This window comes from Pinus tabuliformis, chromosome 6 (genome assembly GCF_031772625.1).
Source record: "Pinus tabuliformis cultivar Carrire ecotype Pingquan chromosome 6, CPIR1, whole genome shotgun sequence".
NCBI lineage: Eukaryota > Viridiplantae > Streptophyta > Pinopsida > Pinales > Pinaceae > Pinus > Pinus tabuliformis.
In genome coordinates this window covers 1,927,650,782-1,927,722,870 of record NC_142292.1, presented here as the reverse complement: position 1 = coordinate 1,927,722,870, position 72,089 = coordinate 1,927,650,782, and positions in this window count along the sequence as shown.

Genomic DNA, 72,089 nt, shown 5'->3' with positions numbered 1-72,089 from the left:
TAGTCCCTGGCCATTGCCAAATGGCAAGGACTAATAAGTCACGCTCATCATTCAATATTTACTACCAAAATTGTCTTATAATGAAAAAGGAAATTTCAATTTCATCATCCACTTATATTTTATAAAAGTATGGTCATGATCACCCTAATATATATAATCACTTTATTACTGCAATTTCTAGGTAGTCTTAATGGAAATTATAGTTTTCACGTCTTATTTATTTTCCACAACTTCTCATCGTAACAACTTCTGGTGCTGATCCTTTGTTTTCTAAGGGAGTCCGGGCCAGCTATGGTTGATTAACAGCTAAGGAGCAGTGACCCCATTGAAATGACTTCGTTGCATCTCGTGAATAAGGGCCTACTGACTGCTTCCTAATAATGGATTCCGAGATAACTGCTTCTTCCTTCACAAAATTTCTCTCATACCACATGAACGCTATTATTTAAATCTGATTATTATTTAAATCTGATTCTTTTCTGTCCGGTTTTTGCATTCTGAGCATTGATGGGCGTGAAAGGAGACAAGTAGAACGCGATGTTCGCGAATCAGGTGCCGTGTTTTCTAGGTTAAAGATGAAAATCCTTGATGCCGCATATGTGTAAAACAGCTTTGTTGAGTTTATTATACCACGAGGCATTTGGTAATGAGCTTGGGGAGTGAAAAAGAGAGAAATGTCATGCGTCGAAGACAATGGGGCTTTCCCTTTGGCAATTATTTTCTATAATTATGTTGTATATTCTGAGTATAGAACTAGTTTGTGAAAGCTCTGTGAAGGTTTATTTTGTTATTTGGTACTACTAATTTTATTTCATATATATATGAGATAGAAAATTCCAAAATAGGAAATTCCGAAATTATATTTATATATTATATTATAAATTAGAAATTTTATTTTAAATCTAAAAAAATAATATTTTTACCCTCAGTAATTTTTTTTGTTTTACATACATTATTTTGTTCTTTAATTATAAAGAACCATAAGTAAATATTGAAGGAAAATTTTATATTACAAATATTATAAATACTAAATTTCATTTTACAAACATAATAAATTATATATATATATATATATATTATTTTTTGAATATATTTATGATAACATTACAATTTAATTAATTAGTATTTTGTCTTGATACTTTTAAATCAGGATTTACATTATTTAAAAATAAACTAAAAAATTAAAAGAATAGAAGTATGAGCTAATTCCTTATTATCATAGTTACATGTCTATATCTTCATTTATTTGAATATGGTTTCCATTGTTATTATAAGGATTCATGTTCTTTTCTTTGTAATATCTTCATTTAGTTGAATATGGTTTACATTGTTATCATCAAGATTCATGTTCTTTTCTTTGTCATCATCCATTGTATTCAAACAAACTATGCTCTCCATTTATGATACTCTAGAATTCTAGTTACGTCAGTCTTATTTTATATTTATTCTAAACCCAAAGGTTTGAATCTTGATAGCCTTTTGTTGTAGCATTGTGTTGCTGGCTCCTTTTTAAAGAAAAGCGGCCAGGATAAAAAACCTAAAGATGTCTTACTTGTAAGGAAAAACAATATGGAAAATGTAATATATAGAATCTGAACCCTTCAAAATTTACCACCTTGTAATAAGGACCCAAGTTAATTCTATTTAAATCTATTTCAATGTAATTACCTTAAATCTGGCCATATCCATGATAATTTTTAAATGTCAAAAATCAAAAGGTGGATTTGAGAATCCAAAATAACACTTCCTTTAATTTGAGAATCCAAAACAACGCGTCCTTTATAATCATAAGGAGTATAAAAATCACGAAGCATGAGGTGAGGTAAAAAATAGGTCTAGCTCAAGACTAAAGATCCCTTTCCTTAATACTCTTTAATATTAATTAGTATTTTCTAACTAAACAATGAAAGAATTACTGAGTAATGAATCACCACACAAATTTTTGGTTAGGTTGAAAACATTTTTCCGGACCAATCCTAAATAAAATTCCATAAATAATTGAACATGCAAATTACTTTTGACTCTTATATTTTCAATGCGAGCATATTTTTGGATTTCCCCATCTTGAGAACGACAAACCATCTTTATCCACTATAAAATTCCATAAATAATTGAACATGCAAATTACTTTTGACTCTTATATTTTCAATGCGAGCCTATTTTTGGATTTCCCCATCTTGAGAACGACAAAGCATCTTTATCCACTACTCAATCTAGTTATGTCCAGATAAAAGTTGAATCTTTGCAAATATGACCATCAAAACGTTTTGGTGGATCTTCCAATTATTTTTGGGTATGAGAAAGATATTGTTGGACATAGAAATCCAATGGTAATGTCCCAATTGTTACTTTAATTTCACTACAATATTCCATGAATTCATCCACATGTACATTGCTTCACTACAAAGATATTTTATCCATAAATCATTGAACAATTTTTCCTTCATATTCACATGTTATAAAATAAGTCTCTCAATTTTTTTTTTTATATAGATTACTTCAAATACATTATAAACAAAAATTCCTCTAAATATTTAAGTTCGTTATGTTGTGAAAGGCCCTAAAATAATATTTCATATTAATTAAAAATTAGTAAAGAAAAAAGCTAGATTTTTTTTGATTAGAATGAGCATATTTTTATATATAAAAAACTGGTCTCTCCGCATGTAAAATCAGGATTTTACAATGTATTTTCAAGCTTACTAAGGGTTGTTGATACATCAACTGTTCCACTTTCCTTCTATAAGAGTTTTCATTGTGGTTCTCACAAAAAATTCTCATTCCAGAGATTCTATAGCTATATATTCGGGAGAACTAAAAAAGTAAATATTTACATTTGAAGTGTGTCATTCCAAAATAGTTGGTAAAAGGAGAGAAACTATAAACTAAAAATCCATTGGTGTTGGATTGTTCATATCCAGGCTCGTGGATACTTCTTCATTTTTCCTATTCAGGTCCAGCCCGGTAGAGTCTTCTTCGTTACTCTTTTGTTGCTCTCTTCCATCTTGAGCCTCAACTGCTCAATTTGTTTCCACAACGCATCCACCCCACCTTCCAATTGGCAAATTTGTTCCTTCTTCTCCAATTGTCGCTCCTCCATGGCTAGATTCTCCAATTGTTGCTCATGGATGCGCCACTGCAGCACATCCAAACCTTCTCGTATCTTCAAGTGATCTTGCACACATTTGTTACAGGCCTGACTGTTGCTACCTCCGACCAGATAATTTCCTGCCCTCGACCCCCCTGTCCTCGGCCTGCGATGACTCCATGAGCCCGATAGGGAGCTATCCTCAGCGTTATGCATAGTCATATCTATCTTCAGACTACCTCTGGAAAGCTTCTCTAGGATTCCACAAACCCCACTATCACACACTCCCAACTCCAGGATACCTGTGACTCACTGCTCCAGGAACCCAACACTCTCCAATTCTAAAGAGTCCCTCAGGTGTTGTTCCAGGACCCCCTACTAGTTAAGCAGACTAGCAGCACTCAGACCAACAACCTTCACTCTCTTAGCCACCCTCAGATAGACATCCCACTATATATCAACATTTCAATATTCCTTGAGGTTTTGTTCCAAAACCCACTCCCAATCAAGAAAACTAACAACACTTAGACCAGGAGCCCTCACTCTAGCAGTCGCACTCATACAGGCATCCTCCTCAAGATCAACACGTGAATACTCAAGCACTCAATAAATCACCTTCAGATCTTGTGCTACAACCCGGACCCAACAACTGATACTCAAAGACCTCAGCTTCAGTTGTTAGGCCCTCGCAGAGACCACCTGAGTAGAAAAGAATCTTAAACCATAGAAATCGAACATACCATTATTCCTTAAACAAAAAATTCATGACTGTGTGATGATGTAGTACAATGGAGTTGTACTGTTGGAGCTATAATTCCAATGAACCTCCATAAATTCTAAACAATCCGCGATTATTTTCCACCTCTACTCCTAGTCCATCATTCTCATCCCAAGCTTCCTCCCACGAGCGACCAAAGCGTTTCTAAGCATGGGAATTAATTGTTGCTCTAAATTCCCCATTAACTTGCAATCCCCTTAGATGGCGCATCGACCTTTTCGCCATGATGCAGGGCATAGGGGCTGGACACTCATGCTTTTTAATCTATAAGGCACAAGTGTTGTACCAGACTAATGAACACAAACACGTCGTGGTCACAAGCAGAGGAAGCCCATGCCACAAGGCCCAAGGATAGGGCAGGTCCCGCATGGAGTGATGCAACAGCGGCCAAGGTGCAGGGGAATCAAGGAATCGAGAGAGGGGAACATAACAGAGAGGAGGGGAGGAGGGATGAAACAATAGAAGAAGAGAGGGGGGTGAATGGTGGAGGATAGGGAAGGGGGGGTTAAATAGGAAAAAGGGTAAATGGTGGGAGGGGCAGGGGAGTCAGAAAGAGAGGAAGAGTGAGGGAGGAGGGAAGCGGAACTTATAGGTTAACATCATAATCCAAATTGAGTAATCCAAATTGTTAATACTTTCTAACTTCATAGTGAGACCAAGAATGACTTCCTCAACCCATAACTTGAAGCTCATGAATGAAATTATGGGATGCAAATAGTTCCCTCAACCTTGTTCATAATACTTCTTTCTTCGCTCAACTAGAAGGCTTGGTTTTCGTGATTATTGGCTTCTTGATTATTCTCTCCGAGAATATGAAAAAAAGACACGAAATTGAAGGAGGGCATGAACCCTTGGCATGTTTTAATAATTTGATTTAGGATAATGTTTTTTGTTGATGAAGTATAGTTCATATGCCTAATGATCAGCATGGAGTCCCCTAAGACCTGGATTTTTTTAATTCCCTTCTTTTGAGCCAATGTTAGACCTAGAAACAAGCCATAAGCTTATGCTTGGTTGTTTATCTTCCTTTCAAGCCCCAAAACATATCTTATCTTCAATTATTCCTTCAGGATTAATAAAAATCCCTCCCCTTTTTGCCGCCTCAACTAGATTTTTATCTTTAATAAATAATAATATTAAAATATAATTTATATTATAAATTGTTTAAAAAACACATTAAAATTCATTGGAGCATATCTATGCCAATTTCCAGCATAAATTTATTAAAAAAATATATTATATTTCAGCTAGATTTATAACTTATGCATGATTTAATGGGACAAGTCTAGCGAGGTGGAGGAATTGTGAGGACGACCACTTTTGGCTGAAATCTGGGAAAAAAAATTTCAACAAATCTTGTGTAAGCAGTGTTTAAATCATGTTTTTGAAGGTGGAAATGGATTCAGTACCATCAAAAACTTCTAGGGCACCAAAAATCTTGAAGTTTAACAACTATAACATGGATTTATAAAAATCCATGCTGAAATTTATTAAAATATTGCCAGAATTTTCATGATTTAAAAAAAAACAGCAATGTAATTAAACTATGACAATTTAATATTTTCAAATTTATACACATGAACTTATACTCACAACTTCGAACAGAAATATATTGAAAAAATTAATTATATTTCAGCTGCATTTATATATTATACATCAGTGAATGTTTTCACATTTATAGACAAGAGCCTACACACACATTGTCAAATTCCTTGAGTGAGACAGGGAATACTGGCAACTAGTGTTATTGTTATTTAAAGCGTTCAATTGCTTGGCGTTGTGGTCCCCATTAATGGCAGTGTAGAAGGATGATCCAACGCTCCCTGTGTGTTTCATGGCATGTGCTTAAATCTAGCGATGTGTCTATTTACTGGATGATCCAACGCTCCCTATGTGTTTCATGGTGTGTGCTTAAATCTAGCGATGTGTCTGTTTACTAACACCTGCGGGTTTTGGTGTAACGGCAGTCGTGACTCCAACAAGTGGTATAAGAGCCAAAGGTCTTGAGTTCGAAACACACCTGGTTCGCGTTGGGGGGGAGATTGTTGTGCTCCCCGTTAATGGTGGTGTAGAAGGATGATCCAATGCTCCCTGTGTGTTTCGTGGCATGTGCTTAAATCTAGCGATGTGTCTGTCTATTGGATGATCCAACGCTCCTTGTGTGTTTCGTGGCATGTGCTTAAATCTAGCGATGTGTTTGTTTACTAACACCTGTGGGTTTTGGTGTAATGGCAATCATGACTCCAACACTTCGAAGGAAGGTTTGATTTTTAAAAGTTGTGTGTTAAGAAATTAGAAACTTTTAAATTAATTTCAATGAGATTATGTGTTGGAAAGAAAAAAATTAAATTAATTTAAATAATTTATATTTTTTCAAAGTAATTACGATATAATTAGATTTAAGGTATTTCTTAAATCAAATTTTTTAAGTTAAAATTATTTCAATTAATATTAAAGTTTTTATATACTATCTGATATAATAAAAAGTTAAAAATATTTTAATTAATATTAAAGTTTTATTAAAGTTTTTATATACTATAATATATAATAATATTTATATATAATAAGTGAATATTAATTTATTTATATGTTGAATTTTTTATTTTATTATAAATTTAAGATGATTATTATAAATAATATGTATAAATGTTAATACATAATGTTGTATGAGTAGTGTTTATAGGTTTCTAGAGGGAGGTTTATGTTTTTATGTTATGTGTAAGAATCATATAGGTTTTTAAATTATTTATATGTATTATTAGGTAAAATCATTTTTATAAAGAAATATATGTAACTTTAAAATGGAATAATAAGATAATTAATTAGTTAAAACCAATTTAAAATTTAACTAAACATATTTAAAGTTTTACAAATCAAAGTGACTTAAGAGACTAAGAATGGAAAAGCTCATAGAACTAGCATTGGATAACAGGCATTAAATGGACAAATTGATTGGGGAGACAACTCTTCTTTAATCAGTCCTTTTGCTATCAATTAAACTATATTTCACCATTAAACCATAGGTGAGTGGTCTTTCTACACACATCTCAATCTCTTCAACATGGATTAGTTATTATATATAGCAAAAGAACCCCTAAAAATTCAAAGTTCACTCTCATAACATCAACAAAACTATATTTCACCATTAAACCATAGGTGAGTGGTCCTTCCACACACATCTCAATCTCTTCAACATGGCTTAGTTATTATATATAGCAAAAGAATCCCAAAAAATTCAAATTTCACTCTCATAACATCAACAAAACTATATTTCACCATTAAACCATAAGTGAGTGGTCCTTCCATACACATCTCAATCTCTTCAACATGGATTAGTTATTATATATAGCAAAAGAATCCCTAAAAAATCAAAGTTCACTCCCATAGCATCCACAAGTAATTACTAGTAAATTTATAGGGGCCTATGGTCAGTCCTCCTCTCTATAAACAGGATCTGTCCTTCTCTCTGTAAACAAGATCGAAAATAAGAAAATTTGAATGTTCGATAAATTTGAATCTTCGATCTCTTAATTTTCGTAAATTTGACATTACTTCAATAACCAATTAAACTACCTAAAACAAACTTAAATCATTATTATTATTATAAATTCAAAATTTAATACTAATAATAAAAAATTACCATTAATATAACATTACATTATATTTTAAAAACAGAATTACGGAAGAAATCTATTAGATTTCAATCTAAAAGTTTTAAATTTTTCATACTCCCAAATTACACTTCATAAAATTTCCCCCACTACATTCACTGTAGGTTTGAGATAATCTTTCTGGGTCCCATAAACCTTTTAGATTTCATAAGAGCATGGATAGTTATATTATTCTAATATTCCCAACTTACACTTCAAAATATTGCCCCCACTACATTTACTTTTATGTTTGAGATAATCTTTCTGGGTCCCATAAACCTTTTAGATTTCATGAGAGCATGGATAGTTATATTATTCTGATTGGGCATGATAAAATGCCTAGCTCGGCCTTACTTTATCCCAATGTTTCTTGAACGTTACTGATATTATTCTGATTGGGCATGATAAAAATCCCAGCTAAGCCTTACTTTATCCTAATGTTTCTCGAATGTTATTATAAAGCATTTATTAGGCTAATTATTTTGGTCGGAGTATATATGTATTCCTTCGTTCTAAGCTTGAAAATGTTAACAATATATACAATCTTTTCTTTGCCCTTCTATGAGTGTCATTACTTAAATGTGGTATGAAATGCACCATCAACCGTAAGAGAAGCTGGATGGAATTTGTCTCTGATTTTGTTTGCGACATGCTAAAGATACTCATAGTCGTTCACCACATTTTGGATATCCACATTCAATTTTTGACAGTTCTCTTTCTAGCGCCCAATCCTTAAGACATTTCTTAGGACGTTAATATCATTCCTTCTAGGAACATGCAAAGGAGCATCTGTATAATCGTTCTACAATTGGCTGATATGTATATCCAAGCATCTATGCAATTCTTCCCATCTTCTTTTCAGCTCCTTCAATTCTCTGAACACATTTTACGTCCAAATCAATTTGACTTTATGACGGAAGCTAGGTTCTCTTTTTATTACAAATCTAAGACTAATCATATCTTGTGTGAACCATCCAGGTAGACATTTTGACTCCCTTAATATCTGGAGTGTTCTCTGTCGAAACACTAATAATAAGATGTTTTTATTGCTATTTTAAAAAAAAACTGAGATTAAGTAACTACATTTATTAACGAATCTTTAGATCTCTAACCTGCTTCTAATACCAACTAAAATAATATAGGCAGCCATGTTCACAAAACAGTCAACGTAAAATTCTGCACAAAAAACAGAGCAACATAATCAGAATTACAATTCAATCTATTCAATTTAATATCTTAAACGATTATAACGATAAACTAGTTTCTATAGCAATTTAATGAAAGGCTTTCAAGGAAGATCATTAGAGCTCACCCTTACGCAAAAGCGGGTAGTATGCAGGATCCTCTCTATAAGGCGGGGCTAGTACATCCAGCACTGCACAAGATGTTACTGCTCTGAAGGAATACGGATGATTCACAATATGGAGCTCTTATAACAGCTTCCGATTTCAGTTTCAACTCTACAATTGTCACTGTAAAAGAAAATGCGTAGTAGCAGGATCATCAATAAATAGAATATTTCAGTGTTCTTATCTCGACGCAATTACATGATTGTTAAGAGATATTGTAATCACAAACTGGCTTACATCCTGGTGGGCGAGAATATTGGAGGTTGGAATTGTTAGATATGTTGGATATGGGATCAAACCAATGATAAGACTTGACGTGCATTGTGCCATACAAAAGCTTTCTTAGCACAGTCACGCCACGATGATCGTGGAGCTCAGAAGAAAACCATCTTGCAAGGAATATTTGGCAAGAGCCACAATCCTCGCTTATATCCACATGAACCCCAAACATACAAACATACTGATTGGCAAGGAACACTAATTGAAAACTTGAAGTGCAGAGTAATTCCATGTGTTTATATATATATATATTTTGCATGAGTTTATGTAACGTGAACGTTACGAACTTGGCTACAGTTTCCGAAATGGTTAAAGGTTTTTTCAAAATTTACAGAAATGTTAATCGGGAGCTATAATATTATATAATAAAAAAATTAAAAATATTTCTTTAATTATATAATTTATATAATAATCAAAATTAATATTGATTCAAAATACTCAAATATTAAAATCAATTTAAATATATAAATACTATATATAATCTCTTTTGTATATAAATATATTCTATGGGTCTCTCTCTCCCTGAGTCTCCCTTTTATATATATAAAATGTCAAGTTCATTATCAGTTCTCTGACATGCTCCTTCAGTCTCTCCCTTTTATATATATAAAATGCCAAGTTTATTATCAGTTCTCTAACGTGTTTCTGTAGTTATTCTTACGAGAAAAAACAACTGTAATGTTTAAGCATTGACTGCCACATACAATAGGCACACACTCATTATTAATTCTCTGACATGTTTTTCTAGTTATTCTTACCAGGAAGAACAACTATAATGTTTAAGCATTGACTGTCACATACAATATGCACACACAATCTTTTGCTATATATATAGATTGTAACAACCTCTTGGATAAATATGCATATAAACAACATAATAGGAATAAAAATACAATAAACATATCAACTATTAAAATCCTTATATATACATCAGTACATTTGCACATGAAAATCAAGGGAATATATTTTTTCATTATTAAATGCAACGAACCAACCGATGATGGGACTACAACATTCCACTAGACCATAGCTTGGATGAGCCAAGTCTCTCTTCAACCAATCACCCCCATGACATATTCCAAGCATGAATGTGAGATCTCAGAGAACACATCAATCAAAACTCATCCAGGGCTTCCAGAGGTCACCCACCTCAGCCTATCAAACAGTGGTTCCACCTCACGGTCGGACATCACAAAAAAAACCATCATCAGGTTGGTCTCCATCCAAGCGTTCTAGGGCTTCCAGAGTGTTTGTCCAACCAAGGCTTCTAGAACTAGTAACTCAACCCACAACTTATATAAGGCTTCCAGAACGTTTGTCCAACCAAGGCTTCCAGGACTAGTAGCTCAACCTGCCAAGGGCTTCTAGAGCATTTGTCCAACAATGTCTTACAAGACTAGTAACTCAACCCAAGTTGTTACAGGTCTTCCAGTGTTTTTGTTCAACCAAGGCTTCCAGGACAAATAACTCAACCCAAGCTATGGAAAAATAAGAACCAACCAAAACAAAGCAATGAAAGTAAATCCACAATCACCATGGCTATCTAGGAAATGGCAAGGCTAGGCAATCCACTCTCAATCCCGACCATCCTCCATGCCAATGACAGATCATAACCAAGAAACCACATGCATGTGCCATGCATGCCAAAACTAGTGAAAAAAGCATACATGCAACTCGGTACCTGCAAGAAAATATGATGTAGTCGTTGATGCTGATGCCTTCTTGCACTTTCCAGCTCTTCCTTTTCTTTCTTGCTCCAAGAATCCAAGTATGGCACACCCTCCAAGAGTGCTCCAAGAAAACTCTAAGTAACCAAGAGTATGAGAGAGAGGAAATAATGAGAGAGCTCCAAAACTGAACTAACCAAGTCTTGTTCGCTGATCCTCGTAAGCCTTTTTATTAATGAGGCCTCTATTTTATTCATTTTCAATTATTTTCCTTTAATTTCCTCCTCACATGCAAAATGTGACCTTTCACCTTCCTTTTATCCTAATTTCCATTATTTTCATAAATAAATGTGCCAAAATGCCTTTTTGCTTCTTTAATTCCTTACCCATTGCCTTTGCCAATTTCCTTAGCCATAAACAACCAAATGAACACCCCCTAGGATGTCCTGCGCACCATTCAGCTTGGAATATGTGTCCCATCATTCGTGGTATTTATATATTTTTATATGGAATTTTCACCAGGGTTGTTACAGGACCCTCCCCCTTGGGGGAACACTGTCCTCGGTGTTCAATGACACTTATAAGCAACAAGATCATTGAGAAAAAAACATATTGCCCATGGAGCTTTATAAATTAGCTCAATGTAGTATTTACAATGAAAGATTTGCTCTAAATCAAAACATCATGACAACATACCGCATATTGAAGTTTTATAACACAACTCATTATGGTATTTACAATGATCATTCTGCTTAAGAAAACTCATATGACATCATAACATCATGATAACATAACCACACGATAGCATAAGAGCATTACACCCATACCGCATAGTGGAGATTTATAACATAGCTTGTTACGGTATTTACATCCATACACGGGTGTACATATAACAACATCATTAAAATATATATACGAAAACATATGCCAAATCATATACCAAACATATATCAATCATACACTAATCATCATATAGCATATATCAACCATCATAAAGCATATATCAATTACCATAAATCATATACTAAACCAACATAAATCAAATACTAAACCATCATAAAGCAACTACCAGACCACCATATCAAGATTCTAATTCTTGTAGTTGATTTCAACTATCCAACCAGGCATGTTCATGATTCCTGTACTATGCACATAGCTTCAATCAGTTTTAAAATAAATTCACATCATACCTCATTGGTAGTTCCTCAATAAGGTACACTTGGAATTCTGTTCGCTTCCTGTCACGACAAGTCAGACTAGCACATTTGACCAAATCAACATATGTAAAGATATCCCATCAGGTTAGCTAAAACACAACCATCATATATCAAAATCATAAATCACATGTAACCATCATAAACCAAGATCATAGATCACATATACTCATGATATACCATAGTCATAAATCACATGCAAAATAAAATTGAAATAAAATGATGATACTTATCTTTTCATCAATCCTTAGCTTCTACCTTTTTCTTTATTCTGTATGCACTTCGGATTGGTTGCTACACCCAAAAAAAACCCAGTGCCTTCTCCTAAACTATGTGCATAGACACATAATGTGCACCACACACATACAACCACCCCTGACACAAAACATCATGCAATACATGCATCTACACTTGAGATACAACACATACACCTACACCCAATGTACAACACAGTACATCCATATATACCCGATGTGCAATACCACCCAACACATGTACCTACACAAATTACAACACAACAAATACACATGACTACATGATGCACATACATAATATCACATCCCCATAACACAACATGGATGCCATGCACACAATACCACATGTACACCAATACCATATGTACAACATGTAAACAATACCATCGCACCATCTACACAATGTGTGCACAACATCACATGTACATGGCACCACTTGCACAAAGTGTACACAACGCCACATGTACACTACACCACTATACAATGCCTACACAATACCACATGCACGACATGTACGCGACACCACATATACACAATGCCACATGCACGACATGTACCTAGCACCACATGCACATAGCGTCACTTGTACAATATGTACACAACACCACACGCACACGACACCACTTGTACAATCATGCACACCACACCATATGTACATAGTGTTATAGACATTTTTGTGCCTTACAGCTATAGGCATGAAATGTCCATAATCTAAGGGATCCAAAGTCCCTAGACATGTTGTTCCTACCCCTAGAGGAACAAGGCTAACAAACCACAACAATTCACAGAAGTTCTCCACCAGAAACTGCTAAAAAACAAGTCAATTCAGGATCAATTCAGTAGCTCCACTAGCTGTCTGCGCTGAAATGCAAAGTCAACACTGGCTACCTGCACTGCAACGCAGGTAGAAGCACTACCAGGGTGCGCTGAGCGGGAATTGACAAATGGCAAGTTCATTCCAAGAGGTGTCAAGACCCAGGAAGCTTCCAGAATCTTCCTCAATGACACTTGCCTCAGTGAATTCGACTAGTGATGAGTAAGAGGTTCCCAATCTCCAAGTGGAAGCAAGAACCTTCAAGTGGAATCAAGAACTGACAGAGGGAGAGGACACTAGTCAGATCTCAAGCTGACTCATCCTCTCTCCAAACATCTATATATGGATCTCTCCTCCATGAGATCAAGAAGGCTGGAATTTTGTTATTGCAAAGAATTGCTGTTGGTTTGAGACTGGAATTATTGGGTGCTTAATGCTTTGAGGGAAGGTGAAGATAGGAATTTCATTTGCTGGGAAGGAGATGCTGGATTGGAGCCCTCTGGGTTGTATCTCTTCCTGAACCTTGTTATTCATCAATAAAGCTATCTTGGTTTCTCCTATATGCTGATGTGTCTTTGATGTATGATTGCATTAGTGTATTTAGTTTATTTCTAATCCTGAACTAGTTATGAATATGAATCTATGTCTTTGTGTAGTGTTCTCTTCTTGTGATCTTGCAGAAACCTCTTGAAGCTGGGCGAGCGAGAAGGCAAGTAGCTGGGAACTCCCAAAGAGAAGAGGAACCGGATCGAGGGACAAACGGAAGACACCGGTTAGTCCATCTATCTCTCTTCATTCTTAATTCATAAAGGAAGAATACTAGAATAGCTGTTTCTGTTTGTTGCTAAGGCACTGTCACACCTTAGGTGGATATGATCGTCCTGCATAGGCATTTTTCCCCACAAAAAATTGGCGACTCCGTTGGGGAGATCTGTTTAGTCATTTTATTTGTGTCTCTATCATTGTTTGTTTCATAGACTCAACAGCAACAATCGAACTGCATCTGCTATTCTCAGATGCAAAGTAGACAGCTGCTGCTTTGATCCAATCACTGGATTTGTCTATGATCTAAACAATGGACTCACAAATGATTTGATGATCCTTTGTGATAGATCTTAGCCCTTCCTCAAAGCATCCCTTTGATTGTACCTTGCTTGTTGCTTTGATTTGGCCTGAAACTGTAGATTAAATAGCAAACTGTGACCCAGAACCCAGTGAGAAACTCTTGTTTCTCCTTCAGCGCAGACCCTGTGAAGAGGTTCTGCATTTCAACGCAGGTCCCGTGAAGGCTACCTGCGCTGAATGTCAAAACCCCTGTGTTGAGGGTGCGCTGATCCAGTTAGGCCTTGTGCAGCTGGGGTTCTCTGCTCTGTTTTGCCTTGTTTTGATCTCTGATTTTTGCAGCCTGTAACCAGCATAGGTACCTGTCTCATAACTCCTTTTCTCTGCTTAAATTCTGCCTCCTTTTGTACAAAAAGGTTGTGAGTGTTTTTATGTGTTTGTGGCATCATTTACAGTCTTCCTTTGCAAGAGTGAAATAGTCATCCTGTAGACCTTGATTCAGATCTGTTGATGGTGATCTTAGGAGAGAGTTCATTGGCTGTTTACAGTTGATTATACATTTACATTTGCTTTTGGTTTGAGTTTGTCTCTTTTAAGTGTCAAAACAAGTATTCATTCCGGAAATCGTAAAGTGTTGTAATCTCTTCTACCCTCTCTGATTTCGAAAAAGTAAACTTGTTTGTATTTGTCATTTAAAAGCAAATTCAAAGTTGTACAAAAAGCTTTCTTTGTAGGCATCAATACTAAGAAAGCGGAAAACAAACACCTGCATTGTGCATTTGCATCTTGATAGTTTGCATGTTTGATTTAGGAAAAGTGCATTAGAGTGTGCTGATTGCTCTTTGAGAAAAGATGGTGTCTTTATTTTCCCTTTGTAGCTAGGATTTTCATAGTTGAAAAGATATAAAGCTTGCTTATCATCTGTAGACTGCATTTAGGAATTGTATCATACATCTCGTGGTGAACCTCAAAAGGCAAACTTCTAAAAAGATCAACCTAAAATAAATTGAATGAACTTAACAATGCTTTGTAATTTAACGCACAACATAGAGGTCTAGGCTAGAGACGTGTTCCGGCATCGTAAAGCCTGGTGACTGTCGATCTCGTTGATGGTGGGTGATTCCTCCTGAGGGACGATAGCGCCAGCTCAATTTGTGCTCCCACGTACCGTCGCGTATATATTGGGAGACCCCTATAGGCATAAAACCTTTATCCTTAGGAAGCCGTGTCGGCCGCCCTACTGATCGCAATGCACTGAACACAGCATTCAGGAAGATCGACTGCCCGTACCTTAAAAAGTATTCTGCGGTTTTGCGAAAAGTTTGGCACACCCTCTACCTAGAACTCTAGAGCAGTTCCTTTTGGCTTTTTTCAGACTCTATAACGGAAAAAGTCCATCCGAGCATTTGTCACTTTGGGCTCGTTAAAACATCGAAGGAGACTAGAGTCATCTTTAGCTTTTTCTCGACTCTTTAAAATTGAAAAAGCAAGTTGTGTCTAAAGCGTCGTTAAAATTTATTTTAAACGGAACAATCACCCCTTCTTCCTGCGTTGATCTTTAGGTTGAGAAAATGGAGCACGCCAACCAAGGAATTCCCCTTGGTGGAAATCCTAGTCCCTTCTCCTCTTGGGGAGATGTTGGTGCGCCCCACATGGCCACATTGTCGCTTCCAGGACTGACAATTGGCTTGCCGGTCTAGCTCTTCTCAACCAATGTCGTTCAGAACACCACTATTCCTGAACAGTCGAATCAACAGTTAGACCAGACCAGAGTTGCCCACCAGCCTTCTACTTCATCTAATTCTTCCTCTCCTCCTTCCTCTTCGCTTGACGGAACTGGTAAAGCAAAAAACCAAGTTCCTAAGGAGAAGAAGGAAAAGAAGAAGAAAGAGAAGAAGAAGAAGGAGCCAAAAGCGACTGGGGGCAAACAAGTGTCGTCTGACAAAAATCCACACACAGCACTGACTAGGCCTAAATCGCCATGTGTCATATGCAAGGGAGACCACTTCCACAGAGATTGTCCCTGTATCCCTCGGATACTAAGGGACTGGTCTCCCAGTTTGCACAATTCGGTAGCGTCAACCTCTGATAGCCATGTTGACAGCACACCGTCAACTAGTGAAAGTGAAGTCACAGGACAGAGAGGGAAAGCTAGATTTCCCTGCAAACTGTGTGAAGGCGACCATGCCATCCACCGTTGTCCCTTCTTAGACGAGGCTAAAAGAGTTTTGGAAGATCGCCCGATTTTACCAGTGCAACTTCCTCCTGGATATCAAAAACTCCTGCCAAGTCCTTCACCAGTTGAGAACCCGGCTGGCCTGCTCAGGTGGTCAGCCGAAGCACCTATCATTGAAGATGATCCGTCTGAATCCATACCTGACGAAAGTCAAAAGGTTGAGGCGGCAGTTGACCCGGTTTTGCCTTCAGAGGCTCTATCTTTGAATGATACCATCACAGAGGAGAATAAAGAGGACACCGTCCAAATTCTCTTCATCAACACAGACTCCGACGAACAAGGGGGAAATTCGCCTATTCCTTTATCGCAGGAAGGAACTTCGTCAGAGTCATACCCGGCCGTCTATTCGGTCCCACCACCAAGCAACCTAGTTGTCTCGTTTGACTGGAACCAACTAGGCAGACCCCGTTTGCCAGCAAGCATACCATTCAGGATTATCGTTCAAATATACAGAATGGTAATGGCTGGCACCATCATTGATGACGGGGCATCTGTGAGTATCCTTTCCTCTATTGCTTGGAAAGCGCTTGGTTCGCCGGCGCTTTTGCCTGAAATGAGAAATCTGACAGGCTTCGATAAAGGAACCAGTCGACCTTTAGGGATCCTCCCCAATGTGCCCATTACATTGAAAGGAAAGACCGTTCAAATGAACGTGATGGTCGTTCAAGGACCCTTGGATTATAACCTACTCCTTGGACGAGACTATATATATTGCATGGGAGCCATCATCTCCTCACTCTTTAGAGTAATGTGTTTTCCGCACGAAGGAAGAGTGGTCAAGCTCGTGGACTAGCTTTCATTTCCCGGATCACGCATCGCAAATAGTCATATACCATCCCTAAATGGTCTCTTCACGCAAGAAATGTCTCAACCCACAGTCCGTCCTCCTGATGAGCGCGAGTAATCTGGGAGGATATGACTGGAACCAGGGGGCATGCGTCCTGGTCTGCTTCGGCAGGAAAACTTTGGGTATAGGGTAGGTTTCCGCGGGAGAATATGACTAGTCTGTACCCCGTCCGTCGAGGAAGAGGGGTTATTCTAGAATAAGATTCTTTTGTCAAAGTTATGTGAGTTGGCGGGAATTGTTGCTCACCTTTGTTTATCTCGGTAGACATCGCCGAAGAAGTGTTTTGTTTGAAAGATTAATGGAACAATCTTTGGATAACCTGAAAGAGGTAGGCCTCTCTCGGTAAAACAAATGTTTTGGCGAAAAGGAAGTAGAGGTAACCTTGAAACTCTGTTTTATACCTGGGGGCATGCAAACCTTTTGGAGTGCAAGCAAGGGGCGACTATTTATTTTTTAAATTTTTAGGTCTTCCCTTTAAACCTGTAGGTCTAACCCTTTAAACTCGTAGGATTAGTCGTTTCCGAACTTGCATAATGAAAGGATCCGAAGCAAAGCTTTGTGAGATGAAGCTCCATAAAAAATAGAATCTTAATGAGACATTCTTATCATATGACTGGATTAATCGAGCAGTTTTAGCACACAGTTCATGCTCGTTAAAAAATAAACGCAAGATCCGAGCAGTTTTATCGTATAGTTCATGCTCGTTAAAAAATAAACATAAAATCAAGCAGTTTTAGCACACAGTTCATGCTCGTTAAAAAATAAACGCAAGATCCGAGTAGTTTTAGCGCATAGTTCATGCTCGTTAAAAAATAAACATAAGTTTGAGCAGTGTTTTTCCGCGTTTAAGCTCGTTAAAAAATGAACTATTCCGGTAAATAACCACAGTGAATGTAACATTATCAGCCATTAAAGCCTTGGTCGTGTTTGCACTGTCACCTCCACTTTTCCATTGGCCGATCGTTCACCTCCATTTGATTGTTTACCCATTTTGAGGAACAACTGCGAAGAGTGATTTCACTTAGCCATCCTTGTGACACTGCCGTGATTGGAAAATTCCAAGCCTTACCTGGAATTAGCTGCTAACCTATTTTATCACTCGTTCCTCAAAAGACGAGTCTTCTTTAAGCTCTTTTCATCTGACTCGTAAAATATGAAAAGATTGCCGAGTTTTGACCTTCCAGCTCGTTAAAGCGACCGGAAGTGCTATCCCTCCTCTAGATTTTAATCTTTTTGGACCTGAGGGATTATTGCACAAAAAGATCGAGCGCTTGTTTTGTTCGGCTCGTTAAAACTATCGAAAACTCAGCCCTTCTGTATTGTTTTATACTTTTTCGGACTTAAGGGATTAGTTGACGAAAAAGGACTTTCGGAGTTGACTTTACGTACCTTTTCAGACTCTCTAAAAATGAAAAGGACCGAGTTATCTTTGTCGCTAGACTCGTTAAAATCATTGAATAGCGACAAACTTGTCTTTAGACGAGAACGAGTTTCACTATCGCTAGGCTCGTTAAAACATAGCGATGGGCTTGCCCGAAGGGCAAGTTATAGAACAAGCATATGTTATCCTCCTCAAGCTTGAAAAAAATAAAGAGGTACTGGTCAGCAATGACTGGGGAAAAATTGGGAGAAACTCAAGAAAACTTTGATGGTAGCAGGTCGCTCTTGAACATGACACTTTTCCTCCGTACCACAATCGGGTTGGGTTGTTTCATTCACCAGTCACATCACCATGGTCTCGCCATACCATCCATATTTGGGGTAATGCTACCAATCCATCGCATAAGTGTCGCCATATGTTCAAGAGAAGTCGTTCAGAAAAGTCAACCGTGTCCCATCCACTGCCATACATTATCCTTCATCCTTTCATGACCGCCACCCTGAATCATATGTCATCAGATCGTTTTCACCTCCATCAAAATCATTTGCTCAGTTCCGTGTCACTGATGTGGGATACATTAAGGCCCTCCTTTGACGGATCGCTTCTTGTCGACATCAGCTCATTATCCAAGAAGTTGATCTAGGAACAACCCCTTCAGTACTTTGAAGCTTGCATGCATCAATGGCAAGTTTCTCACTTCCGGCGACAGGTATACATCAATGACCTTCGACCGAAAGATTTTGCGTGGTGTTCGACGCCAAGACCTTTATTCACACCACGTGAATTGTACTGCAGTACCTTGAGGGTCATTATCATTATCGGTGATTCCTCTCGCGCTTGTTAACGGTTTACCTCATTGACCGGTAATCAAGCGATGTCTTTCCATGTTCGACTTCAGAACATTTCTCACATGGATCGACTTGTACTTAGAGTGAAGATCGAACGAGTTTGAAGACCCCAGATCTAGTTTCATCCATCCGGGCTGCGATATATATTCAGGGAAGATAAAGACATTGACATGTACATCATTGCAGCAGATAATCATCCTACCCAAAGGATGATAATTTCATCAAAATTATCAGTCTACCATCAGACGATTGTCTGTTCTATGTACAGAAAAATGAATTTATAAAGCTGAGCATGGGAATGCCCGCCTCAGCTAGATCATGAAAGCAGTATGAAAAATAGTGTATTGTATTGTATCTTATTACAGGTCTCCTCCCAGCAATGAATGAACTTAGGATCCTCCTGATAAAGCATTTCACGAGATAAACGGCCTCATACTTTAGGGGGCAACTGTTATAGAAATTTTTGTGCCTTACAGCTATAAGCATGAAATGTCCATAATCTAAGGGATCCAAAGTCCCTAAACATGTTGTTCCTACCCCTAGAGGAACAAGGCTAACAAACCACAGCAATTCACAGAAGTTCTCCACCAGAAACTACTCAAAAACAAGTCAATTCAGGATCAATTCAGTAGCTCCACTAGCTGTCTCCGCTGAAATGCAAATTCAACACTGGCTACCTGCACTGCAACGCAGGTAGAAGCACTACTAGGGTGCGCTGAGTGGGAATTGACAAATGGCAAGTTCATTCCAAGAGGTGTCAAGACCCAGGAAGCTTCCATAATCTTCCTCAATGACACTTGCCTCAGTGAATTCGACTAGTGATGAGTAAGAGGTTCCCAATCTCCAAGTGGAATCAAGAACTGACAGAGGGAGAGGACACTAGTCAGATCTCAAGCTGACTCATCCTCTCTCCAAACATCTATATATGGATCTTTCCTCCATGAGATCGAGAAGGCTGGATTTTTGTTATTGCAAAGAATTGTTGTTGGTTTGAGACTGGAATTATTGGGTGCTTAATGCTTTGAGGGAAGGTGAAGATAGGAATTTCATTTGCTGGGAAGGAGATGCTGGATTGGAGCCCTCTGGGTTGTATCTCTTCCTGAACCTTGTTATTCATCAATAAAGCTATCTTGGTTTCTCCTATATGCTGATGTGTCTTTGATGTATGATTGCATTAGTGTATTTAGTTTATTTCTAATCCTGAACTAGTTATGAATATGAATCTATGTCTTTGTGTAGTGTTCTATTCTTGTGATCTTGCAAAAACATATTGAAGTTGGGCGAGCGAGAAGGCAAGTAGCTGGGAACTCCCAAAGAGAAGAGGAACCGGATCGAGGGACAAACGGAAGACACCAGTTAGTCCATCTATCTCTCTTCATTCTTAATTCATAAAGGAAGAATACTAGAATAGCTGTTTCTGTTTGTTGCTAAGGCACTATCACACCTTAGGTGGATAGGATCGTCCTGCATAGTCATTTTTCCCCACAACACATAGTACCAATGTACCACATGCACACAACACCACTTGTACATAGCATTGCACATCCAACACATATATAACATCATCTGTACACAGCACTGCATATCCAACATGTGCATAGCACCGTATGCACACAACATACATATCCATCATGCACACATCATATATGAAACATGTACAACATATACAATATATGCACAACAGTGGTACCACACATCCAAAACCATATTGTCCTTACCAAGAAAACTTGCTTCCGGTGTCTTACCCATGCTTGTCCCTAGCATATTGCAAACCACACTGCTTTCACTTGGCTGATGTATCCTTCAACATTACCTATCATAACATAAACATAGGCATAATACAAGTATACAATATCAATTCATATCCACATGATACTCACCTCGTATATTTGTCGTGACTATTCTTCCCAATTGATTCCTCGTAAGACCAGGAACCTCTTCATGTTATTCTTCTGCATAAGCAATCATTCCTCAACGAGAATGATCCCTGACAACCCTTTTAGATAGTAACATAGATACATGGATACATACATACATACATATACAAACGATAGCATAAAAAAATCATGATCCTGTCAAACAACGACATACATTCATATCTGTATACATATATAAACTTCAACATAATCATGATCAAAAAATAATTACCAGATAACATAAGGTCTAGGTTAAGAGAAATTCCTTATTTATGCACAGGCATTGAGAGAAATAGTTCCCAACATAGCCAAAGAATATGACACCTCTGATCCATTTACTTTACCTTTTCTAGTTATCTTTCTCATGTCTTCACTTCTTCTCTCCATTTACCACAATGGACGCAACCAGTCCAACCTACTGTCATAGTCTTACCTTCCACTGTGCTTACTCATACACCAAGCTCCATTTGGGTCTTACATCACCTCTTGGGTACCACATAGCTCTCCTCGAGCTATAGTAACTTTTCTCTTTCTTAACCAATTCCCAGGACTCAAAATGTAAAAGGAAAGACAAGAAAGAAATAAGAAGAACACCATAAAAACCAATAACAACATGACTCCACAAAGAAAGTGGTATGGCCATACATTAGACATAAACAAAGCCGCAAATCAAGCTCAACAATTCATAAAATACCAAAAGCACAAGACTAACAACAAACACCATGACTCAATTCCCATGGTTTCCAGGGAAAGCTCAACCGAGCCTTCTTCAAGATTTCATGGAAACCTCTCTTTCCATACAACTCCCTACACCATGCTCACATATGTCAACCACATGTTCAAAATATCAAGACAATGATATTTATCAATTTGAAATCAACTTTTACAAATAATCATGTTATAATCCATAGTCATTAGACATAATTCTACAACTATCAACTACATTCAAATACATATCAACTGTTTCAACACATACATGTTAGTACAATAATTTTAGAACAAATAGTTTGAACACATACTCATATTAAGAAAATCATCAATCATCCAACCACATGCAAACATACCATGTTATATAAATGAATTAGACGACATAATAGGCAACAAATAATCAAATACCAAATAAACGACATAATCAACTGTGAAACGTCAAGTGTAATACATAAGAAAACTCACACCTTAGTGTACCTCAGGGGGTGCATGATCAGTTCAACCTGATGCCCAGTAATATCATCATAAAATTGTTTGTATTTCGTGCATTTTTTGTAGTAGCTGACACCCTTTTTTCAAAGTTGATTGCTAGAGAAAATGACCAAACTCGATGATTTGCTACAGTTGTTGAACAATTTAATGTCGTCTACTATTCATAACATTTTCCAAGTTAGCAAGGACACACTCTCTGACATCTAATCATTTTTGAAAAATGATAAAAGAAAAAATGAATTCTTGGAGCTAGAATCTGAGTTTCAGCGAGATGAACTACATGGATTACAAAAGAAGAATTTTGGACCTGTTCTTGTTCAGAACAACAATTTTTCTGACCTTGATCATCAGTAAGAGAATGATCATAAAAATGAAGTGATTTCAAGAAAAGTTTTGGATGTGGTTAGCAGTTCTGATGTTAAACTTATTATAAGACCATGGGAACATATTACACACAATAAACACAGAACGGTTTGGGTTACAGCAAGGATATTTTCGATGTATCTTTCAACATTCCAAAATTTTCTAAACCTATACAATTCCAAAGTGTTGGATTTCTGGACGATGTTGTTCTAGAACAAGTTGATAGATGCCAACAGTGTAACAGAGTTGGACATGTGAAAGATCAATGTTTTGATCTTCACCCATGTGAGCATTGTGGAAAGCAAAATCATCATACAAATAGATGTTTAAGAAAGAAGGCTACTTCAAGAGAGAAACTAAATTTCATATGGATTGCTTCTTGGGATTGAAGGAAAACAACCAAGAATATTTACAAGTCATATCAAAGGATATGTTCGAGAGTGATGTCCATCCTTGTAGTGATGAAGAATACTTCTCACCCTGTATCCAACAAAGGGGGAATTGTTGATGTTGTATTACAAGTTCAAGTTCGAGATGTCGAGCGAGCCTGAGTCAGAGTTGTGTTGATTGAGTTGATTGAGCACTTCCATATTTGGAGTTGTTCTAGGAATCGTTGTGATAGTTCCAGGGTTTGTCATTAGCTTAAAACAAAATTTTTGTTATTATCAGAACTGATATGAAGGTTCTAGAGTTGGTGTTGGTTGAGACCTTGACTTGTCCCATATTGGTTTGTGTTCATCCTTAAAAACAATTTCTTAAGAGACATTCAGCTCTTGGCTGAGATGCATTTATGCATTTGGAGCTCTTGTTCTTGGACTTTGGTACATCCCTTTGGATTAAGAGGGGAATTTTAGACAGCTAATCCTCAGGGTTAATGATAGGGTTAGTTTGGGTAGTTATTGGAGTCCAAAAAGACCTAGAAACTAATTCAACTGTTTGTTGTATGTATTAATATGTACATATTGTACATCATTATTTGAAATCAATATAAGATACATTTCATTTGGTTTCCAGTTTATAGGTTTTACATTCCAAAAGCATAACAAATGTAATTTACGTTAGCCTTCAAAAAAAATAAACAGAAACGGATGAATAAATTCATAGTTTTAATACCAAACCTTGGAGATGGTCACCTTGAGAATAACTAAAACAACTATAAATAAAGAAATTGAAAAATGTTTTTTTCTAATTTTTGTGAGAATACATTTTGGAATTCTCTCTATTCAAATTCAATAATTTGTTTTTTCATTAAATCCGTGTTCCATCGGGATAGGGTCATTCATGCTCTATATCATCTTTATACGCCACCTTTATGTACTAAATTGGCCATATTCATAGGTGTTGTTAACTCTTAGACTCTATTACGAGGCCACCTTTTCATTCATTAATTCATTAATTGACTATCCCGCATATCTTTATTAAGGGTCTTGCATGCGTAGCACGCTTGACTAATAAGGCTGCCATCGGCTCGACTGTTAAGGAAAGGGAGAGGATGCTACAGCAGGCTCGACTGTTAAGGAGAGGACCGGAGGGACGAAGTCACTCACTATTCCGGTTACGAGGGAGAGGAACTTTAGTTGCTCAACCATAAGGTCCGGAGGGGCTCGACCATAAGGTCTGTCAGGGTGCGTAGCACGCTCGACTAATAAGGCTTCCATCAGCTCGACTGTTAAGGAGAGGGAGAGGATGTGGAGGCAGGCTCGACTGTTAAGGAGAGGACCGAAGGGACGGAATACTAACAATATCCTTATTTATTATTTCAAATTTAGAATCTCTCTATTTGGAAAGAATAAAAAAGAAATACAAATTATTAAGTTTATTGAAGTGATCTTTATCTTTTCTAATTCATTTTTTTATTAATTTTGATGAATTTTATTTTTTTCTCTAATTTTTTAAATATAAATTATTAAAATTATGTTAAATGGTATATTTATGAGTGTCATGACACTAGTTATTAATATTTATTAAAATTAATTAATTTATTGGATACTGAAAAAGATCACTTTTAAATTTTGTCTAAAAACTTTAATCTTGTTTTCAAATTGTTTTACGAGAAACATTCTTTAATATCTTGTTGGCTTAGAATGTTAAATGAAGTAGAGATTATAATAATTATTTTAAAATTATGAAATATGGGATATGTATTATATTTTAAGAAAATTATTTTTTAGTTTTAACTATCTTATACTCAATCAAAGTGTGACTCATGAGTATTTGATTATATTGCATTAATGTTAATTAAAATCAAAATCAAAATAATTTTAGTTAAAATTGATATTATCCTTAAAAATATTTGTAGAGCACGGGAGCGGAGTGAACAAAAGGAGTCGACGGCTATGATTTCAGGAAGTCTGACCTCGACCTTGCCAAACCTACAGTAGAAGAATAAACAAGAGGCCGCACCTAGTGGTAGACGGCGACTGAGCAAAGGATGAGCGGCACGATGGGGGGGGCGAGGGAGATCCCCTCCTACAGAAAAGCAGCAGCATGAGAATCAAGCTAGTATGGCGCGGCAGGTGGGAATAGGGAGAAAGGTAAAGGGATACTGGTTTTAGGAGCCAAATGGCAAGCAGGACTAGGTGGGAGATGTCTGCCAAGGGCTACATAAGAACGCAGATTCATTATCCCCAATAATAAACTGGAAGAATATAGAAGGTACATGAAGGACCATGCACTCTTCTGCAAATTCATAGGGCATGGCCGACAGAAAAAGAACTGATAAAGTGGATTCAACATCGATGGTAGCCAAAAGGGCACACAGATCTCAAGCTGGGAGCAAAAGGGTTTTTCACAGTAATATTCTCAAACCTGGAAGATAAAGAAAGGATAATCGAAGATGGGCAATATTTCTTCAACAATGCTAGCCTCTTCATTAGACACTGTGAAGAATGCTACAACTCAGACCAGGAGAAACTCCTGGAAGCCCCAATATGGGTTCAGCTGTTTGGCCTCCCAATGGACTTTTGGGACCTAGAGATACTATAAGGAATTAGAAACTCTATTGGCACTTTTGTAAAGGTCACGGATTTGATAAGAAAAGGGTGATACACCTCCTATGCCAAAATCTTTGTCTACATGAATATAATGGAACCGCTTCGATACTACATCAAGCTAGAGTACCATGATGAGGTATGGACACAACCGATAAATTATGAGCACATCTCGTTCCGCTGTCGCAGATGCCATGAATATGGCCACCTGTTCCGATCTTGCCCCCTAAACCAACCAGGTTACCACTCGGTGGAGGAAAAGGAAGGCGAACATAGGGCGTAAGTGGAAGGAGATGGGTACAAAGAAGTGCAAAGAAAAAAAAGAACCCCTCGACAAATCGGGAACCACAAGGCACATCAGGCAGAAAAGGAGCAAAGGTCGCAAAATAGATTTTTGGTCTTGTAGGAAGAAGGTTTAGAGGCGGAGATGGAGGACTCCTCTCAGGAAAAAGAAAACCATGAGGGAAAAGGAGCTGGGGGGGGGGGAAGAAGGAAGTGATGATCGAGGAAGAGCAATGAACGGAAGAAAACATGCAAATGGTGGAAACCCTAATGGAAATAGACAACTAGAAAGAAGATCTCAACATAGAGGAACAAGTTATGAAGAGGTTATTGTAGGAATGGAGACACTTGGATGAGAGATTCATCCCAGAAGAACAAAAACAACTCTACAAGAAAACCTTCCAACGATACAGAGATAAGCAAAACTCTGCAATCATAAGCCAACCTAAACAATTGGAGGCTCAAGCAAATGAAAGCCAGGAGACAGGAACACAAGGAAAAGGGGGGGAAAATAGGCAGGAAAATAATGAATGAATCCATACAATTGGTAGGGGAGTTACTGGTGAACTCAGGAAGAGTAGTGCCATTGTCGGAGGTGTTTCAAAAACTGATAAAACTGTTAAAATGATCATCACAACCTGGAATATAAGAGGCCTCAATATCAGAGGAAAACAAAGGTACCTTAAAGAGAGACTGAAAAAGGATAAGCCAAGTATAATGATAATACAAGAGACTAAAATCAAGGAAAAAAAGTTAAAAGACATAATGGAAAACTTCAGGCCAGAATACCAAGTCATTGCCCAGGATGCAAATGGGAGTGTAGGCAGACTGGCGATCTTATGGAACCCGACAGAAGTCAAGTTTGAAGAATGGGTAAGTTTACCTCGAATCCTCATAGGAAAATTCTGAATCCTAGGATCAAGCGAATGGGCATTGCTGTCTAGGGTGTATGGCCCACACCTCTTAGGCGAATGAGGAGCCTTCCTCCACAGCTTGTAGGCTTTTTAGGAATATATACCTAGACGAGCTATGGATAGTGGGGGGGACTTCAATATGATCACATCCCTAGGGGAAATAGGGAGGAATAAGGAAGGCTGACCCGGACATAGAAGCCTTCAGCGAAGCCATCAATAACCTATGACTAGTGGATAAAGAAACAATCAATGGTATCCATACCTGGAACAACAGAAGAGGGGGTATACACCAAATAGCCAACTGCCTGGATAGGTTCCTAATCTCTAAACAACTGATGAGCCAGGATATCTTCATAGAAGCATCAAGCCTCCCATGTATGGGGTCGGACCATTAGCCAGTTCGCCTGGAAGTGGATTTAAAAGCTAGACCCAAGAATAGGATGTTTAGATTTGAAGAATTTTGGCTCAAAAACCAGGATATCCTACCAAAGATGGAGGAATGGTTGACACAAAGTACCCAACAAGGCCGCAACATAATGCATACCTTCCAACTAAAGTTGAAGGAATTAAAGAATAGACTCAAAAAGTGGAATAAGGAGGAGTTTGGGCATATCCTTAGAAACTAGACAGAACTCAGCCAATGTATGGCAGATATCCAACAAAAGATGATAAATAAGGGAAGAACAGAAGAAATGGTGTGATAGGAAGGTCTACTGATCAACCAAATAAAGGAACGAAGATAGCAGGAAGAAATTATGTGGAGGAAAAAATCGAGGGTGCAATGGTTGAAGGAAGGAGAACGCAACACGAGGTTCTTTCATGAAGCTATGGTGAACCATAGGCAACACAACCACATTTACTCTCTTAAAAATGCAGAGGGACAATGTATAACAGAGCATGAAGAGATGGAAGGATTGTTGGTCAATCACTTCAAGGACCTGCTCACTGAGAACATGGAAACCAGGGAGGAAGCCACTCAAAGAATCACTCAGCAAATCCCCAAGAAGATAATGGTAGATCAGAACAAGGCACTGATGTGGGCGGTCACCAAAGAGGAGGTTGAGAAAATCGTGAAAGGCATGCCAAAGAATATAGCCCCAGGCCCTGATGGCTTCACTGCGGAATTATACCAAGCTACCTGGCCATTCATGGGGCAGGATATCATGGATGTCATCAAGGAATCAAGATGTAAAAAAAATGTATGTCCTAGCCTCAACTCTACCTTTATTACCTTAATTCCTAGGTTAGCTAAATCTGAGGATCCTCAAGGATTTCGCCCAATTGCCCTGTGTAATGCCATTTACAAGATTATTTCCACCCTGATTATCAAACGCCTGAAACCACTCCTCCCCAGTCTCATTTCCCTGAAACAAACAGGCTTTGTGGAAGGTCACCAAATCCTTGATGGCTTTATTTCTTCATAGGAGGTAATCCACTCCCTCAAAGCCCAGAAGCTCCCAGGTATGATGATTAAGCTAGATCTTTCAAAAGCCTATGATAGATTGAGTTAGGGCTACCTCACGAGCATCCTTAAAGCATATGGATTTGCTCAACAATGGATGAATTGGATCCTAGCACTAATATCCTCATCGGTCTTCTCCATATTTCTTAATGGAAACCCCACCAAGACCTTCAACCCATCTTGAGGTCTGAGACAAGGGAACCTGATTTCCCCCTTCCTGTTCATCTTAGTAGTGAATAGGCATTGTTGTGTGTGGAGCATGATTGTTCAGAGGTCTTTGTTTTAGCCGAATGTATACCCCAGAAAGTTTATACAAGTTTGTACACCCCTCCACGTTGGGGGGTGCGGGGGGGATTTGTCCCCCCTGCGGGGGTCCGGGGACCAGTGGTCCCCCGACGGGGGCTCGGGGGCAGCGCCCCCGAAGCCAAAAATAGATGTAAAATTGCCTTGTAAAAGTATAGTAATTTCTAGTCAATCTGGGCCGTTCATTAGGCAGATGATCTGATGGTAGAACTTATGTTTAGTTTAGTGTTTTTTTCCCTAGAAAGCAACCCCCTCTCTTTGTATGAGGGCATTGTATTTGAGGTTCTGAAATAGATGTGAATTCTCTGAGTGAGAAACAAAGAGGCGAGACTGTGAGAGAAAACAGAGGATATTACAGCGGATCTGTTGTAGGTTGTGTCTCTTCATTTTGTTGGATAATAGAAAGGAAGGACTGGTTGTTCAGGGTGGACGTAGCCCAAACTGGGTGAACCACGTATATCTGTGTCTCTCTTGTCTTATGCCTTTTTTGCGTTTATATTTCTGCAATATTTTATGTGTTCCATTGCTCCGTAATATATCATTTTCCAAGAACTGGTACCAGAGCTGAAGGTCTATTTGGTTGATCAACTCGCACGAAAGAAGGGTTCCTCGTTCGAGTGGAAGCAATGGTGTAAGATGGTAAGTTTAGGGTCAAGAAATTTAACAGCCAAAACTTCTCGCTGTGGAAGATGCAGATGGAAGATTATCTGTATCAAAAAGATCTGTACCTACCATTAAGCGGAAAAACAAAGAAGCCGACGGCTATGATAGATGAAGAATGGAACCTTCTCAATAGAAAGGCACTCGGAACAATATGGTTGTGCCTCACTGTGTCAGTTGCCTTCAACATTTCAAAGGAAACAATGATAGAGGGTTTGATTCAGGCGTTGTCGAAACTATATGAAAAACCCTCGGCCTCAAAAAAGGTATTTCTTATGAAACAATTATTTAATATGAAGATTTCGGAAGGTGGATCTGTTGCAGATCATTTAAATGATTTTTAATACAGTTACAAGTCAGTTAAGATCTGTAGGGGTAAACTTTGATGATGAAGTTAGAGCTTTGTTATTCTTGTGCTCATTACCAGAAAGTTGGAATGGTTTAGTAATGGCCATTAGTAACTCTGTCTCTGGATCTAGTACTTTAAAGTTTGATGATGTTCTCGGTGCTATCCTTAGTGAGGAATTGCGACGGAAAAGCTTCGGTGAGACATCGGGTAATGCTTTGAGTGTAGAGTCTAGGGGAAGAAAAATGGAAAGAGGAAAGAGCTCAGGATATCGCAGTAAATCAAGGAAAGGTAGATCCAAGTCTAGATCGGGGATAGTGTGCTAGAAATGTGGAAAGAAGGACACCTAAAGAAAGACTGTAGATCTCGGAAGGGAAAAGAAGAAGATGCACACCAAGAAAGCAATCATGAAGCAAATGTGACAGGTGAGGTGTTACAAGATGCTTTGATTCTTTCTTTCGAAAATATTACTGATTCCTGGGTGGTAGATTTAGGGGCCTCATTCCATGCCACACCTGATAAGAAATACTTTCATGACTATGTTCAAGGAGATTTTGGACAAGTTCGTTTGGGTGATGATAAACCCTGTAAAATTGTTGGAATGGATAAGGTTCTTGTAAAACAGAAGAATGGAAACCAATGGCTACTAAAGGACGTAAGGCATGTTCTAGATCTGAAGAAAAATCTGATTTCAACAGGGAAGTTAGGCAGTGAAGGTTGTGTGAAAACTTTCACAGATAAAGTTTGGAAGGTCACCAAAGGAGCCCTGATAATAGCAAAAGGCAAAATGGTTGGTACATTGTATTTATGCAATGGTATTTCTAACTTTGTTAATGCTTTAACTTCCGAAGAAGCAGATGCAACATTATGGCATCATAGGCTCGGTCACATGAGTGAAAAGGGAATGAAGATTCTTCACTCAAGGAATTTGTTGCCGGGTTTGAAGAATGTTGATTTCAACTTTTGTGAGAATTGCATTTACGGAAAACATAAGAGAGTCAGATTTCTCAGAGTTGGGAAAGAAAAGAAGAGAAAAAAATTAGAGCTTGTGCATACAGATGTATGGGGACCTGCTCAGGTATAATCTCTCGGTGGCTCTCATTATTATGTTACCTTTATTGATGATGCAACTAGAAAAACTTGGATTTATTGTATTAAGAATAAACCTGATGTATTTGATACTTTCAAGAAATGGAAAGCTTTGGTTGAGATTGAGACAGGAAAGAAATTGAAGTGTCTCAGATCAGACAATGGAGGTGAATATTGCAGTAAAGAGTTTGATAGGTATTGTTCAGAGCATGGAATTCGCAGAGAGAAGACAATTCCAAGAATGCCACAAGAAAATAGTGTGTCAGAAAGAATGAACGGAACAATCATGGAGCGTGCAAGGTGCATGAGATTGCATACATGATTTCCTTTACAGTTTTGGGCAGATGCTGTAGATACTATTGTTTATCTAATAAACAGAGGGCCTTCAAGTTCCTTGGATTGTGGTGTTCCAGAGGAAGCATGGACAGGTAAAAAGGTAAACTACTTCTTTTTAAAGCCTTTTGGTTGTGAGGCCTTTGTCCATATCGATAAACAAAATAGAACAAAGCTTGAGGCAAAGTCAATGAAATGTACCTTTATTGGATATGGTGTTAATGATTTTGGTTATCGCTTATATGATTACGAAAATCACAAAACCATTAGGAGCATAGATGTAATATTCAATGAAAAGGTCTTGTATAAGAATCAGTTGCAGGAAAAGAAACAGGAAAAAGAAAACAAGGAATATGGAGTTCTTGACGAAATCACTGAAAAAGTAAAGGTGCCTGAAAATAATAATAATCAACAACCACAACAACAGCAACCACCACAACAGCAAAAGGCACCCCAAACACCTGAAAGTTGTGTTAGAAGATCTACTAGGATAAGTAGACCCCCTGAATGATACTCTCCTTCATTATATTATTTATTGTTGACTGATTCTGGTGAACCCGAATGTTATGAAGAAGCAGTGTAGATAGAAACTAGGAAGAAGTGGGAGCAAGCCATGAAAGAAGAGATGGACTCCTTAGCACATAAACAGACTTGGGGCTTAGTCAAGTTGCCTACAGGTAAAACTACATTGCAGAATAAATGGGTTTACAGGCTGAAGGAATAAGATGGAGGAAAACATAGGTACAAAGCTAGACTTGTGGTGAAGGGGCTTGCATAGAAGAAAGGTATTGATTTTGATGAAATATTTTCTCTTGTTGTTAAAATGACTTCAATCAGAACTATTCTAAGTCTAGTAGCAGCTGAAGATTTGCATCTTGAGCAGTTAGATGTAAAGACAACCTTTCTCCATGGGGATTTGGAGGAAGAGATATATATGCAGCAGCCGTAAGGATATGAGGTGAAAGGGAAGGAGTAACTATTGTGTAGGTTGAAGAAGAGCTTGTATGGCTTAAAATAGGCTCCAAGGCAATGGTATCTAAAATTTGACAAGTTTATGTCTGAACAAGGTTATACTAGATGTCACTTTGATCATTGTATTTATCTGAAAAAGCAAAAGGATGGCAACTATATTATATTGTTATTGTATGTAGATGACATGCTTGTTGTAGGGTCTAACATGCAGGAAATAAATGTGCTCAAAAGAAAATTTGCAAATAAATTTGCAATGAAGGATTTGGGAGCTGCAAAACAAATCCTTGGTATGAGAATAACTAGAGAGAGGAAAAATCGCAAATTAACATTGTCTCAGAATGAGTACATACAAAAGGTGTTGAAAAGATTTAATATGCACAATGCAAAACCAGTTAGTACACCTTTTGCTAGCCATTTCAAACTTAGTAAGGAAATGTGCCCAAAGACCCAAGAAGACATGGATTATATGTCTAAAGTTTTGTATGCATCAGCAGTTGGAAGCTTAATGTATGCAATGGTCTACACAAGGCCTAATATTGCACATGCAGTGGGAGTTGTAAGTAGGTACATGAACAATCCAGGAAAGGAACATTGGATGGCAGTGAAATGGATTCTTAGATATTTGAAAGGTACCACAAATCAAGCATTATGCTTTGGTGGTTCAAACATTTCTCTACAGAGATATGTTGACGTAGATATGGTAGGTGACAGAGATAACATGAGGAGCACTACAGGATATGTATTTACTGTTGGTGGAGCAGCTGTCAGTTGGGTTTCAAAAATCCAAAGTGTTGTTGCACTTTCAACAACAGAAGCAGAGTATGTTGCTGCTACAGAGGCTAGTAAAGAAATGATTTGGTTACAAAGGTTTATGGGTGAATTGGGTAAGGAGCATGATATGGGCACGTTATACAGTGATAGCCAAAGTGCCATTCATCTTGCAAAGAACTCAGCATTTCATTCCATGACTAAACACATACAGCTTAAGTACCATTTCATATGATCAGTGTTGGAAGATGGAGAGTTGAAGCTGGAAAAGATACACACTAGCCAGAATCCTGCAGATATGCTAACAAAAGTTGTAACCAGGGAGAAACTGAGAATATGATCAGTTTCAATTGGCCTTCAAGGATGACGATGAAGATGAGAAATAACCAGGTCCAAAGAGGAGTCATTGTCTAGCAAATGAAGCATCGGTGGAGTTGCTATAATCATTCTCCAAGTGGGAGATTGTTGTGTGTGGAGCATGACTGTTCAGAGGTCTTTATTTCAGCCGGATGTATACCCCAGGAAGTTTGTACACCACTCCACGCAGGGGGGTGCAGGGGGGACTTGTCCCCCCCGTGGGGGTCCAGGGGCTAGCAGGGGCTCGGGGGCAGCGCCCCCGAAGCCAAAAATAGATGTAAAATTGCCTTGTAAAAGTATAGTAATTTCTAGTCAATCTGGGCCGTTCATTAGGCAGATGATCTGATGGTAGAACTTATGTTTAGTTTGGGATTTTTTTCCCTAGAAGGAAACCCCCTCTTTTTGTATGAGGACATTGTATTTGAAGCTGTGAAATAGATGTGTATTCTCTGAGAGAGAAACAGAGAGGCGACACTGTGAGAGAAAACAGAGGATATTACAGCAGATCTGTTGTAGGTTGTGTCTCTTCATTTTGTTGGATAATAGAAAGGAAGGACTGGCTGTTCGCAGTGGACGTAGCCCAAACTGGGTGAACCATGTATATCTGTGTCTCTCTTGTCTTATGCATTTTTTTTGTTTATATTTCTGCAATATTTTATGTGTTCCATTGCTCCGTAATATATCATTTTCCAACACTAGGTAGGTACATAAAGTAGTAGGTAAGATCCTCCCAGCTCCAAGGGCTAAGAATTTGGGGGAATGACCTACCCAACACCCACCATCAATTTGTGGATGATATCATGCTCTTCTGCCAAGCCACCCTGAGGGAAGCCAGCAGTATAAGAAATATCCTTAATACCTTTATGGAAGCCTTAGGAACCATGATCAATAATGACAAATCTTGTATATTCTTCTTCAACACACAAGGAAATGTGAAGACCTACCTTGCTAGAATCCTAGGCTTCAGTACTCGTACCCTACCCACTAAATACCTGGGTATGCCCCTCTTGGACACCCCACTAAGAAACAAATGTTGGAAAAACATCCTCCAAAAATTACAATGTAAACTCAAAAGTTGCACCTTTCGTTCCTTAAACATAGCTGGAAGAATTGTCCTGCTCAAGGAAGTTTTGCAGTCGATTCCCATCTATCAACTATCAGGAATGGTAGCCCCAAAAGGAACATGTGCCAAAATTGTTGACATCTTTAAAAACTTCCTCTGAGGAGGTGCCCAACAGTTCAGGAAATGGGCTTTGGTGTCATGGTAGGGCCTCACCAAGAAGAAAGAGGAAGGAGGATTAGGACTGAGTGACCCCTACCTCCTGAACCAAACCATGGGAGCCAAACTTTAGTGGAGATGGATGAATGGGGGTAATTACCTATGGAAGAAAATATGGACCCACAAGTATAGCATGCCTTCGAAAGTAGAGGATATCCTCAGACATCAAGACCCCCCAAAGGGATCAGTGATCTAGAATCGAGCAGCAAACAATAGACACCTCATACAACAACACACCTTCTCGGAAGTTCGTAATGGGAAAACAGCTCGCTTCTGGGCGGACTCTTGGCAGTAAAGAGAGAAACTAGGAGAGAATCAGGATCTCACAGAAATATACCAGCAGATCTGAAATAGTAATACACAGGTAGTGGAACAGTATTAGAAGGAGGAGCAGGGTGAGGTAAGTTGGCAGAAATGGAAGACTAGAGAAGATTGGGAACAAGCGGTAAACATAGAACAATGGAGCAGACTGGAAAAAGAATTAAGGACAAGGCAGATAATGGTACATCATGATGATGACATCCTAAGATGGGGAAATACCACAAAAGGCACTTTCTCCATAATCAAAGCCTATGATATTCAAAACTAGTAGGAGCAGGAAAGACAAGATAATATATGGGACAAATTTTGGAAGGGGGTGTGGTGGCCAAAAGTAACCCACTTCCTATGGATGGTTTGCAAACGGTGCATCCTAACCTGGGATCAGTTACAGAAAAGAGGATTCCAAGGACCCTCCCTTTGCGGGCTATGCAATCAAAATGGGGAAGATATGGAACATATCCTTAACAATTTTCCCTTTGCGAAACAGAAATGGAGACAAATGCGAGAAATTTTTGAAAGGCTGGATAGAGATCCAACCAATATTAGAGCAACAATATCAATATGGCAAAACCACATTTATTCCATCCCCGTGGTAAATAGGGCTTGGACCCTAAGCCTAGGATTCAGCCTATGGGCCATATGGAAGGACATAAATTGCAGACATTTCAAGCATAAAACGACCTTGAAGGAAAATGTGTGGGAAGGTATTGAACAGAACATCAGATAAACAATCTTGGCAGAATATTCGAAAGAAGAAGATTGGCAGGTGCCACCTCAAGAAGGGCGAATACTACAAAAACTAAATTTAGCACTGGGAATGATCAACAATGACGCATGGAAGACAAGCAAAGTTGTCATGAGATCCAGGTCCCACTTTTCCCCTCCGACCGAAGGAGTCATCATGCTTAACTTTGACAGGGCCTCCAAAGGTAACCCGGGCCCCTTCTGAGACTCCCAAGCCCATACCCGCTCCATTTATGCTGAAAGTTGTGGGATTGCGAGAAACAATGAGGCGGAGTTTGTTGTAGTTAGACAAGGCCTACTAATAGCTATCAGACTGGGGTACAAAAACCTGGAAGTGGAGGGGGATTCTCGTTTAGTAATCAATACAGTGACAAAACTCCACAATGGCACTAAGAGGGACAAACATAGTCACAGCTGGAGAATAGAAAGATTAATTCAGGAAATAGGGGAAATTATCCCCAAATTTGACTACATTCAGGCCAAACATGTAAGGAGAGAAGGAAACAAGGGAGAATATTTCCTTGCAAATAGGGGATGCACCCATCAGCAAGATCGGTTGGAGAAACAATGGTGAGTTCAACCAAGGGACACAACCTTTGAAACCTTGGAGACAATCCTGGAACAAGATTGTAGGCAATATGAGGGGAGACAGAATCAGACAACCCAAGCCCCCGATTGGCATGAGGGTGGTGTCAGAGGCACTAGGCCTGAGTTGGCATGGGAAATATAGTGAAATTCATTGCAGCCGCACCCCACATGCTCAAGGTAGGGAGTGCGATGTCCTATGCCTTGAATGCATGGGAGGTGGGCTAACAAGGAGGCAGAGTGGGACATAAGGGAAGGTGGCGAAGTGGGAGGTGTACTGGACGTGCATGGAAGGTGGAAAGTATAGCGGGGAAGGAAGGAGCTACAAAGTGGAAGGGAGGGGAAGCAACGAAGGTCATGGGCAACCGTCGACTATCGGGTATGTAGACTGGCCCTGGCCTTGTTTAATTCATAAGCTCTGGTCGGGTTCCAAGGGAAATCCCATGAGTTGGTGGGAGAGATGCTGGGAAGGAGGGAGAGGCGCAAGGCCACCCCAGAGAGGCTTAACTCAACCAAGGATAAACCAGGGTAGGTAAGGGGGAAACATCGCTTGCCTCTTTGCTATTTTTATTCTACTCTCAAGCAAAAACTAGGGCTATGGCATGGTTGGCACCATGAGTAGTCTGGAAACAAGGCCAAACCAGAGTGACCAACCTATGGGTAGTGGGCATCAAGGACCAGCCCTGCTTGGCCACTTGAATTCAACTGAGCGAGCTAAGGGGGAGTTGCAGGCAAGGGGTTGGGATGCTAGCACGGTGGGCAATGGGCTGAGTGAACCCGAGAAAAAGGAAAGGTAGGACCATATGGGAATAGCCAGGGACCCTGGGGGGCTTGAGAGGCAAAGAGGTGAGTCGAAAGCATACGAGAAATGGCAGGCAACACTTGGCTCTAGATGGGTCTTCGAGCCAGGATATGGCCACAAGAGGGGGACCAATACCTGAACCAGGGTAAGGGCGTGAGGCAGGGAGATAAGCCCAAGGACTCCTGCTTGAATTCCATCACCACTGGCCACCTGTGGGCACACGGGTACCTCTGCCCGACGCAGGATAGGCATGGTAGTGAAGTATGGCTATTACATTTGAACTGCATTGAGATGAATGACGTAGAGAATCTAACGATGTCGAAATCCATACAGGTTATAAGTCGGCAGGGCATAGCTCCCACAAGACGTGGCCGTGTCTGGGGTAACAAAGGCCTGGAACCCTGGGCAACCGAATGACCAAGTGGGATGGATGGCCACAGCGGTCGCAAGGCCGCCGAGAGCATCATAGCTGAGGCAGCCGAAACATACAAAGAGGGAGTAGATGAGGGAATCCAAAAATTGATAGATGGATGGGAAGACTAGGTGAAGAATGAGCTAGAATCGGATGATGAAATTGAAGTCTTGAGAAGAATGGTGCCTGATCCGGGAACCACAAGATGGTGAATTACAGAGTTCAAGTACACCCTATACCTATATTTTCTGATGAAAAGTTTGCTAGGAAAAGCAATTGAGAAAAATTCATGGTAGTTACCATGCAGGGCCCTCCCAACTATAAGAGAGACATGGAGAAGATCCTATTCTAGCTACATAAACAGGATGTTAGGATGGACCGTATCGACCGACACATCCCTTACATTGGGGAGATCTTTGGAATACCACGAGCAATTGCTGATGATCCTGCCCTAGTAACCTCATACACTAAGGAGCAGAACGACAAGCAAGATTAGTCTACCTATGCTTAGTTTTGTTTATGCAGATAGCATTTAATTTTCCAGTTGTCTATGTTAGCTGTTATAGTTATATAGTTTGTTATCATGAGACTGAGACATACCTAGCTCTGCTAGAAACACTGAAGAAGTTATGTTTTTGGATGGTGTATAATGCTAAATGATGGCCAACAGACTCGGTTTCTCCTCGGGGCGAGTTGAGGCCGCCGAGTAAAACTATGTGGTGTAAATTTGCCTTATATATATAACAGAAAATAGATGGTCATACCAAGCATTACAAAAAAAAAAATTGATATCCTCCTTATGTTTTAAGATTTGTAAAAAATGCTTATATAATAATACATAGTATTTTTAATAATTTTATCCAACTTAATAAAACCAAAACCAAACTTCTCATATAATCATACCACCTCGCAACGCAAAGGCCATCAAGACCCAAGCCCCTTGTAAAAGACCAACTTCCTCTTCCTGTACTATCATGGGTGAAGGATTTTATCTCCTAATAAAATATAGCCTCTATGATGTAATTTTCAGATGAATAAACAAAAAAATTATAATTTCCATTTAGTTTAAAGCCAGAACTCTCTAACCAGACATATTTTCTTACCATTACCGACATACCAAATTATACATACAATTAATAATAAAAAAAATCACCCACATCAGCGTTTTAAACAATGAGCTTTTCAAATAGTAAAGATAGTGTTAAGAAATGTCCCTGTGAAACTAATCTTCGAGGGAAGTCTTTTATATTTTGAGAATGTAATTCTACTCTAAATAGATACGACGATGTTTAGATGTGCTTTTTTCTAGTTTAATATGGTAGAAATGTTATAAAGTAATGTTTAACATTTTGACTATATCAAATTACATAGAAATAAAAATAAATAAAAAGATTAATGTGATTTAATGTAAAGAGTTTAAATTGGTCAAAATAAAATAGAATTAAAATAACCTTATAAAAATAAAACAATAATAAAAATAAAAATCACTCAGAATATTGATCCATGGTATTGAGAACCCATGTTATTCATGTGGAATGTAGCCTATTTAAAGGGGAAATTAGACTTGTCTAGATCCATCTTAACTCTGGATCTACCAAGCTCATAGAGAGATCAAGTCCCTTTTGACTTTAAAAGAAGTTTGCATATCTAGAGATTTAATCCCTCTCGACCCTTGGCAGATCCAAAATTAAGATGGATATAGACTCGTTTATATTAATCTTGAGATCAATCTTCAAATAATTTTTCAACAATTGCTAAATAATTATATTTTTTATGCCCCAAACCGGGAAACTCTCACACATTGTGACTAACCAAAAACTCTAACTAAAAAAATTCATTTTTGTGAGAATATTTTTTTTGGAACTTTAATAATCGAAATTGAACAAAACTAATACACATTCAGCGTTTAGCAAGAACAATGGAAATACATTTATTTATTTATATTTATTATTTTTCGATTTAGTTTTTATGTATTTATGATGTATGGGGAGAATAAAAAGAAAGATGGACATAAATTTATAATTTTTTTATCATAGTTTATTTGTTTTACATTTTGGAGGGTTTTTTTGAGATATTTTAGAGTGTAAATTGTTTAGAACCTTGCAGGGATTTATTCAAATCACAAGTTTGATGTAATATCCCTCCCTTTAATAATAAATAATAAATAACAAATAATAAATAATAAATAACAAATAATAAAAATAATAAATAACACAAAAATAATAACTAATAATAAATAAATCACTTAATAATAATAAAAATAAAAAAATCATAAATGTTAAGTAATAAATAAGATTAAAAATATATACAAAGAAAATAAATAAAAATAATAAAAATAAAAATAGTAATAACCATACTAAAGCTCTAGATAAGAATAAATAAAACAAGAAAAGGAAACTATCAAAAAGAAGGAAATAAAACAAGAAAACTAAAAATCAAAAGAAAGTTGAATGTAGACACATGGAGTGTGTGCATGTGGTTTCCCTTTCAATATTGTTCTATTTAATAGATGGGAGGTAGATGAGAGGCATTCCTGCATTCCATCATTCTGAGATTCTATCTTTCATTCTCTTGGGAGGATGGTATTCGAAGACTTAGGAGTCACTGGCAGTAGTAAGTTCATTGAGGGCTCGGGGGTGGCCAGTTGTAGCAAATCATTGGACAATTGAGCCTATGGTTGGGTGGAGAGTCGTGCCCAAAACCTTGTTTTCATCTGGTAGAAATCGATCACATGTAATATAGGTATGTACTTATTTGTTTATTCTTATTTTAGTTAGGAAATTAATTTTATATTTACTTTGGAGTGTTACATATGGTATCAGAGCAAGGCTCAAACACTTAGGGCCTATGGGCATTTTAATGTAGAGAATTTTGATTAATGAGAAAATATTCTCAAAAAAAAAATTATGGAAAAAATTCGTATTATCATTTTTTTATTATTGTTTATAATAATTATCAATAATATTATTTTATTAAAAAATCAAATCAAATATTCATAAAAATATTTTAATTGAAAAGCCAAATCCAAAGCAAAGAAAAGCCAAATCCAAAGCAAAGCTTAAATATCAGTTGAATCTATATACAACAGTAGGATATATATATATATATATGCTCTCACAGAAGCAGGATTAACTTGCAACAACTTTCGAAAGTGGACTGGAAGAACACCATAAACCCATTTTTGGAGAGGTAAGAGAGAAAAGGAGAATTTATGAAGCTATTAATGGTATTCCATGCCCATTTGGGGTTTCTGTTTTTGTTTCTTTAAAGATTATCTTGGTTTTCTCTTTCGGTTTCAGAGGAGATTTAAATGATTAAAAAAATAAAATAAATAATTAAATACCCATTTTTTATTTGTTCAGAAATTAAAATGAGTAAATAACCTTATCAGATAGCAGTAGTGATACGGGTTTACCTTGTTTTTACTTCAGATGTGAAATGGGTCGCTATATATTTATATTGTTTGCACTGTGCATGGTCTACAAACCCTTCATTTTTAGTGATTTTGCGAGCTTCTTATCTTTTCTTTGCAGCGTTTGACAAATCCACATATGTGCGACTGTTTTTCCTTAGTTATCAACCACTGTGGTGAATTTACATAAAGCATCATTGATATTCATGGATGTACCTTGCAGAGATTTGAAACTCAATTTCTACCAAGTGGCTCCCCATCATAATTGAGCAAGGTGCCATAACTTTTTTGGTGATCCTTTATGGTCAATTTCACAGATCTGTAGATTTTTACAATTGCTTTACATTATAGTAAAATAAAATTATCAATGTGGAACGAAACTCCACCTTAAGGGATAGGGATTTGCCACCGTAGAAATATCTCGTCAATGCATCATATATACAACAACCTCAAGCCAAAAAGGATCCACAATGAATGAAACTGATACCACCGGCCATGATACTACCATCATTCAGAGCAAACCTTGAATTTATTGCTCTAGGTTATAGCGGTCCGATTTATTTACTTCCAGCGTACTTCAATAAAATCATTGATCCTTGTGGGTAGTACTTCAGGGTTGCAATTTGTCATTAATAAGAGCACTACTCTTCCATAATATCTCATCGATCTACTTCGATTCATTGCCAGTGAAAGATGGAATCTTTTCCTCCAAGCCATACTCTTATTTTATCAATATTTCATCTACCAGGCTAAGTGGGTGCTTTGGTTTCACCTTTTTACTTTTGACTTTCCATGGTAAGGGCGGATCTCTGATTACATTTTATTTGTTTAATTTTCTTATAAATTTTAATATTTTATTTATAGAAATTGAAGCTTACCACAATTATTTTTTCCCGGCATGATCCAGCATACCATAAATTTAAAATAGCCGAAATTAAAACGTGACGATGATTTAGCCGGCATACCCATTATTAGAATGTGTAACCTGAAAAATAAGGGATGAAAGTCCATAAAGATTCATGCCGGAATCAGTGTTGTGGTTCTGGTACAAACTATATGCATTCTCTGGTTTGCTTTTGTTAATTATATATCAACAACATCATTTTTGCTTTGTTTTAAATATAATATTGAAGTTAAATTTTTTTTGTATGAAGTATCATAAGTTACAGAGATAATAGTTCAAAAATATAATAGTTCAAATTTGTTTTCGAAGGTGCTATTATTTTTAAATATCATGAAGTTATAATTTGAATTAAAAAAAAAAAAAGTTAAATCTTACAAAATAATATAATGGTGCAATTGATATGATTAATCTAATCTCGATTTTGTATTATTTGGACTTGTATTTCCTAGCTTATGTGGTGATTAAATTTTATGAATGCAAGCTAATATCCAAAATAATATACTTTAGGTTATACTTTCCTTACAGGATAATTGTAACAAAATTTTATGAGGAGTGAAAATTGTAAACAAGGTGGGGATATTTTTCTCAAACAAATTAGTACTTTGCTATTTTTGGAAGAGAGCAATAAGAGTAGAGGTTTTTGTAACAAGTATCATTACAACATTATGTTATGAATTTAATTACAATTTAGCTATTAATGTATGTGAGTTTTATTTTCACATTGGTAACTTTTAGTTGTAGAATGTGGTGTTTGAAGTTGAATTATTAATATTTTTTAAATTAAGGTTTTTTTTGTTGTTGTTGTTGTTGTATACTAGCTGAAATATTAATATATTCTTTTGGATATAAATCATTTTGTCAATTTTCTTTTCATAGGAAATGAAAATGAATAGCTTTTAATTTTACTTATTTTAATAATTTGGTTCATTTAAGAAATAAATAAATATTTTGTTACATCAACTTTTCTTAATTGTAAGTGCATGAATTTATTTTCCATTTAAAAATATATGCATGCATGTTATAGAATAGCTAATGCAACCGCAAATTTACTCAAGCATGTTTTAATTTGAAGCTTACATTTAGTCATACATGAGGCATTGGGTATGAAATTTTTCTTAGGGAGACTATTTGAACAAACCATGATATACATGACGAAGGGAGCTCTAAACAAACATGGAAGAATTTTGAAACTTGATAGTGGATATTATAACAAAGGTCATTTTCAAGAGCTCTAAAAGGTATGATCACATTGGATTAAGAAATGAATCCATAATTAAAAAAAAATGAACAATTGGATGAAATAAATTATGTGATTAAAGGAATAGTAATAACATTTCCAAGTGTAATTACCAGAGGTGGAAAATAAACCATGATCATTCAAGGTGAGAAATCAAGGCCAATTTGATAATATTTTCATCTTTGAAACTAGTAGACATGAAGCATTAGGAGAAAATAAAAATATATCATGAAACATCATCAATATGTGAATTCAAGGTGATTCTGATCTTAAGTCATAATTAATAATTATTTGGTTGACCTTGATCTAAGGATGTTAATTCTCAAGAAGAGAAAAAGGTAAAATAATATATTGGTTGACTTGAAGCAAATAATTTCCTTGATCTTTGATTACTCTATATCCATTGATGTTTAGTTTCTACATTTGCTCAGTAGTAACTAGCATAAGGAAGTTGTGTTTATATGGATAATTAATGCACTAAATAATGTAAATATTGTGCTATTGCATTTGTTTTATTTTATGATCCACATTATTAACAATAATAAAGAAAACTGCATGTATTTTTGGCAGAGGCGAGATTTGATCCCATGACCTCCTCGCCTCGAACACTTCGCTTTAAACCAACACGCCAAATAGACTCATGAGATGTAACTAAAAGTATGAAATAATTGATAAGAAAGAAGTAAGATCGACTTTTCTTATGCTCTCTATAACAAGTCAATTTTCATAAGTAACATAGGAAAATATTGAAATTTCCTTAGTAGATGTGTCATTGATGAGTTATGTAATTGGATAAGTATTGAGATGTTTCTCATGTTTCATGATATGATGGTATGAGGGTGATCATGCATATGTGGTTCATATTTATATAGTTGTTACAATACTGATGATGTGTCCTTATGATGATTATGATATGCATAACGTGGCATAGGAATTATAATACTATAATATGAGGTTTATTGACATGTGGTTCATTTAGTATGTGAAGTCATGATATGTCTTTGATGCAAATATGTTGATGTTATAACTTATGATGGTATTTCATGAGGTGAAGCATGTGATAGTCGCATACAAATTTATGACATGCATAAGCATGCAGTTCGTTATTATGCATAATGTTGTGATTAACAAGGATGAATGTTACATGATGACATGCAAGACGTGGCATGTGGATTATTTTCTATGATAATATGAAGGTATAGCTAATGCATTGGTTGCATGTTGAGGTGTTATGATTGATAGGACTCCACAAATTGGCCAAGAGGGCCGGTTTATTTGATGATCTCCTGGGAGCCCATACGCATGAGGGAGAATAAGTAATACCATATGGGCTAGGGACAAAACTCAATCAATGCTACATATGCCAGTGATTCCTTCGTCTTGCGCATAGCTCTTGAAGAGCTATGGGACCATCTTGAGGAGGCCAAGTGCCTGATGTTCTAGGCTAAGTGCCTGTTATTGGATTGGGATGCCGAAGTCTGGAAGGGATGTAAAGGACTTCGTTGCCTAGGGCTATGCACCTTAGTAGTTGTGGAGGGAGTGGGTCAGCCTTGAGAGATGCCCGAGGTCATTGAGTACCAGACCAGATGCCTGCCTTGGGGCAGATGAGGTCTGAGTCAGGCGTGAGCCTTGGGGCCAGCCTTGGGCTACGATACAAACCGAGTCAGGCTTATGCCTGGTGCCGAAAGTGGGAAAAAGGACAGAGATTCCTTGATATATCCCGGGTGTTCGGGACTTTTGATCCCTGCTGGTTATACTAGTTCAGCAGAGGGTGTTGGCAACATGAAGTAAATTAAATAATAAATAATAATATAATAATAAATCATAAATCATAAAAATAATAAATAATACAAAAATAATAATAAATAAATCACTTAATAATAATAAAAATAATAAATCATAAATGTTAAATAATAAATAAGATTAAAAATATATACAAAGAAAATAAATAAAAATAATAAAAATAAAAATAGTAATAACCATACTAAAGCTCTAGATAAGAATAAATAAAATAAGGAAACTATCAAAAATAAGGAAATAAAACAAGAAAAGGAAAATATCAAAAAGAAGGAAATAAAACAAGAAAAGAAAACTATCAAAAAGAAGGAAATAAAACAAGAAAACTAAAAATCAAAAGAAAGTTGCATGTAGACACATGGAGTGTGTGCATGTGGTTTCCCTTTCAATATTGTTCTATTTAATAGATGGGAGGGAGAAGAGAGGCATTCCTGCATTCCATCATTCTAAGATTCTATCTTTCATTCTCTTGGGAGAATGGTATTTTAAGACTTAGGAGTCATTGGCAGTAGTACGTTGATTGAGGGCTCGGGGGTGGCCAGTTGTAGCAAATCATTGCACAATTAAGCCTATGGTTGGGTGGAGAGTCGTCCCCAAAACCTTGTTGTCAGCTCGCAGAGATCGATCACAGGTAATATAGGTATGTACTTATTTGTTGATTCTTATTTTAGTTAGGAAATTAATTTTATATTTACTTTGGACTGTTATATTTGAGTTATAAACTCTCCACAATCCCATTATCTTAGCATTTTTTCAAAGTGTCGAATACATATATGCAATCAAAACCCTTTTTAAACAACAGATGTTAAGATTTGACCAAAAAATATCGGATTCTCACAAAAAAAATCCAAAACCTAGCTAGTTTTAGACAACCCAAAAAAATGCCCTTTTTTTTAAATTTATTTATTTAAAGTCAATATTCTATTAATGTTGGAAAAATGATTACATAGAGTCCGTCCCAAAATAGGTGGCCTCACCCCGACCGAGTTTTTTGACCAAAAAGTTCACCAGATGACAAAAATACAAAAAGTTAGCTAAGTCCATCGTCCATAGATGGTTGGGCCAGAGGCACCAAAACACAGTTAAAATGTAAAAAACACTAGAAATCATACTAGTCGCTTGACGTAATGGATGCAAGGTTGCCCAGGACATTCTAGGAGGTGAAGGACGGAGGAAGTCACACTGAACATGTCCTTCGTAGTGTGCCATCCATGTCTCCAGTTTTTCTACTTTCTCTATGAGTTGGTTTTTCCCCCGTGAGACCACAACAAGTATTTCCCAAAGTTTACTTTAAAAGTAACGTAGTCGCTCCAGTGAGGCCATTTGCATTGCATGCTCCTTACGTCAAACTCGTTTTGCAGCATCCACCCTGTGCATCAAACTAGCAATGAGAGCACAACAGTTCTCCGAGCAGTAGTGTTGGACACCCTGCCCCTCCTGAGCCTCGGGTGATGCTGGCCCATGCTTCGCCTTGTCGCCACAGGTGTTGTCTCCCCTACGAGTCTGCCCATGGTCATGTGACCCTTCATTTCTACTCGCTCCCTACTTTCCACCTCCGCGGCCTCCAGTTACACCTAAATTTCCTTTCCGTGCATGCCCAACCATTTTTCCACCCCGACACGGCGTCACTGTGACCAGAGCATGGTCTGTCACGCCTTTAGAAGCAAGGGCAGCAAGGGAGGAAGAGCAACCCCTTCATACCAACAGTTTCATGGCTTCCCACGATGGAGGCATGCCTTGCACATACACCAAACACTAGGCCTTCCACCCAAAAGAACACTCCCCGCAGAAAAAGGACCCGAGCAACACCATCCATAATAACATGAATTCACCAAGATGGCTCCTTCTATCAATGAAGGACCACCACCACCAAATAATCCTGACACCTCCACCTTCGAGAATACCACCAATGTTGGAGCACTGCCCATGGAGAGGGGAGTTTTTTTCATCCCGAGACAAGCACAAAATCGGCCACCACCTACCAAATTCGACAGCGAGAAACCATAAGCGAACCGACCAAGCCTTGTCGCACCAGAAATCACTGTTAAAGCAGGGCCACTTGGGCTGCCTCCTACGACTGCGGGATTTCCTTACTAACGAGCTCCACCACCCTGTAAGAACAAGGCAGAGCAGGTAACCTCCAAACCGCGAGAAGTTTTTTGTCTGTGCCTAGTCTTTCCTTCTTCCACCAACAACCAAGATTCCCAACCGTAAGGACCAAACGAGCCCACTACCCCTGTATATTTCCACAACTAGCAACCACACTTTGTTTCCACTGAGTTTCGACCTTTTTCGTGTCCTCCTTCTTCCCAGTAGCCACCACAACTCCCAACACCATATCCGATTGTAGAGACGAATTCCTGGTGCATTCATCGCGCATTTCCTTAATACTCTGCCACCCCCAGACACAAACACTGAAGAATTGCTCACACAAACGACTAACATTAAGACGATACCTTTCTCGGTGAATGCGAAGATGTGAAGGGACCGAGAGGCTCGTCCCTCCCATCGTATCCACTTGTTTTCACACATGGGAAACGACCTCCACGTGTTGCCCTGATCTCATCCGGTCAGGGAATCTTATTTTATTTTTATTATTCTTCATTTTAATAATAATAAAAAAAATTATTTAAATTATTCTTAATTTAATTTTTCAACATTATATAAGATTCTATATCTCATTTATTTGTAAGAGTTAGGAGGTTAATTAAGTTATTGAATCTTAAATAATGCATAGAGTTTATTACCTTAGGAATTTTTTTTTTTTTTCAATTATTATTTTTTTCTAAGAGAAACATTTTCAAAGTATCATGATTTTGATGGCTTAGAATATTAAATAGAGTGGGTATTGTAATCGTTATTTTCAAATTATAATTTAATGTGCTCTTACACTTCATGAAAATGTATTTTTAATTTTCTATTTTCTTATACTTTATAATTGACTAGTATTTTTTTATTTAATTTAGTAAGTAAAATATTTGTAATTTTTATACATAAAGTTGATATTTTCTTTATTATATTTTAGTTTTTTTTCTTTTTTCATTTAACTAGTTTAGATCTATCTTAACACTCAATCTACCAAGTGGGAATCAAATTTGTTTGCACTCTTAGAAGTTTCCATATGCAATTATAATCATTGTTTTTTTTTTTTTAATTTAATTTTTTAATTTTTATATGATTTCATTTATTAATAATTATAATGATTATTTCTTTAAGGCCTATTCTAATTTAGAGATGAAATATCATTTTTTCACGGGAATCGAGAATACAATTTCGAGCAAGAATGTGATTTTTTGTTGTTTAAAAAAGGGTTTTGAATGAATAAATGGGTTTAGCAACCCAAAAAAATCATGAGGCACTTGAATTTGATAGATTAAACAATTTAAGCTAAAAATATTAAGAATCTCTATTCGATTTTGGTTAAAATTAACCCTTTTTTTTGTAAACTTGATGGTACCTTTTCATTAATTTTCGAAAATAAAGTAGGTTACATCCATATGTCTAAGAGTTAGGTGGTCTCAACCTGCCCAGATGGAAACTAGAACTGTTGGCCACCTAACCGCAAAATATGTTATCCATAAACAAAAAATGATAATTCTAACCAACCATGCTATGTAAACCTGAGAGTCTTTGTACTTTGTATTTTTTAGATAAATATAAACATAACTACTAATAAGCCTAAAACTTTGGGCTTGGATCATTCAAAATGAAAAAACAAGGATGCATTGTCGTTACTCATCATCAACTGAATCCACTACCGCAGAGTCCTTCATGGTGGAACCCAGTAGCTCCGTGTGTGGTATGAAAAGGATATGCTGCTCAATTAAGCTGAACCGACCACTCTGTTGCTGCAATTGAAACTACATTTTTTGAAGTTCTTCAGTATAATCCGCATGACCTCGGGGGGCTACATGCATACCAGGAGGAGGATACTCTAGAGCTTTCACCAGAATGCTCTTAATCATCCAGAATAGGTGGATTGTCTGCTTCTATAAGGTTACACTTCCACGAGTGTGGCTTGAGTCCAGGATCACTGCTTGTCACTCATCCATATCCAATTCAAAATCCTCCTCGGTTTGTCAAATCTCAGCCTCCCACTCTGCAATCAATTGCTTGACCGGGTTGGAGCTACTATCATGGTATGCTTAAGTCGCTTTCTGAATTATGCAAGAGGTCATATTGCACCCACGACCCGTCCCAGCCACCCCACCAGAAGAGTTGGGTTGGATTTTCGGCGACGAAGCGACCTTCCTTAGTTTTCCCTTGTCTCAGCCTCCATGGCCATTTTTTCTTCTATTAGTTGTCCGGCCATGCTAATGCTTCCTGACAAGGACAGTTATTTTCCCAACTCTAGGTACCAACCAAAATAGCGTCACATTTTGGGTGCTCGACGCTGCAAAGGGTTGCTCCCACATCGCAAACCTGCTATATCAAATTCAAATGAAACCAGCCAAGTAAGGAACGTGCACGACATTTTGCTACCAACTCATTGCTAAAATAGGATAAGGGTGCCACTTTTTTTATTCGTCTTCCTCTGCCCATTGCAGAGATTGAATTGATTGGTCATGTCAACCATTTTCAGGGCCTTAACATTCTATCAGCACTTACCAATGTTTATTAACTTCCCCAACGAAGCATTATACTAGCAATTAAAAAGGAGATCGAGCCAACAATTACCCTGAGCCCAAAGCCCACCAAACCCCTTTTGATACGACTCCATACAGAAAACCTCGGTCATAGAAATCAAAGCCCCATACATAGAGACCAATTTAAAGTGATTGACATGAAGCCATCTCCAACTCCAGAACCATAATTGACCTCTATCTAAACAGGAATTCCCAACCCGAGAGATTCTATTCCACATGATTGAACTGACCCAAAAACTGGCCGTCAAGGTTCTTCCACCTTCACGCCTTTGCCACCAGAGGGCATAGCTAGAGTTACCTCAACCCCTGGGTCGACTGCGTGCTCTCCTTGAGCTGAAATACCCTAGAACCAAAAAAAATTCTTCACTGACCCAACCCCTTTTCAGCTCTTTCATTCCTGTGTATAGAGGACTTCCACATCCAAAACCCTTTACCACCTAGGCCATGCAAGCACCCATGCGAGAAAACCTTATAACATACTCTACAGACACCTGGACAATCAGGCAAATGTACTGAAACCCAACCAAGAACCCAACGAGGCCATGCCTCTGGCACTTCCAATTCCCATCATCCCATAGCGCCGACCTATAGATTTCACCCATCAAAGGTCGAATAGAGTGCTCCATACTAACAACATTTGGTAAGTTAAGACCGAAAACATACCAGTGCATGCTACCATAACCTGAAGATGACAACGACCACCAGCTGCCCAGAATCACCCTCTCACACGAGATCCACCGGGGCATGAGTTCATAGTCTGCCTTACTCAACAAGTTGAATAGAATTCTTACCACTCAAGTGTCCTTAAACCTTTGTTGCCTTCGAGTTGGGGTATTAAACGTTGCATGTGTACTGCCAGCACTCCAACTATTGCATGAATGTGGAGGGTGGATAAAATGATCTTGTGGATTCAAATTAATTGTTGGTCTAGGACAACCCCACTGGGGTTGGTTCGCACCCTAATTGGGGAGGTTCAAATTAAATTTAAGAAAATGCTCTAAAAAGAACATTTTGTCTATAAATTAAACAACACCTTCATTTTATTTAATTTTAATATATTTAATTTTATCTAATTTCACATAATCAAAATGTTTAACAAGACAAAGCACAACATTACATCTTTTCCATACTAAGTTGACACCTCTTAACTTACTAATAATTTTTTGACAAAAAAAATTTAAACATTTTATTTTTGAACTTTTCTTATAATAACCACCATTGACATTGAGCACAAATATTAGATAATAATAAAATGACAATTTTACATTTTTAAATTGATTCAAAATTTTAAAAATAATTTAATTATACAATTTTTTTTAAATATACAATCTCAAGCATTACGAATTGCAATTCAAATAACCCACCTAAATTTTTGAAAATTACATTCAGGAAAAACTGAAAATATAAAATTAATATAAAAATGTTGATTAATTTTTAAATAATAAATAATAAATTTCGACCCCACTTAACATATATGTCACAAACTATCTCACAAATCAGACCATAGGAAACGTCTCTTTTCAAAAGCAATTATTTTTTAACTTGGTAAAAGTTTCTAACAACTATTTATTTTATACGATGCAAAATTTCATTACCATTATTTAAAGCCTGCACCGATTTTTTTATTTTTTTTTATTTTTTTTTCAGAGAGAAAATCATCATGGATTATATTAAGAGAATATAAAGATCTAAATACATGATTGTCGTTATGTGGACAAAGGCGGAAAATTACAGATTGTAAAAGCCTGCACCGAATACATATGGAAACTTGATCAACTATTTCAATGCAATCCAAGAAATTTGATAATCGTTATCTGTAAAGTTGTGGATTTCCATCCAATTCTATGGTCAGCTTCCTTTTATCCATTTCATATCATTATACATCTATCCGAAAATGCTTATACAAATACATATGTTTCGAAATTATAATTTTTAAGTTCAGTTGGCCGTCAAATGATTTTTGAAATTGAAATCGCGTCAACTGAATCGTCAAAATCTGGGACTCGACGATACATCAGCTGATGGTACTGGCACAAAAGTTGACGGTATAATATTTGGAACTAGGCCAGGAATATCGAATAGTTTTTGGCCTGTCTAATGCCTTGGTGTGAAGTACTGGCACAAAAGTCACACAAGGGGACGGTATAATATTTGGAACCAGGCCAGGATTATCGAATAGTTTTTGGCCTGTCAAATGGGCTGGTGTTTACTTTTGATAATTGTCATTTTTAAGTAAATTTATGAATATCAAATTATTTTTTATTACATATCAATTTTTTATATTATTTGTTTTAATTTTTAACACAATTTTTTAAACCAACCTAGATTCATTTTAACTTTAGATCTATCAAGCTAGAGGGATCAAATCTCTCTAGGTGCAAACATCTTTTTTATTAGTGCAAAATTTTAGGAAATGTTTGCACCTCAATAGATTTGATCTCTCTTCCTGCTCGCTAGATCCGGAGTTAAGATGGATCTAGGCTGGTTCCACTCATGTGCTGCTAAAGAAAATCTAACAAACATATGATTACTTTTATCAATAATATGTAAATTCATTTAATATTAATATAATCATTTCAAATATGCTAAGTGTCTCAGATTAATCTCATTTTAATTTTAAATTTTCTTAGTCATATTGTTGAGGTAATAAATATTGTTAATGAAAAATGATGAAATAAATTTTTGAATGTAAAGTACAGTGTAATAGTGTTCAATCATAGAAAATGTGAATAATAAGAATATAGTTAATTATAAATAGTCTTCATTGTGATTAATATCAAACTATTTTCTTCTACTATTCTTATTGTCACCCTTGTTACTTTTGTCATCCTTTCATATCGATTTTGCATAAACTATTTAAATCTTTAACTCAAGATAATGTAGTAAACATCATACCTTGTCTCTCTTTCTCTCCAATATTAATAAGTTGAATTACTATAACACAAAAATCAATGTAGATTGTCAATAATCTTTAATTCGAGATATTGTAGTAAACATCATACCTTGTCTCTCTTTGTCTCCAATATTAATAGGTTGAATTACTATAACACAAAAATCAATGTACATTGTCAATAATTTTTTTTCTTACATTGAAATCAATGCATTTAATGTAAGCAATCAAATAAGATTAGAATGCTTACATTGAAATCAATAAATCTAATGTAAGCAATCAAATAAGATTAGAAAACAACATTTACACTCAAATCAATGCATTTAGTGCAAGTAAGAAAATAAGATTATAAAGCAAGATCTGCATTGAAATCAATGCATTTAGTGCAAGCAATCAAATAGGATTAGAAATCACCATCTACATTGAAATCAATGCATTTAGTGCAAGCAATAAAATAGGATTACAAATCGCCATCTACACTGAAATCAATGCATTTAGTGCAAGCAATCAAATAGGATTAGGAATCACCAACTACACTGAAATCAATGCATATAGTGCAAGCAATAAAATAGGATTACAAATCGCCATCTACACTAAAATCAATGCATTTAGTGCAAGCACGCAAATAGGATTAGAAATCATCTACATTTAAATTAATGCATCTAGTGGACTCAATAAAATATTTTTAGAAATCACATCTACATTGAAATCAATGCATCCCGTGCAAGAAATCAAATAGGATTAGAAATCACCATCTACATTGAAATCAATGTTGTGTTTAGTGCAACCGATCAAATAAGATTAGAAGTAATCTACATTGAAATCAATGCATCTAGTGCAAGAAATCAAATATCATTAGAAATCAACATCTACACTAAAATCAATGCATCTAGTGCAAGCAAGAAAATAGGATTAGGAATCACCATCTACATTGAAATCAATGCATCGAGTGCAATAAATTTTCTTCCCTCTCTCCTCCCTCCATATATATCTATATCTCCCTCTATCTCTCATTCGTTATCTCTCTATATCAACCCCCCAAGCACACACATTCTCTCACTCCATATATACCAATCTCTCTATCCCCCTTCCCTCTCTCTTCCTCTCTCACAAGTCCTCTCTCTCATCCTTCCTCTTTCTCCCTTTCTCTCCTACCTTCCTCTCTCTTCCCCCATCTCTCTCTTTTCCTCTCTCTCTACGCCCTCCAATCCTATCACCATCTCCCTCCCTCTCTCCTTCTCTCTCCCCGTTCCATCTTTGTGTCTCCCTCTCCCTCTCTTACCCTTCTCTACCTCTCTCACTCCTCTCCCCCTCTCTCTCTTCATTCCTCCTCTCCCCTCTCATTCAGTTCATCTCCTTCTTTCCCTTGTTACTCCCCATATGTCTCCACCTCTATCACTTTATGTCTTTGTTTTTCCCTCCCATATATATCTAGAGTTAATATATATCATGATTTATTAATATATATTATAATATAAAAAATTTAATATTTTATTAATGCAAATTTATTAAATTTAATAATATTAATATTATAATATATTAATATGAATATTATATTTAATAATGATGATAATAATAATAATAATAATAATCTTTCAATATTAATATTAGTGCTAATAATGTTTTTTTTGCAAGGTATGAATAATAATTTGGCCCATGGTATTCGGCCCATAGGTTCAACTAATAAAACTTCTTTTTGGAGTGTTAGTATGCACCAACAGGTTTATGGAGTAAATATGGAAAGAGGTTTTATTTATTTACCATACCTTTTATTTATATTTTTATTTATATATGATATCTTTTTATTTGCCATGGTATTTGGCTCATACTCTTGGTATATAATTAGATGTTGATTTCTAATCCTATTTGATATATTTTTATTTATTTACCATACATACTTAAACTTCTTTTATATTTATTTATTTACCATATCTATTTTTAAGATTAAAAATATTGTTACTTCTAAGTTCAAAGAAAAAATGTGGTGTGGGAAAGATTTTGCAGTTAAAAGAAAATTAAGATATTATAAGGAGGTCATCAACCCCACCCTAGAAGATCAAAAGTATCTCTATGTTTTAACTAGCTAAAAGAAGAAAATTAATATAGCCAAGATTAGAACGAACTCTCATGAGGTCCATAGTGAAACAGTTAGTTGGGCAGTTCCTAAAACACCATGGATTGAAAGGTTGTGCCACCTCTGTGAGAATACGAACATCAAGGATGAAAATCACTTCCTTTTAGAGTGCCCCGCCTACAACCACATTGGATCTCAGTTTCAAAATCTCTGTTGCAATACTGACCTTCCTAGCCTTTTACTATGTCAAAATTATAGGGAGCTCGGAAGGTTTCTCTCCAAACTTTTTGAGCATAGGAATAAAATCTTAAATCAAACTAAATAATTCGTTTCTTTAGGTCTGATAGGCCAAAGTTTGGTCTCACTAGACATTAACCATCATCATCGTCATCATCATAAATATGGTATTTGGCCTACTGTATTAATAATTATTTGTCCCATGGTATTTGGCCCATAATCTTCACTTAAATAAAACCTATTTTTTGAGTGTTAGTAAGTATAAGGAGGTTTATGGAGTAAAATAAAAATATGTTTCATTTATTTACCATACCCTTTATTTATATTTTTATTTATTTATCATATCTCTTTTATTTACCACGGTATTTGGCCCATAGGCTTGGTATATAATTAGATGTTGATTTCTAATCCTATTTGATATATTTTTATTTATTTATCATACCTCTTTAAACTTCTTTTATATTTATTTATTTACCATACCTCTTTTATAAATATGGTATTTGTCCCATAGGTTTCACCTAAATAAAACATCTTTTCTGAGTTTTTTTAAATATAAAGAAGTTTATGGAGTAAATATAAAAAGAGGTTTTATTGATTTACCATACCTCTAATTTGATTTATGTTGTGTTTATACATAATAATAATTAGATTTATTTTTAAATAGGGGCCACCATTTATGTTTACGTGTTTACGTTTTTACGTGGGATCTATCCCCATACTGGGCTGTAAAGCGCCTCTTGGTGAAATAAAATAATTAAAAATAAAACAAATATTAATAATAATAGGAAATTCATAATAATAATAAATAATAATTATTGTTGTTTTTTGTATTATCAAAGTAAAGTATTATAAAATAATAGTAGAATTTTATGTTGGAAGTAATGTTTCTATGTGTTGTTGTGAGTTTTCATTTTGAGTTCTCAAACCTCAATCTAGAAGTTGTTGTTTCCTATGTATGAGTTGTAATCTTGATCTAGATATGTAGAAGTCATTATTTTATGTCCTATATACATAAAAATAGTGAAATGTGTGTGATTTGTGTTGTGCAATCTCTCTTAATCTCTATGTTTTCTAACATAGTATCAAATCTTGTATGAGCTTAACTCCCTCAAGGGAGGGCCTAGGAAGATGGAAGACATGTAAGATTTTGTTTTATGTACATAGATAAGTATAATATAAAGGTGAAGATCGAAGATATGTGAGATTTTGTTTGATGTACATATATTAGTATAATCTAAAGGTGTGTGAGTTTATCTCTACTTTGAATATTTTGTTTTCATGCATAGTTTTAATACCTATGTCTGTGGAATTTGTATGGTGTCATATTGAAGATGAGTCTGCAGAGGAGAATATGAAACTGTAGCTACCATTTTTTTATCTAAGACAACCTCTCAGAAAAGGATTCTCACTTTGAATATATCATCTTTAATCGCTAAGAGTGAGACAAGGAACCGAGAGCAATCAAGTGGATCTGTCGTTGAACTAGATCATGGGAGAGATTTGAATTAAATGGAGGTCTCACGAATATATTCTTTATATATTCCATATATTCGCAGCGAAAAAGATCCGGAGCAGTTGCAGGACGTCTGAGTGGCGAGCACAAAATATTTTGTTTTCATGAACGAGTTGCCATCAAAATTGAGTCAATGTGTTACGGCCACAAAAACTGCCTTATATAAATGATCCAACATCATTGATTGCAGGATTACGGTGCATTCATTCTCCCCCCCTCTAATCTTCCTTTCTCCACAGTGTGAGGCATTAGTAAAGGGCCCTATGCTCAGTTGATTGCAGGGTTTTTGGTCTCCCCTTAAAGTGGAAACATGCGTGTAGATTGATCTGATGGATTGAATTGCCATGTGTCAAAGGAAATCCATGATACATGATGCATTTGTTGTTTAACGTGCAATGAAATCACATTCCAGACTACAGAAATGGCTACATGGAGTTGAGGTAGCATAAATGAGACATTGACTTGTGGTGTTGCAACTAGTCAGCATACCAGTGGAGTTACTTATACACAATGGATGTCTTCTATGTGGATGACCTCGATGGGCCTTTAGTGGGTGAATGTTTTAATGTTTATTTCTTTTTTTTAAGGGTTTAATATGTAAAGTTATCGGGATTCTATTGTAATTATATGAAACATCAGTTAATGAACAAAAAAACATCCTTCATGTTGATGGTTATTGACGTTCTTCGGTGTCGAGAGAACAAATCATTGACTTGTTTATGTTGAGTATGTTATATGTTAATGTGTCTTGTCATTCTTTGGTTCTTCAAGAACATTAGTTACAAGTTTTCTTTATATGTATGTAAGTATTTATGTTAAAAAAGTCAATTGTAGAGTTGGCTGCTCGATAAACTTAGTACGTAAATAATTTACTTATCTAACAAGAAGTATGTATTTTGATGCATACTATTTGGATGGAAGAACTTCCATAGAGATATTTAGTATCTAGGCTATTATTTAGGGTATTCAAGAAGCATCAATTGTGCAAAGTTCATTAACGATGGTCAGATGCGGTTACATTTGAAATGGAGGTCAAGTGATAGCTCAAAGATGTAGTGGTGAAAGAGAAGTGTTTGCGAGATTACATAGTGGATGTGAGTGTTGATGAAGACCAGTCAGACATATATCATATTGTTGTTGTAATATGTGTTTTCAATGTTTTCCATGTAAGCATTAAGGGAAGGTGTTGAAATCAATGCTTCCATGTGTTGTCGTGAGTTGTCATTATGAGTTCCCAAGCATCAATCTAGAATTTTTTGTTTCCTATATATGAGTTGTAGTGTTGATATAGATGTGTCGAAATTAATGTTTTATGTCCTAAATATTTGTAATTTTTGTGATCAATAAAAATATTGAAGTGTGGTTTTGTGTGTGTAATCTCTCTGGCTCTGATAGCATGTTAGAAATCGAGAGATGAGCAGAGAGAGATTGTGCACAAAAAACCACACTTCAATCATTTTATTGATCACAACAGGACATAAAAATTGACTTTGAGACATCTAGATCACGACTACAACTCATACATAGAAAACAACAACTTCTAGATTGATGTTTGGGAACTAAGAATGACAACTCAAAACACCACATGGAAGCATTACTTCCAACATTTTATAGATAGTATTCTAAAGAGTTATCAAGAGTTCATAAAAGGAAATCTCTCAAATGTTGCACCTACATTCTTAAAATAAATTCAAAATTATGACATTCCAACATGTATTAATGACCTTAAGCAAATTGGAACAACAAAAAAATTTTCTATGGGATTTTGAAATGTAGAATTGTATTAATAGCATTAAGCATTTTTAAATTTCTTGGTCTAAATAAGTAAATATGGGAAAAGAAAATAGGTTATAGATAAGCACTCCCTTCAAAAATTCATTCTCAAATCATCAAAATATTTTCTATGTAAGACATAGAAAACTTACACATTTATTTTCTTGTGAAAATGGCCACAATGTTCGAAATTGCATAAGTAATTGCCAATTTTTTCATATAAATATCAACCAAAACTTACACATTTATTTTCTTGTGAAAATGGCCACAATGTTCGAAATTGCATAAGTAATTGCCAATTTTTTCATATAAATATCAACCTTTTCTGATATTTATCATCTTATAAGGAAAAAAAATTAGCAAAAATATATGAAATATTAGTACATAGTTAATTACAATTTATGAAATATGAGTGCATAGTTAATTACAATTTATGAAATATGGAAACATCCACATTGTTTATATTTGACCTACACACGAGTTAAAACTTTGTACATTCAATATTATAGTGAAAAAAGATAATGAAATTGCTGACTAATTAAATAATATTACCTTATTTTCTTCAACCATTTCACACGAAGAATCTTCAACTCTAGATTGCAAGTATACTTCAAACCATCAAATCATGATGGACCACCTAAGGCTACTTGATGTTGGAATGCCGAAGGCTAATAAAATTGAAAGCGCATCTACCTAATAAAATAAACCAAAAGCAAATATACAAGTCCAACGGCTAGTTTTATGCTTTGGGTGACTATTGAATAACAAAAAGAAGTAAATGATAAAAATAGGGAAGACCAAGAGCATTTACGTTCATATGGAAACCTTCAAGACATGACATAACTATATTAGCATGTAGATGAGAAGGTATTATTTTGAAGGCTCAAGCATGTTAGCATTGAGCAACTTTAAATTTTTTGGTCTAAATAGTTAAATGTGGGAAAATAAAATAGGTTATAGACAAGTACTTCTTTCGAAATTTTATTTGCAAATTTTCAAAAATATTTTCACTTTAAGACATAGAAAATTTACACATTTATTTTCGGGTGAAAATGGCCACCAATGTTCCAAATTGCATAAGTAATTACCAATGTTTTCACATAAATATCAATCTTTTTTGAAATTTAGCTTTCTATGAGAATTTTTTTATATAGCAAAAATAGATGAAATATTAGTGCATAGTTAATTATAATTTATGAAATATGAGTGCATAGTTAATTACAATTTATGAAATATGGCCACATGCACATTGTTTATATTTAAACCTATATGAGAGTTAAAACTTTGTAAATTCAAAAATTAAATATTATAGTGAAAAAAGATTGAATTAAATATTATAGTGAAAAAGGATAATGAAATTCTTTACTAATTAAATTCCTTTAGATTGTAAAAGTGCGAGGAGAGCAATTAAGAAAGCTGTTGATAAATCTCTTAAAATGGACAAGATAAAAATATACAAAGCCCTAAATAAAAGGAAAAAGAGGCAGTACATTCATCAAAGACAGGAGAATCTCTTACACCTATCTAAGGTAGCTCCTAAGAAATTTTGGAGGCAGATTCTGACTAGGAAGACTAAGGATAATAATAAAATTGCTCTTCACAATTGGAATTCCTATCTTAAAAAGTTTTATGAATCTCCAAATGTCATGGATAATTTGGAAACCCTGCTCACAACGAAAGAAGTTTTCTCTTTAGAAGACATTAAGTTTGGGGTTAATCGCCTCGCTAATGGGAAAGCTAAGGACATTGAAGGTTACCAGGCAGAAATCTTAAAAATTGGAGGTCCTTTCCTCATCCTCTACATCCACAAGCTTTTCAATCAACCAGTCAAGCAAGGGTTCCCTAAACCTTGGACTAAGAGCCTCATTATCCCTATTTTTAAAAGTGGGGATACAAATAACCCCTCTAATTATCGAACAGTTATGATGAGCTCTCTCTTAGCCAAGTTATATGGTAGTATTTTGGAAAAGAAGTTAAGCATATGGCTTGAAAGTGAAGGTAAGTGGGCTAAAGGCCAAGCAGGTTTCAGAAGGCATCACTCAACAACAGACCACCTTGTTACGCTTAGGATCATTGTGGAGGAATGTTGTAATGATAAATCAAATTTATTTTGTTGCTTTGTGGACTTTAAAAAGGCTTTCGATACGGTTCCTAGATACAACCTTCGAAATAGATTAGAAGAGCTAAAGGTTCCTCTCGAGTTGAGAGCTACCGCTATAAGGTTATACGAGAATGTAATTGCCAAGCTAAAGAGCAATGAGGGGTGGTCAAAAGATATTAAGTGTAACATCGGAGTTAAACAAGGTTGTCCCCTCTCCCCTACCCTATTTGGCATTTACATTGATAAGCTCGAAGGTTATTTAGAGGAAGCAGGATGTGATGGCACGATCTTAGCTGGGATAGTTGTCATCCTTCTTCTCTATGCTGACGATATCTTGATAAGCAACTCAGGCTTCTTAAGGATTTCTACTCTACCATGGGTATGACTATTAACACTGATAAAACAAAAGTTATGATTATCAAATCCAAGAAGGACACTTACACTAATTTTATGTATGACAATAATAACTTGGAGGAAGTGTATTCTTACAAGTACCTAGGAATTGATATTCATCATAGGCTCAACTAGAACCATAGCATTGAGAAAAGGATTAATGGGGGGTGGAAATCTTATTTTGGTCTTGAAAATAATTGTAAAACAACAAACCTCGTAATGTGGGATGAAAAGAAGTTCGTCTTTGAAAATTTAGCCACTCCTGTTATCTTATATGGCTGTGAGGTTTGGGGTTGCAACATCTCCAGAGAATCATGGAGAAATATTGAGCAAATCCAGAAGAATTTTATAACTTATAACCTAAAAATTAAAAGTAATACACCCTATCCTATTCTCCTTATAGAAGCAAGTCTTTCCCCTATTGAGAGCCTAGCTATGCTTAGGTTTCTATTGTACAAGCACAAGCTCAATAACATAGACGATCATAGACTTCCTAAGCTAGCTTTAAATTCCAGCCAAAACCACCTAAGGCTCAATCGAGGGTGGCATAAAGACACAAGGGCCTGGTTAAACTATTGGGAGATCAACAAGAATGATGCATTACAAAAGATAAATAACATTAAAGATATTGTTACTTCTAAGTTCAAAGAAAAAATGTGGTGTGAGAAAGATTTAGAGGCTAAAAGAAAATTAAGTTACTATAAGAAGGTCATCAACCCCACCCTAGAAGATCAAAAGTATCTCTCTATTTTAACTAGCTCAAAGAAGAAAATTAATATAGCAAAGATTAGAACGAATTCTCATGAGCTCCATAGTGAAACAAGTCGTTGGGCAGTTCCTAAAATGCCATGGATGGAAAGGATTTGCCATATCTGTGAGAATAGGAAAATTGAGGATGCAAACCACTTCCTCTTAGAGTGCCCCTCGTACAACCACATTAGATCTCAGTTTCACAATCTTTGTTACAATACTGACCTTCTGACCTTCCTAGCCTTTTACAATGTCAAAGTTATAGTGAGCTCGGGAGGCTTCTCTCCAAGCTTTTTGAGCATAGGAATAAAATCTTAAATCAAAATAAATAATTTATTTCTTTAGGTCCGATAGACCATTGTTTGTTCTCAACGGACGTTAACCATCATCATCATCATCATCAATATTACCTTATTTTGTTCAACCATTTCATAAGAAGAATCATCAACTCTAGATTGCAATTATACTTCAAACCATCAAATCATGATGGACTGCCCAAGGCTACTTAATGTTGGAATGTCCGAGGCTAATAAAATTGAAAGTACATCTACCTAATAAAATAAACCAAAAGAAAATAAAAAAGTCCAGTGGCTAATTTTATGCTTTGGCTGACTATTGAATAACAAAAATAAGTAAATGATAAAACAAGGAAGACCAAGAGCATTTACGTTCATATGGAAACCTTCAAGACAAGAAATAACTAGTATAGTCATCCATATAAGTTCAGAGAGATGATAAGATATTATCATTAAGATTTTGAAGGCTCAAAATGCAACCAAAAACAGAAAAGAGGAAAAAAAAGTCAGTGATGTCATCATGAAAAGAAAAAATTCAAGAAAAGTTGGAATTGCAACCTACCAGGTATCTAAATCACCAAAATATAATATTGTAAGCTGCATGAAATGTAAAATATCCTGTAAAATAAGATCACTAAGGCTTGAAGGCACACCTCAAGCAAACTGGTAACTTCTATTTGCATCAAAGTTTGATTGGAAATTATGTTTTTCACCTCTACTAAAAACGATTTTTAGAAATACACTCAAGGATCATGACTCCCAAATGTCAAAGATAACACTCAAAACAAAATTTTGGATATTTCATTTACAAACATTGCATTTTATACATGAATCGAGCCGAAGATTCAACAGTTAATCTTACCGACTATCATTATTTCCTAGCTACAACGCTGGCCAACAGTTCATCGTTGGCTATAGAACGATCTTCTCGATCACATGAACATAGGTGATGATTATTATTTTGACATATCCCCCTTAATCATGGCCTATATGTTAACTCACCTACTAGTCTAAGTCTCAGCTAGGCTTACAAACATGACTCAAATATTTCATTTTGACTTTCTCTGTTACATTATATTGATGAAACTTTTATTTGAACTTGTGTTCCTAAACTTCTTTATTCTTCTTCTTCTTCTTCTTAATCCATATCATGAACACTCGATATTACTCCTTGTTACAACTAGGATGATGCCAATTCATTTCAACTCCTTTTTCAACACGTTCACTTCCATGATTGAGAGTTTTTAAGTATTGTTCAATTGAAACATTCATGTTGTTTTCAACAAAGTCTAAGTCTTGATTGATGATAGACATTACAACTAACTTATATTCTTCTTTTTTCTGTTGCTTCTTCCTAGCTACTACCAATACTTGCACACTAAAAAATATTCATGAGATTCACTACATCATCATAATTTGAGTTCTTTCCAACTTTGTCTTCTTATACCAAATCCTTGTATTCAGTTCCACCTCGCTCGTCAAATTGATATACAAGCATAATTACTCTTCTACTTAACAAATCATCTATAAATTTCTTCTCCTACAACAGTTGTAACCAACCTTCTCTTGAAAAAAGTTCTTCATCATATTTAACTGAAGTTACCAAGGGTTCACATAGTGGTTCACATGCTTCTTTACTATAAACTATAAACATACTTTCTTCATTAATAATTGTAGTTTTCATCTTGATACTTTCAGCACCTTCATTAACATTAGCTTTCTCACTCCCCAGTTTCTGGATTTCTCTTTTGTGACAGTGCTCATTGTGACAAATATTCAAACAAAAGTTCTATGCAGCTCCACATTGCTACAAGCAGCTCCAGCGACTCACAGGAAGTCACAGACTCACATATCGTTGTAGATGATCCACTTTGGAATGCCTCCTCCATTCCAAGACCACTACACTAGACAACGCACTGACTATAAAGGCACCACTACAACGACCTGATCAACAGTACGTGTAGTATCATGCAAGTATTTGATCCCAGTTCTCCTCCATGCTCATTGTACCATGGGTTTCTAGGCCACGTTTGGTGCTTGTTGTACGTCCATGCAATCTCCCAGGGGTTGACAATGGGCTCCTTACAGCTCACAAGTTTTCTCTATTGAAAATTGTTTTACACACTACAACCAACTCAATCTTTTGTAGGACTTCAATGCAGTTCCCGACATGTACACTACCACACTCCACGCATGTAGGGATGTGCCACCAAGGGAAGATTATCAATCGACCTTTTGACCACTTTATGATAGCACAACCAACTCCTTCGCCCTTGGTGACTCTTTCTCTTGGGCTACATTATTCCTCCCTACACAGAGTGATGCCTCCCACGACTGGTCCTCAACTTCAAACCACATGTGCAGTTACACACAAGATGTAGGTCACCTCCACGGAATTGTTTCACACTTGACGTGGGTTACTCCACACAACACTTAGCTAAGCTAGGATTTGCCTTACACTTTGGCATATGCTCCAACTATTGCTCGACAATCTCTTAAGGGAATGAGGATAATGCCTTCCCATAATGCCTCTTATTTTAATCTCTCACCTATGATTCATGATCCACTTTCCCAAATCTTAAATGTGTTGCTCCCAACTCAATCCTTCCAATGCTAATCAGGCACTCAGATAGCAGGGAAAGGTACAATGTTCTTACGTTGAATTCAATTTGAAAACTTCCTTTATTTTTCCATATCTTTAGCTTAAACATAGATTGGCCTTCAACACGGCCCACGCTACACCATCCAACTTGGCGGATCGGCCTTACAATGGCGACGACCTCGAGCACTCTACTGCTACACTTAGCCTCTCTGCAAGCATGTTTTTCTACTACACTGTGTTAACCACACTTCACAAATCAACCACCAATGACCAACTCGCATACAGTCTACAACACCATACAATTGTGACCCTTCACACTAAACTCACTTGCCTTTGTTTTGTTACACTATTAGCGCGAGCTTGAAATTGGGAGCTTACCCAAATATTCAACATGGCTCAACCTTGGATCTTTCCTTGCGGTATGTAGCTAACACACAAGATCGACGTGTCTGACGCTAGGCCCTAACCTCCTTTGTGTTGGGAAGGTGCAGGAGATAAAGCATGAATTCTCACATAAAACACGAGTTGTTTCTCTTCTATTGATCACACAAAACATGATACTTACAATGAACCTGGTGAAGGGTATTTATCATTTTCCAACTAGTGACTTGCCTAAAATATCTTGACATGCATCCACATGAAACCACCCACTAAAATTCATATATCACTTAACTTGAATTGACTCAACACTCAAACACTCAATCACTCAATCACTCTGTTAACTAACTCTCTATGTTTAGCCAACTCCTCATGCAAAAGTAATTACAATTTCTAACACTTTGATCTACCCATGGGCTACAATTCGAACCACCTTTGGTTGGGGATTTACTGGCCACAAGCTCGCAACATAAATACAAATCCAACACAACTTCACTAATATCCATAGTCATCATAGTAGTGATCGGATCAATCCTCCACACATAACGATCAACTCTTCAAAACAACAGTGAAAACATTCACCACAATAGTGACTTAAACTAATTACATAACTTACGGGAGGATGAGAGTCCCACACGCACTTCCACACTTGGTAACAATCCACACATGCTCGACTTCCTTAGGAACTACGTAAAAGGGGCTCTTCATGTTGGAAATATTAATCCCAACCACCGCGTTAAACACCCTGATAGCAACCATACTTGTCAGAAGTATTTTTGCAGGTTGCGTCTTTGTTTGAAGATGGAAGGACTAAATCCAGAATAGAAGTACCGCATGAACCATTCCACTTCACATCACAAAAGTTAAGAAATTTAATGAAGTTTGGTAAATATAGGCAAGCATTTACCGTGCAACTATTGCCCACACTCCACAAACACCTATGTGATTTATGTCCACACTCAACAACAATTGCATATTAATTATTTGTTCTGTCATGTATTAATGTAAAATTGTATGTTGAGATAAATATGGATGTAAAATTCATTTTGTGAGAGAGCAAGAGAGGTTGGGTAAGTTAGACAGCTAGAGTCTATGAGGAGAAAATCGTGGAGCAAATTTTGGTGGGCGTGTGAAAACAACAGTTATTGTGTTTTACTGTGTGTTACTTTGCAAACCCCGGTGAAGTGTAAATCACTGTAAACCTTGTTTTTACTTGGTGAATGAGCCACAGTCTCATATGAATGTATTTTCATGAATTAGAATTTAATCCTAAGTTTTATTGTGTTGCTCCAAGCTTACTCTGTTTTACTTTGTTTTTGCTGTAAGTGAATTCTATGTTTTATTAAGCCTCTGTATGGCTGCGCAAAATCAAGCTTCACGAAACCTATCCCATCTACCTCTCCATGTAAATTTAATTTTTCTAACATGGTATGAGAGCAGGTTAAACTTTGTTAATGTAAAAACAAGTGTTTTTACTAGTAGTTAAAATTGTTTTGAGGGCAAATTTTTTTTAGCATATTTACCAGCAGGTAGAAAGTTTTTTTTCTTACACTCAGAAATGGAAACATCAAATAAAAGCTTGACTAATCCTCAAATACCTTAGTTTAATGGAAAAAATTATGATTATTGGATTATTACAATGAAGGCCCTATTTTCTTCTCAAGACATTTGGGATTTGGTGGAGAATGGTTTTCAAGAACCAGTAGATGCAACAACATACAATGTCTTGTCTCAAGCAGAAAGAGATTTGTTAAGAGACAACAGGAAGAAGGATGCAAAAGCCCTCTTCTACATTTTTCAAGTAGTTCATGAAAGTGTTTTCCCAAGGGTTGCAGTAGCAACGAAGTCCAAGCAAGCATGGGACACCCTCCAGATAGCCTACCAAGGCATGGCAAAAGTCAAGACAACAAAGTTGCAAATGTTGAGAAGAGACTTTGAAACACTTTGTATGAAAGAGTCTGAGAATGTAGACTCATTTTTTACACATGTAATTGCATTGGTTACTCAAATCAGGTCTCATGGTAAGACACTTGAGGAAAGAAGAATAGTTGAGAAAGTTTTGAGAAGTTTTCCAACAAGGTTTGATGCCATTTTTGTGGCCATAGAAGAGACAAAGGATCTCTCACAGTTCTTAGTGGATGAGCTTAATGCATCACTGATTTCTCATGAACATAAACTGAATAGAGCAAAAAGCTCCTCATTGAAGCATGCCTTCAAGACACAAGTATCATTTGGTTAAGGTCGAGGCAGAGGAAGATCATATGCTAGAGGAAGAGGAAGAAGCCCACACAGAGGTGGAAGAAGCAACCCTTCAAGCTCAAATGGAAGAGGAAGCAATCAAAATCCAAGTCAAGGCCTAAGCCAAAATCAAGCACAAGGTCAGAGGTATGATAAATCTCAATTTCAATGTCATTATTGTACAAAGTATGTTCATTATGCAAATGAATGTAGAAAGAAGCAATATGACATTAGTAACAAACCAAGTGGAAATTTCACAAAATAAATTCAGAACCATGATAACATGTTTTTAGCTTATAATGTAGCACAAGAAAAAAAAAAGTGATATATGGTATCTAGATTCAAGGTGTAGCAACCACATGTCAGGAAACATAGAAATGTTTTCCAATCTAGATGAAAGTGTGAAATTTGAAGTGACATTAGGGATTCATAGAAAAGTCTCTGTCATGGGAAAAGGAAGAGTTAATATCCTAACAAAGAAGGGGGAGAAGAAGTACATCGCAGATGTTTACTTTCTCCCTGGTCTGAAGCATAACCTCATGAGCATTGGACAACTCATACAAAAGGGCTACAATGTCTTTTTCAAAAATGATGTGCGCACAATTTTGGATAGACCTCGAGGCAAACAGTTGATTGCAAAGGTTTAGATGACAAACAATAGAATTTTTCTCCTAAAAATAAGATGGAATTTGCAGAGAGAAGGTGCGCAAGCACAACTCTCAATGAACTCACATGAGGATGCAAGAGAAGATGTAGCTGTCATACAAATAAACTTTCAAGCAATAGTCAAATATGAAAATTGGTTATGGCATTTGAGATTTGGACATCTCAACTTTGGAGGTTTGAATTTGCTACATAGGAAAGGCATGGCGAAGGGACTTCCACTCATAGAAAAACCAAACAGCATATGGGAAGGATGTATCTTGGGCAAGCAACATAGAGAGACATTTCCAACAGGAAAGTCAGTAAGGGCAAAGGCACCTTTGGAGATTGTCCTCTCAGATTTATGTCGACCAATGAAGACACCATCAATTGGTGGCAGCCACTATTTATTGACCTTCATATATGACTACACAAGGAAGACATGGGTCTATTTCTTAAAACATAAAATTGAAGTGTTTGAGAACTTTCGCCAATACAAAGCTCTTGTTGAGAAGTAAAGTGGACAGTACATCAAAGTCCTCAGGATTGACAGAGGTGGAGAATACATCTCAAATGACTTCCTTCAATTTTGCAGTGAGCATGGAATTCACAAGCAATTTACAAGAAGGTATACACCTTAGCAAAATGGTGTGGCAGAAAGGAAGAATAGGACCATTATGGAAATGGCAAGGAGTATGATGAAGGCAAAGCATTACCAAATGATTATTGGGTTGAAGCTATCGCTTGTGCAACATATATCTTGAATAGATATCCAACCAAAAGCGTCTAAAACATAGTTCCTGAAGAGGCATGGAGTGGAAGAAAGCATAGTGTCACTTACATGAGAGTTTTTGGATGTATGGCGATGCACATGTCTCGGATGAGTTGAGGAATAAGTCGGATAGAAAGGGGGAGAAATGTATATTTGTTGGATACAGTGATGAATCCAAGGCATACAAACTCTACAGTCCATTAACCAAGAAGGTCATAATCAGCAGAGATGTGCATTTTATAGAAGAGGAAGCGTGGGATGGAAGTTTAGAAAAGACAGTCAATGTCAAAGCATGTATACCACATCAGGACAAAGAGGAATTAACAACATCAAGTAATTCCTCAACAATGACTCCCTCCACACCTATTCAAGTGCAACAAAGCAAGCATCAAGCAACACCATCAACAAATAATAGGATAGTTTTGCGTAGCCAATCAAGCGCTTCTCCAAGCACGCCACAAAGCGCAACACCAAGTGACATGTCAAGCCCATATTAAGCAAGCACAAGAAGACCAAAATTCAGAAATTTAAATGAAATTTACGACCAAGATGAAATTGATAGTAGTGCTGGTTTGAAATCCTTATTTGCCTTGTTTTGTCATGTAGATGACCCAATCCATTTTGAGGATGCAGTCAAAGAAGAAAAATGGGTTGCGGCAACGGAGGAAGAAATAGAAGCAATAGAAAGGAATGACGCATGGGAGTTAGTGAACCTTCCGAAAGGAAACCATGTCATTGGAGTGAAGAGGGTCTATAAGACCAAAAACAACATTGAGGGAAAGATTGAAAGGCATAAAGCAAGGCTATTCATCAAAGGATACAAGTACCAGCATGGAAGAGATTACGCGGAGACGTTTGCGCCAGTAGCAAGGATGGATACAGTGCGCGTGGTTGTGGCGATTTCTGCGCAACATAAATGGAAAGTGTGTCAAATGGACATAAAATCATCGTTCTTGAATGGAGTATGATGCAAGAGCATCCTGCTCAGAAAATCATTGTATATTTGGTTAACTTAGGGGGTGTGATGTTTGATTTGAAATTTAATTTATTAATTGGAAATTTATATATTTTTAATAAATTGAGTAAGAAAATGTATGTGAGGTTTTCAATGTAAATATTCTTAGTTAACGTGAGAATATGAGAGGTGTTTGACTTGTGAAGATATCATAGAGATCTTAGGGATTAGGAGATCCTAGAATAGAGGATTAGTTGAGTTAAAAGTGGAATTAGAGGATTTTTAGGAAATGGTTGAGTAAATTGTGGATCTGAACCAAAAATGGTTGCAGAATCCTTTTGTATACATTGGTAAGCTTCAAAGGGAGAGTGTGAGTGTGAGAGATTGATTAGAGATGTAGATGGCCAAATGAATGAATATCAAACCAAATATTGTGTATATAGTTGAATGGACGAGTGTAAATCATATATATATTCTTTTGGTTATACGATTTTTTTTTGGTTATGTATATATTAAGAGTGTGTTCTATTTTGGTTCCCTGCAAATGATTGTGGCAATGCTTTAAATCGTGATGGCGCAGTGCTACTTACTTCCTAGTCTCAATTCATGGAGTCTAACAGTATCTTGATTGATGAGAATGGAGGATCCAGATCCCTGTGATTTGAATGAAGAAACAGGGGATCTATTCTCATATATTCCTTGAAAATTTATATATTTTTCTCCCTGGTAACCAAATTGGTTGAGCAATAATATTTCCTGTGTTGTTCACTGGATCTCTGCGTAGTGGCTTATAGCTAGCTTTTAAAGAGTTTGACTTTGATTTCAAGGCAAGAGTATTAACTCAACTGAGCGGTGGCTTTATGTATTAATTGAGCCTCTGTTACGAAGAACCCTTCGGCTTTGCAAATATAACAGTTCCGATTGTAACATTTCACTTCGATGGAGCAAATTGGCATGTGTCAACAGAGAAGAACTAGATTGGCGATGGGAATGAAGCAACCTGTGGATATAATTCAAGTACCAAATTAAAAAGGGATAACTTCATTACTGGTGTATGCCAAATTACTGAACCAAGCCTGGACAGGGAAGTGGAAACGCATGGACAGCTTTAACATAACTATTACATGTGAAAAGTGACCTAAGAGGCATACACGTATCGGTGGTGTAGTAGTTGATGCTAGTCTGCGAGGTAGGTTTTTGAACAGAGGCGGAAATCAAATTTTTAAATGGACGCTGCATTTTTTTCCCCAGTGACCTACGAAATCGATAACCCATAGGTTCCAGGGAGTCCCAATTGCTTGTTAAGGGTAAGATCTGTGTCTACATATTATTTTGTTGTCGAAGGGAATCTATTGAAGCCATTTAGCAAAGGTTTCTTTATATTATTAAATCGTTATGGTCTGAAGTTAGAGGGTTACATAATTGGGGATAAATATGACCACAATTTAATGGAATTTATAGGGCTAGAAGGGGTAGATTTTCCTAATTGAGACTATCAATGTAGCCTTAAGATTTTAAGGCTACCTATTGTAGATTCATTGCATGGTATGTGCATCAGAGTACTGAAAGAGGAAGTGTATGTTGCGCAACCGCCTGGTTATGAGGTAGAAGGCCAAGAAGACAAAGTGTATCGGTTGAGGAAAGCTCTTTATGGGCTTAAGCAAGCACCACGTGCATGATATAGCATGAGAGATGCCTATTGGTTGGACAATGGTTTCGACAAATGTGATGGTGAGCCTACTCTCTACATCAAAGAGAGCGATGGTAAGATTCTTATTGTCGTCTTATATGTAGATGATTTTATTTTTACATGCAGTGATGATTTCCTCATCGCTGATTTCAATCAAGTCATGAAGAGTGAATTTGAAATGACTGACTTGGGACTATTAAGATATTTTTTGGGCATAGAAGTGAGGCAAACAAAAAATGGCATTTTTATCTCTCAAGCAAAGTATGTGGTAGACATTTTGAAGAGGTTTAAAATGGAGAATAGCAAGCCCGCACCAACTCCAATTGTCATGCGGTTGAATTTGAGCAAAGAAGATTGCAGCAGCAATGTCAATCTGACATTATACAAAAGCATGATAGGCAGCTTGATGTATTTGACCGCCACTAGGCTGGATATAATGTATGCAGTAAGTTTGGTGTCGAGGTTCATGGAGACACCCAAGGAGACACATTGGTAAGAAACGAAAGGGATTCTAAGGTATGTCAATGGGACAAAATAATATGGCATTTTGTACACAACAACAAGTGATTTCAGGCTAGTTGGTTACATTGACAGTGATTGGGTAGGAAGTGTCGATGACAGAAAGAGCATGTCAGGATATGTTTTCCATTTGGGTTCTGGAGCCATTTCATGGGCCTCCAAGAAGCAGCCAATAGTCTAATTGTCAACAATAGAAGTTGAATATGTCACAACAACATCAACAACGTGTCAGGCAGTTTGGATGAGAAGGATGTTGAGGGATCTTTGTCATGACCAAGAGGGAACGACAACTATTTTCTGCGACAACGCCTCAACAATTGCATTGTTAAAGAATCATATTAATGTTAAATATCATTTCATTAGAGAGTTGATTAACAATGATGAAATTGTGGTGCAACACTGCACGTCACGGAACAATTTGTTGATATCTTCACAAAGCCATTGGCACGTGAAAGCTTTGTTTATCTCAGAAATTGTTTGGGAATTGTCAATGGCAGCAATTGTGATTAAGGGGGAGTGTTGGAAATATTAATCCCAACCACCGCGTTAAACACCCTGACAACAACCATACTTCTCAGAAGTATTTTTGCAGGTTGCGTCTTTGTTTGAAGATGGAAGCATTGAAGCCAGAATAGAAGTACATCGCAAACCATTCTACAGCACATCAAAGAAGTTAAGTAATTTAATGAAGTTTGGTAAATACAG